At 32.6% G+C, this 62,319-nt stretch overlaps 2 protein-coding genes and 1 long non-coding RNA gene across 3 annotated transcripts; 2 read left to right on the top strand and 1 right to left on the bottom strand.

Moving 5' to 3' along the window:
• LOC108662232 lies at positions 17,528–18,088 on the bottom strand. The gene is made up of 2 exons (XR_001928049.1): positions 17,866–18,088; positions 17,528–17,757 (listed from the first exon to the last, which is right to left on the bottom strand). It is a non-coding gene; the product is annotated as an uncharacterized LOC108662232 (long non-coding RNA).
• Positions 24,623–42,169, top strand: LOC18613018 (myosin-6). Its single transcript, XM_018127006.1, has 39 exons — positions 24,623–25,052; positions 26,125–26,253; positions 26,512–26,655; positions 26,855–27,000; positions 27,084–27,240; positions 27,361–27,419; positions 27,522–27,681; positions 28,852–29,001; positions 29,099–29,235; positions 29,362–29,508; positions 29,631–29,732; positions 31,679–31,736; positions 31,829–31,930; positions 32,928–32,965; positions 33,134–33,260; positions 33,370–33,540; positions 33,646–33,777; positions 33,877–33,986; positions 34,068–34,128; positions 34,932–35,109; positions 35,228–35,433; positions 35,597–35,716; positions 36,165–36,263; positions 36,898–37,110; positions 37,247–37,386; positions 37,560–37,674; positions 37,765–37,809; positions 37,896–37,979; positions 38,082–38,252; positions 38,698–38,853; positions 38,942–39,133; positions 39,267–39,395; positions 39,504–39,574; positions 39,657–39,756; positions 39,894–39,950; positions 40,853–40,909; positions 40,981–41,061; positions 41,158–41,240; positions 41,547–42,169. The coding sequence occupies exons 1-39, from the start codon at positions 25,050–25,052 to the stop codon at positions 41,659–41,661; spliced, it is 4,545 nt and encodes a 1,514-aa protein (XP_017982495.1). The 5' UTR covers positions 24,623–25,049; the 3' UTR covers positions 41,662–42,169.
• Positions 57,159–59,265, top strand: LOC18613017 (probable indole-3-pyruvate monooxygenase YUCCA8). The gene is made up of 3 exons (XM_007050029.2): positions 57,159–57,994; positions 58,089–58,460; positions 58,734–59,265. The coding sequence occupies exons 1-3, from the start codon at positions 57,320–57,322 to the stop codon at positions 58,959–58,961; spliced, it is 1,275 nt and encodes a 424-aa protein (XP_007050091.2). The 5' UTR covers positions 57,159–57,319; the 3' UTR covers positions 58,962–59,265.

Here is a 62,319-nt window from a genome sequence, read left to right as displayed (position 1 = left end):
TTTTAATAGTCTCCTTTTACTTGACTTTAGATATTTTGAGTGATGTTTGTTTACTCACTGGGATTTTATAATCTCACTACCCTCATTTCCACCCATTTCAAGCTCAGAATAGATTGTAGATAACTGATATCGGCGAGGATTACAGTTGAACTTGCCACATCCAAAAACTGTAGGTTCATTTCTTTTGATACTTTTGATCATTCGTGGGCCCACGTGTCATTGTAAATTAAATTTTATACTTTGGTTATCTGTATTACGATATGTAGGAATTTATTTTGCTTTTACGCTGTAAAAATTATTTATGCAGTGTTCTTAAAATATCGTTTTATGTGAAAATTGAATATTTTATTTAATATTTTTATTTTATTATAACAGTCATAATTTCATTTTAAACGAATGTTTTAGACATCCAAAATTATTTTTTATTATGAAATATGTGTTTTCCACTTACATACTATATTTTTAACTGATTTTGAGATTTTTGGGATAAATGACCAAAATACCTCTGTGAGACATAAATTATTATTTTATTTGTTTAAGTTGGAAACAGTTTTAAAATCTTTTAGAATGTGGTATTTGGCAACAGTTACCCACAGGGGAAATGAGAAGCTGATATTAAAGCCTTGCGGGGTTCCGATTGACATTCTGGGTAATGAATGTTGATCGAGACGTCGCGACGGTTGTCACGGGCTCGATGGGAGTTCCGGGTCGTGATAAATCGAGTGGACTCAAGTATAAGATGCTTATCCTCTCTTGTTGAAAACGAACACATAATATCATAGTTACATACATAATAGGTTGAAAATGGATTTTAAAATATTTTCCTCTTCCATAAATAAATTTTTAATTCATAAATATTTTCAAAAAATCATATTCACCATTAAACTTCAAATCATGCTTCAACTTTAGATACCAAAATAGTTTTGAAAGTAGTGTATCCACTCACCTTATAGGAAGCTCGATTACAACTTCGATTCCGTGTAATCCAATGTGTTTTTAAGCGTTCCTATCATATAATATTCATAACAATCAATTTCTAAACTAATAATCTCGGAATAATTAATCTAGCAACTTTTGAACTCGTTTCACTTTTGACTATAACCACTTTCTTTCTCTAACTAAGCTAGAAATATATAAATCCTCTAAACTTACCTTAAATGAGCTTAGATGATGAAGCAAATCATAAAAACCTTAGTTTTAATCCTCAATAGAAACTTCTGGGCAAAAATCATAATTTCCAGCATTAAAATGTGAGCTTGAAAGGATTTATAGCATAAAAATTTCATTTTTAGCTTTAAACTTCAAAACTAAGATCAAAATCATCAAAAATAATGATTTTTCATTAAAAATAAGTTGAAAGGGTTTTAAAGAGGTTTTACCTTTCGAAAAACGGTTGAAGGTTGAGAAACCCTCGAGTATTGAGTCATATTTATAATTTATGATGTAAAAATACGGTTTTACCCATTCCATTTTTATGAAAACAACATCGTCTATCTATAGATCGGGGCTATCTATCAATAGATGAACTTTAAAACCCTTTTTGGAAGCTTCCTGATGGCCATCTATCTATAGATCGGAGCCTTCTATCAATAGATCTGGCTATCTATCCATAGATGTTTTTCAGGGCAACTTTAATAAACCCTTTCTAAGTTGTATCTATCACTAGATGAAGAATATCTATCGATAGATTGGGTCTAGAAAAGAAAAATAAATCTTAAAAACATGTCCAATTGAACTCCTTTTAACACCAAACTTTGTAAATCTTCTTAATGCACCAAAACATGAATTTTTCTAAGATCAAAACTTATTTTTTAACATTCCAAACATAAAAACATCTCAAAGCTTTACACCATGAAATTTTCCATTCACAAAACTAAATTTCAAGTTTTCAAAAACACAATTTAATTTGCTCATCTACGGATTTCGAACTTAGCAAATCTCACATTAAGGTGGGGTTTCACACCATAGGTCCCAAAGATGCTAAAGACCCATATCTAAAACTCCATCCAATTATGCTAAAACTTATTTCACAACTTCTTACATATAATTTGAGTTCCAAGTTGGGGAAATGGAGGTACCTTCAGAGAATGGTTTTCCAATATGAAGTTTTACAAGTGTTTGTAGTTTTGGCAATTGTGGTCAATTCTCTTTGAGCCGAGCTTGCTTTGGCAAAGAATGCAACTTGCTGTAAGACAAAAAGAAAAATAAGGGTACACAAATTAAGGATGGGAAAATCATCAAGAAAGATAAAAATTAGATTTAGAATAGTGATCAAGTGTATGTATAGTTAAAGGGAATTTGGTATAGCAGAATAGGCAATTTTTCCATAAATCTAAATACACACACAAATATATTAGAATAATTTATTACCATAGTAAATGTTAAAATTCATAAATATCAATTACCTCTCAAGTCTCTAATAAAATATCATATAATTGTAAAGGTAGGAAAAAAATTTTAAGAAAGCATTATGACATTGTAAATGTAAAAATATAAAAATATTTCAAACAAGCTTAGTCAAGTTATTTGGTAAATTATGATTAATAAAGAGTTCTCTTTTTTTCTCTTCATGAAAAAGTGCAAATTACATCCTAACTTTTAATTTAATAATGTACAAACATTTTATATTCAACAAGTTAAATTGGAATATCTCTTTTTTCAAATCAAAATAAAAAATAAAAATTCTATTACTGTGAAATTTCCATGGAGTTTGACAAAAAGTGATTGTTAACTTTTGATAGTAGCTAGGTTTAATGCTTTATTAAAGAATGGTATTACTAGCTAAGTACAACTGTAAAAGAAATAGATTTACAAGAAGAAGACTAACCCATAAATTTATTAAAGCTAAAGCAAAAATACAAACTATATACCAAGGAAGCTACCTGTTACATATATCATAGCCAATGTTCCCACTTCAAGCATTGAAGTATTGCGTCTAATCAACAACACATCTAAAGCCTAAGAGAAATGGGGAAATACATATAGAATTTGGAGATTTTTAGCCTATACCATAGTTTGTAGGAACAAAGTTTACCTAAAAATTGAAAGGTATAGCAAGTAAGAATATGAAGCAACTGCTACCAAGATCATTATTTGACAATCAACAGGCCATTCATCAGAATAATTCGAGTGTTGTGATAATTCTTAATAAGTACATTAAATGCTATTATTATATACAAGATTTGTACATACTAATCTAGTTTATAGTAAAGAGGGATTGGCCTGACTTAACTTAATGTTTGAATTACATTTACCGGTATGTTTTTAAGGAAGTACTACCTCTAATGATCTAATACTCTACTAGTATTTGTATTTCATTTCTTAACAACAAGGATTAATCTACATACACACATCATAGAAAAGGATGTTGTGTGTATATAGATAATGAGTTTTAACTAAAATGTTATATCGGTTTCCTACTTTCCTCATAGATAAAAGAAAAATATATTTTATACTTATTGTGATAAGCTACCCTTAATAAAGATCTATAACATACTTAAAAGGAAGCCCCAAAGGGGTTTCCTCCTCTAACCACTTGGAGGGCATAGGAAAAAAGAGAAAAAAGAAATAAAAAGAGAGGTAGAAAGAGAGAAAAAAATAGATAGAAAGAGGCTTGTGTGCAAGGCACGGGCCATAGTCTAGTACCTTTAATGGTAAACATTTTTGCACTTTTAGAATGATATTGGTTGAAATATTAACTAATGTTGTTATTTTCTTGAACAATGAACTCTCATTAATATAAGGAACCATTGATTCTATATTGAGCCTAATTCTTGAAAAAATGAATTGTTGTATCTATTTGTAAGAAAAACATAAACTGCTTCAGCTTCACTAATTTGTTGCTAATTATTTTAAATTCTTTGAACTTATACTTGGTTCATATAAAAAATTAGCAAATTATCCATCTAATCACAAATAATACAAGGATAATGAGAATATGGAGGGCAAAAGTAAAATCAGACAAGTCAAAAATTACAAAAAGAAGTTGTCAAAATTGAAAGGAATCCAAGCAAGTCAGAAAGAAACTGTCAAAGAAATAGAGGTCATCAAAAATGAAAAAATCCAAAAATATAGAGTAAATAAAGGGAAATCATCACTAATTTGAAGAGAAAAAAGAAAATGTAAATGAAAAGAGAAACTAGTGAAATTTTGAACCAAAATATTGAAAAAACGATCTTTGAAATTAGAAAAGAAAAAGAAACGAGAGAAAAAAAAAACCTTCAAATACCTTAAAAAGAAAAAGAATATAAATGGAAATGAAGAGATCTTCAAAATAATCTTGAACACTTAATGAGACTTTAAGTAATATACATTTTCAGGAAGAGTACCTCAAGATTAGGATGCTTTGAGACATTTTCAACAATTTTATGTAGCTTAACTTTATCGAACTTTTTAGTATAACAGCAAATGACTTGTATTTATAAGCAACTACAATCCATAACCTCTTTCAAGTCAAATTAATATTTGAATATCAAATAATTATATATAACTATTTCCAAAATTAAAACAAATGGAAAGAATTTATGATCAAAAAGAGTTATTGATAAGATTACCTAGCCAGTGACAGATGGCGATGATAGTTATTGTTGTTTATTAAACCACAGTGTGGGGCAACAAGACAAAAATGAAAGATAGAACAAAAATAGTGCCAACCACCAAAGGCAAACATAAGAAAGGATAAATTAAACCCCAAACCTAAAAAATAAACTGAATTGAATAAAATTTCAATTATAAAATTAAATAACTTATTATAAAAAACATTTAAATGATTCAATCTTTCTATCCTATCATTAAATCCTTGTAACAAGATCGGTATGGCATGTGAACATAAGAGGCATTCCAAATAAAAAAGAACGTCAATATAATCAATGTAAAATCATAATAATTCAATCATACACAATAATTAGTTCCAAAGTAATTATCATTTGCTAAGTTTTACTCTTTTATTCTGAAAATAAAGCCATTATGTTGACCATTAAAAAGAGATACCATGATATGAAAGCAATCACTCAAAAAATCAAGTACATGTTTTAGTGCAGCTCCTTTATCAACTAAATATTTGTGGACAACTATAAAGTGATGTGAAGGACATATAAGAATATATAGCACCATAGCATCTAAGAAGATATTAATATCTAATGAAAGGAATGATTCTCGTTAAGAAAATCAACTTTGAGAAAGAAACAACATTGTGCAATGGTCCAATATTAGGTGAATTATGTACAAAACACTAATCAAACTAAAACTAGCATCATAATTAAAAACAAAAATGAAACATTATGTACAAATATTGATGAAAATTTTGACCATGACATTTTTAATACTAGAAGTTTCTATTTACTTAATTTAATGTACAAAGTAGTTATCTTGAGGTTGATCGATTTTATGCCATTCCACAAAACTATAATGTTGTCAAAGCCCTACCCCTCTTATCATTATCCCATCAAATCCCTTAGAAATAACTATCCACTAAGATCAAATGAGTCCTCTTTATGATTTTGCATGGGAAATAGATTAATCATTCTAGAAAAAACTTGTCAAAGATATAGTATGTCCTTTACACATGAAAGACCTAATTATTGAAACTATGAATTGTTGTATCTATTTGTAAGTAAAACATAAGTTGTTCCAACATCACTAATTGGTGCTAATTATTTTAAATTCTTTGAACTTATACTTGGTTCATATACTGATATTATTTCACAAAAAATTGGCAAATTATCCATCTAATCACAAATAATACAATGAGAGTATGGAGGGAAAAAGGAAAATCAGACAAGCCAAAAATTACAAAAAGAGATTGTTGAAATTGAAAGGAATCCAAGCAAACTTCAACGAAATGTAAAGTTAAAGAGAAATTATCAGAAAGAAGTCGTCGAAGAAAGAGAGGTTGTCAAAGCTGTAGAAGAGTTCAAGAGAAATTGCAAAAGTTAACTTTAAATACTAAAACAAAATACAAAAATATAAAGTTAATAGAGGGAAATCATCACTAATTTGAAGTCAAAGAGATCCCTTGTGCAGCTCACTTGCTGACTCTCGTGGGGATGCTTATTTGGGCCATTAACCCCTTTTTTTCATAATTTTTTTCACTATAAGCACTTTTTTCATCTTTAAGGTTTATATATAAATATATATATATATATTATTATTACCAGCTGAAAGTTTACTAATTTCATACTAAATTTTGTTATCATAATTTACATAGAAAATATAGAGCTATTACATATATAATCTTTTTACTTTATTTAAAATATTTCTTTATTCTTATTTAACTTTTACCTTTCAACCTCCTTTCTTTTTATACAATCATAAAATCCAAAACCCATTGAAAATTCCTTCAACCCAAAACCCAAAATCCATAAAACTCAAACCCAAAGTTCATGTTGGTTGTTTTTGTATAGACGACATGAAATTGATGCCCTTGTATGTTAATTGTAGGATTGAAATTGAATTTCTTATTGAGAGTACCAACATTTCCTTAACTTTCTTCAATGATTTGAAATCTCAATAATGCGCACACAATTTTGATGTCAACAATTATTTTATCAAAGGACATAAACAAAGCATTTTTTATGGACTTGATATTAGTCTTGGGTTTCTCTTCTTCTTTTTTTCATTCATTCCCTTTGTTTTTTAGTAAAGTATATAAATAATGTTGCTTGTTCTAGTAATAGCCACCTTTTCGACCTTGAAAGTAACTCTCGTTAAGTAACTTAAGTTTGCTTTTTCTAAAGGAAATTGTAGTTTCATGAAGAAATTAGATACAAAGTATATAAATACCATATCTTAATATTAATATATAATTTATATCATTTAAAAAATATAATTACATGTAATTTCATATTAATTAATACAGATTTATATATATATGTATTACCAATTTTAAATACTTATAAAAACTCAAATATACTATACACAAAAAACTAGAATATAATATTTTCATTTTATCCCAATAAAAGTATTTAATTTTTTATTTAATTATATACGTTAAGTTGAGAATAACCTTTGTGACAGATTTTCAGTGACAGACTTATGATGATCAATTTTTTTTTTTAATTTATGAAAGTGTTTCTTTTTCCTTTCAAATTATTTGTCACAAATATGTCACTATTCTTGTCACAAAAATATAATATTAAATTAAACTAATTCTTGTGACAGATTATTTTGTCACAATAATCTGTAACTATACTTAAATTGGTCAATGTTACTCACTCAGGCTGCCAGAATTAAATTTTTGTTACAATTTCGTCATTAATTTTGTCATCAAACAAGGAATCCTAATATTGTAACGGTTCCCATCACAGGATGTTGTCATTACTTTGGGTGCCAAGAAAAAATTTTCACGCCCAAATTAATTGTACCGGATTTAGTGACAAATTTAAAATGCCGTCACAATTCTATCATGAATCCATCACTAAATCTGTCATAAATTCTCAAAAAAAAATTATCCTTAATTCTGTCACAAAACCATCACAATTCTATTACTATAACTCATTATATATGACAGAAAAATTTTTGTCATAGTTTCCTGATTCTTTGGTAATGTAGAACAAAATAATAATAACATCAAATATAATAAAATTTAACATAAATAACATACATAAAATCCATTGTCATACAAATAAAATATATCATTAACATCTAACCTTAAAATACTAGTAACATCTAAAATCATTCATAATTTTCAACCATTATTAAATTCATATAATTAACCACATCATCAACCATGAATAATTCCAAACACCCAAACCAAAATCGAAAATACCAATGTCACATCATTCCAATGCCATAAAACCTAATAACGAAGTGAAAACAATTTATTAATAACATTGGATCAAAATAAAAAAATTAAATAAAATTTAAAATTTAGTTTAAAGCATTACCTTATGAAATCAAGGTTTAAGAGTTACTACATTATTGTCCTTATGAAATTCAAAAAAAAATTTAAAATAATTGTTTAAAATTATTTAAGTAAAGCTAAAATAGTATTTGATTATTAATTTTAACGGTGTTGATAAACGTGTCACGTATACACATTTATACACGTTAACACGATTAATTAAACATGTTTAATTGTGTTACTTATGTCTGACACGGTTCAGTGACGAAATACGATAAAGCTAAACACAAACCTGTTTAACCCCATGTCTTCTTATGTCGTGTTATTATGTCGTGTTCAAAATTGCTAAGTCTACTTTTAAGAGAAATTGAACCTTAGCAATGCTTTGGACAAGCAAAAGCCTTGTCAATTTAACCAAATCCATTTTTTGATACTACATGAAAAGGAATTATATTTATTTTTCTTCTATTTAATTAAATATATATTGTTTGGTTTTTATCTTTAACCCTAAACAGATAATATAACATAAAAGGTGAATGGACTTGCATTCAAATGTTTTATCGAAATGCATGAAAATTTATTTGAAATTTATGCCTAGAAAAAAATTATTTTAATATGGTTTGTCAAATGAAATTAGGAACACAAGAATAAATGTCTTTATATAATGAAATTGCATGGGAACAAGCCATTTAAATTGTATGATTAACCAATGTCAAATATTATATCATTTTCAAATAGAATTTCAATGATTTTAAATGTATATTAAAGTTTAGGGTTTGAGAGTGACAAAGCTTGTCTAAGTTCTTAATTGAAAAAAGTCAAGTGCAAATGAAATTATATTGAGTATTGTGTGGAATATTGATATTTTGATTTTTACGGATATTATGATATTCACGAAAATGGTAAGCTTCATGGTATTGAGGGATTGAAATGCATATTGAGTAACAAAATAGTGGAGATTATAAGCCTTATGGTTTTCACGTTATAGAAATTGAAAAAGGATTTTACAAACGTTGTAATGAGTCAAAATGATTTTCGGTGGAGCTCTTAAGTTAGAATCTAAACTAGCAGCAATATTTGCTAGCTATTGTGCACAACAAGGATGCCTTGGTTAGTAGATGAAGACGAAATGGTGCTAGCCTTGTGGCCGGGGATGGCACAAGCATTATGAGGTCATTGGCTATATGTATTGGACCGTATTCATGAGGGTTCACTCCCCTGGTTATACATACATACATATATATATATACATACATACATATATATATATACATACATACATATATATATATACATACATACATATATATATATACATACATACATATATATATATATATATATATATACATATATATATATATATATATATATATATATATATATATATATATATCCATGATAATGGGGATGGGATGCCACAAATGCCTCAAGTTAAAAATCCTTTAGCTGTATGAGACATGTATTTCTTGAGTTGCTACACAAAAGTATAAGTTATTATATAATTTTGAAATGAAACTTTGATGAGAAAGATGATTTGAGTTCAAGCTATGTTTTCGTTTGAGTTAGGGTATGTGAACTAAAGTTGTTTATGTTTTAAGTTCTTCTGGTTTAAAATTACGAAAATTGAGAAATGCCTAAGTCTTTTCAAATGAGTTAAATACTTGATATAATTGTTTTATATGTCAAGGACACAGTGTATCATAGTTTTGGTTTTTCAAGATAAGAAATGTGCATGGTTTCAATGGAAGCAGCATAGCTTTGTAAAACATTCCTTCTAGTAGATGCTTGTTCCCCTTCATATGCCCCCCACTGGGTTTTATGCTCACCTTTCAAAATTCATGTTTTTTGCTTTCAGAACAAGACTTAGTTGGATTGTAATGGAGCAGTTCTACCATTATCCATCATTGTGGTAGGTGTTACTATTGCATTTACTAGTTTCCACCAACTCGTTTCACTTTGTTGTCCTTTCATGTTTTATTTTGTACTTAATGAAACTTAAGTAGTGTTGATGTAGGCACTAGATGGCAACTTGTCAAACACTTATGATGGAGAATATATAAAGAAAATGCTAGCACTTAATATTTTAATATTAAGTTAAGGAACATTTAAGATATAATAGGTGTTTGGATAAGAATGATATATGAATATGATGGATGTAAACCTATATGATGCAAGTATGACTATGAAGCTTATATGGGCTTAGTGGGCTTTGCTTATTGGATCCTTACACTAGTCATGGCCAAGATTGGATCGTGACAACTATGTAAAGTAGTATTAAAGTATAGCAATACCCACATAAGATAACTTCTTGATCTCAAGTTTAAGGATTTTTTTACATGACTAGCACATGAGAATATTTTCATAAACACTTGAGCACACTATCAAATGAAATTCTCATGGTAGGATATGTTTAATGAACATGTTATTCTAACAAGTATCCGTATGTTAGTTTCAACTCCTTACTTCAATGTATTAAGTTGATTGCTTGCTTCATAAGTCAAAAATAAAATACGTGCTAGTCTCTCAACTGTTAACTCTATGTGTTTTTGAAGATAACAAAATATTTCTTATTCATTGGTGTCTAATTATATTATTTTTTGTGTAGGAGAAAGCTTAAATTTATTGATATATTTGTTATTTGAAAGCAAGTCAAGATGCCTGTACAGTTTCAAGATAGGTTAATTGGTTAAATAAGCAAAGAAAAAAGAGTTTTAATGAAGATAGATTAATCTTAACCGATTAACAAAGATCCTTAATCAGTTAAAGCAATTTTGGGCACTAAACTAAGGATAAGCAGAAAAGTCTTAACTAGTTCCTACAAGGTTTAATTAGTTAAAAGGATACTGGACACAAAATAGAAAGTTCTTAATCAGTTAAACAAAGAGGTTTATCGATTAAGGATCAAACTTGAAGTACCTAAAAAGTGTCAAAATTCAAATTCAAAATGAAATTGACCTTTTGAAAGGTGCTAAGCGAATAAATTCAAATTTGAAGAATTCTTAATTAGTTGAAGCAATTTTAATCAATTAAGGATGAAAGGAGATAAGCTTCAATCAACTAAAGGGAGCATTAATCAATTGAAAGAAAATTGGGCAAAAAAGTGCTTGAAAGTGTCTTAAAACATAAAGTTCTTAAATGGTTAAAGTTTCCTTTAATTGGTTAACACAATGAAGAGAACTACCAAACATTGCAAGTTAAAGAAGGCTTAATCAATTAAAGCCTGTCTTTAACCAGTTAATGAAATACTGTCTGCACATTTGAAATTAGGCATTAAAGGATAAAATAATAGCCAAAAACTATTTGTAGTAGATGGTGTTTGTCTCCAATAGTCAGAATTGATTTTAAAAGTATTTAGAGCCTCTCCAACGATCAAAAATGGAAGAGAGAAGTTTCAAAGAGTTTGAAAGAACTTAAAAGAGCAAAAACCTTCTCTTTTACACTTGTATTCCACTCCTATCTTTGTGAAAATGTTTGGCTGAAGCTTGTACAACTTAGATAAATTATGTGATCATTTGTATTTCTTTTTATCTTTTATTTCTTGTTTACTTAGAGTGTGCGAGACACTCGAAAGGGTAGTTTAAGCTAAGGTAAGTTTAGAACTTGTTGTAGAAAGGTTGGAGCTGGGGTTAGAAGCTTAACTTAAGAAAGCTTGGTGGAAGCTGTTAATTCCATTGGTTCTAGTGAAGTTAGGTTAAAAATCATTGATTAGAAAGATCAAAGTAATGGATGTAGGTCAACTGGACCGAACCACTATAAATATTGTGTTTTATCAACTTCTCTAAACCTCTCTTTACTTGGTGTTTGCTAACTTCAACAAGTTTGCAAACCATCCATCTTAAGTCTTCTAAACCGATTTTAAATTTCAAGAGATACCCTCAAAAATATTTTTAAGTGTTATTCACCCCCCTCTAGAACTCCTTTTGGGACCAACGTTAACTTCTATCGATGTCTAGTCTTGATATAGTATCGACTAGGAACACTTTAGGAATGATGCTTTGATGTAATAAGGATTTCCTAATACAACTCTTTGTAATTCCTTTTGCAAGGCATATTCTTTCATGGACTTTATCTTATAAGATAACATCAATATGTAATTGGAAGAACTTAATAGATAAAATAAATCTTTATTAGGCTAAATAAACAAATTGGTTACAATGTATCTTTACAACCAATTTGATTGACTTGTATGACTTACATCTACATTATTACATGGCACACTCATCAACTGCAAGGCTTAGGACACCGTGCTTTATAGCATATGGACTGCAACTACGGTCACAATTTGGTACTTCTCTAATTTAAACATCATGACACCAAATAAGAGTTCCAAAAGATTAGTAATAGTGGCTGTTAGCAAAAGCTTTCACCAACGAAATTGTTAGAGACAACTTACTTGCTTATAAACCTCCACCAACATTGCCATAGCAACAATACACTTACTAAAGCCTACTACCAAAGTCTCAATTTTTGTCTCATCCCAAAGCTCATTGCTAAGATTTTAACATGTATCTATGGCCATAACTAAGGTAATTATGACATTTTTGACAAACCAACACATTTTCGTTGATCGCTAGTGATAGCATTAGTAACACCTAATTCATTGTCCTTAAAAACCATGACAAAGAGGCATAATGCTTAAGGGTCACCTCTAACTCATTTTTAGGATGCTGATAGTTGCCTTTGCTTGAATCTACACCACTATCACTAAAGTCCCAACCGACTAAATTAAGCTTATCATGTCCACCAACCATAGTGAGGAAGTATTCTATCTCTTCATCTATTTCATTTAATCATTCTTTCCCTAATCATTTCTTTAAGCATTTATTCGTTTACTCAAGCAGTAATTCTCTTGTCGTCCTATTAGGATGCAATATGTGGTCCAAGACCATCTTAAGGTGTGTATGTTAGTTTCTACGAATATGGAATTTTTGTTTTTCAATTCAATAAGAACAATTGTTATTTAACATTAAAAATAACAAAAATTTACCACAAAAAAATTATAAATCAAGATAAAGATACCTCAAAAAAGTGATTCATGAGTTTTTCACCTTTAAAGGGATTCACATTTCTTCTTAATTCTAGGATTTTTGTTTTTGAACGACTATTGCTAATTAATTCTAATAGCTAAGTAGCTACCCTTACTTATATGGATATACTAATGGACTTGGATCCATTAGACTTGATCCATAATCCAACAACATTTATATATAAAATCCAAAAAAGAATATGCGTGGGATCTTTAGGGATCTCTTTCTACAATTATGGTTGAAATCCATGTTATCTCATAACTAGAATTTTACTTGAAATTTCATTTAATCTAATATTATCATTTAGTTTCTTAAATTAATTAAGAAACCTTATTTACCCATTAGATGCAATAATGTCCATCAACACATTGCAACTTACCTTTGCAAAGAAAATAATTATCAATGAAGTCCCTTTCATTACAATTTTTACTAATCAGTCCTTTCACCATACCATATTTCTCATGGGCTTTATGGATAAATAGCTTCCATTGTCACATTCAACCCATGCAATGCCAATTCAAGATTTTCATTCTTATTGGACTTTAAAAAATATTTTCTTCAAAAAACACTTATATATAATATTAATATAAATAATATATTTCTAAAATACCTTTTAGAAAACACACCGATCAAATATCTTGAGTCCAACAATCTTATAAAAATCACTTAAATATCTTTCTCAATAGAAAATGGTGTTGAGCATCTAATATAATTTATTTAGCATGTACATCACCCAATGTACCAAGTTATAGCCTTTAAATTTAGCATCATCTATTGGCAATATTAAAGTCATATAGAAACTAAATAAAATTTATTGACCTCTCAAGTCGAAAGACAATAAATAAATTGTAATAAAGCTTTTTGTAATTATTGATAATGATAAGCTTATATGATGCTTTTTGTTCAAAGTATGTATCTCATACACTATACCCACTTGTTTGTTTTAAGGTCACCACTCAATGGTGGAGTTAAAACATTATATCTTTTTTATAAAAACATAACAAATATAAGCTTTAAATAAATTTTCACAATTAGTCTAGAATAATTTTAGCAAAAAAGAAACTGAAGAACTATAACTTCTCGCTTAATTGTTCATCAACTATTAGCATAGTTTTACTACAATGTTACCAAATAATTTATAATAATATAATATATATAATAAATAAATAAAATACCTATTAAAATATAATATATATTTATATGAAATCAATAATTGATGTAATAATTCATCTATTTAATAAATAAATAATAAATTGATTTTTAAGGATATATATCTAACCATGTAACCATGGAATTATGGTTTTGTTGGTCATGAAAAGGTAGGCAACTTCTTGTTTCACTATGACACACCTCTTAACCATGCTTTGGAAGCTTTGAGTTGTGGATATGAGATCTAACCAGGAAATGAGAGATTAAATTAGTTTGTTACGTGCTATTTGCAGCTGCATTTAATGTCGATAAAATGATGACTAGCCATAAGAGGGAGTATCTGAGGGAGAATGAAGCCAACACCTTGGCAAAGCTTTTGACCCATTGTCTAATTCAGCTTGGCCCCTTTATCTATTCATGGCATGTTTGGTTAAGCTATTCCCCCTTTTTTCCCATCTTTTATTTTTTGGTTGACAATTGTCTCAAGGAATGATTATTCTTCAAAATCAATTAAAAATCATCCTTAACTAAACCCAACTCCCACATAGTTTTGCTATTCCATGATTGAGAGAATAACTTTTAAAATTGATAAGACTAAAATATCCTTTATAAATATGAAAAATTACAATCCTACTTATATAAAAACATTCTTTTTTCTCTCTCTCTCTTCCTCCTCTCCCTCCATTCCAGCTTCTACCTCTCTTTCTCTCTCTAATCTTTCACCCACCTTCGGAAGGGGGTGGCAACAGTAGCAACAACAGTGACAAAGGTGACGTTAGGACTGGATTTGGAACTTTTCGTCTAGATTCGACCAAGAAAATGCCAAATCTAGTGTCTATGGCCTAATCTAGTGGTGAAAAGTGCTAAATTTGGCATTTCTTGACTAGATCCTATGGCCAAATTTGGTGCCTTAATGGCCAGATTAGGCCAGAAAGAATGCCAAACCAGTGCAACATTACGTTGGCTATATCTCCCGTGGCTAACGAAAGAAGAAGAAAGGAAAATGAAAAAAAAAGAATTTAAAATAAAAAGTTTAGTTTTTTAATTATATATTATTAAAACATTAATATTCAAATTTAAAAATTAATTAAAATTTTAATATTTTAATCACAATAATATTTAAACTATAAATAAAATATTAATATTTAAATTATTAATTATTTATATTTTAAATAAATTATAAATTATTATTTAAAAATAAAATAAAAATAAATAATCATAATTATAATAAAAGGTATTTTTATCTTTTTAATACTTATTTCAAAATTATTTTGATCAACCAAACATTGTAATAAGTCATAATAACAATTTCTATCTTATTTTATTTTGTCAATTAAACTACAGAATAATATTTTGTTATTTTCCTACTCTATTCTATTTTCGCAAAATACCTATTTTATTTCATTCTATCTTATTTCACGAATCAAATGTGTCTCGCCTCCTTCCTAACAAGAATATTTTTATTATATATAGCATTTTAGGCTAGATGTTAACGGGTCATCTCAATCAACGACTGGGGAATGGCACCAAGCATAGATAATCCTATGCATCACGAACACCTGTAAACAAGAGTCCCTCAACAGCTCAAAAGGAGCAAGAAACCAACATATCCAAACTTTGCTAAAATTCCCTCAAGGTCATGTTTAAAGCTTCTTATTGTTAATTTGGCCAATTTATTTTTAGGCATTTAGTTTCCTCATATGCAAGTTTTTCTTTCCCCTTTCCCAAATCCCAACATTAGCTAAGCTCTGCATTATTTTCACTAAAGATGAATGCTTATTCACTTAATGTTTTGTCTTGGATAACTGAAAACGGAGGCTTAGAAAGGTTTGTCTTATTTAGACCAACCTTGAACCACGCCCATGTCTAGCTAGACCCAACTTTGTTTGCCTTGTTTCATCTTTTTGAGCCAAGATTAAATATGGGCTAGACCTGAACCTAAACTTAGGAAAGTTGTTCGTCGACTTTATCTTAACGACCCAAGTTATTTTTTTTTTGGTATTGACAACTATAAGTAGCATCCTAGAACCACTTTACCTCTACGTCATCCCATCCTCTCAACACATGTCTTTTTATAATTTGTTGAACACAGACTCAACGGGTGTCAGATTGTGTGTGTAATAAATTCTCTAAAAATGCTTAGACGAGTAGTATCTAATAGCGTGTCTTTTCTATAATATATAGTTTATATATTTTAGTAGTATCTAATGAGTTTATATTTGATGAACTCATAATATATAGTTTTTATATATTTCTAGAAAAATACCTGCTCTACGTGACAGGTTTGTAAATTTTATGAACAATTGACATTAAAAGTTTTGTGAAAAAAATTTAAATTAGTAGAATCAAGAATTGTTTATTAATTTTAATAATTTTTATGATTATAATTGTTATAAATTGATTAAAGAAAAAGAAATAAAATGATGTATTTGTTATGATGCGAATGTAAAAGGATAGATTATGTTATGGTAAAAATAATACACAATAATCGATAAATAGTTAAATAGATTTAGTTATGATAAAAATAATACATAGTAATGTATAAATAGTTAAACAAATTGTGTTAATTTATATGTAGTTTAAAAAGCAAGAATAAAAAAGATGAATGCTTATTGGAAAATTAGTGAAAATGTTGTTATCAACTTTAAAAAAAGAAAAAAGTTCTAAACAGAAGAGTTCTTGAACTTTCATTTATTTTCCTATTTTAGTCTTTGGAAGTTAAATGTGATTAATTGGATGACATATCAAAACATACAATCTAAATAATTAAACCTTTAAAACCAAATAAAAATAATAAACAGTCATAAGTTGAAAAAAGAAGCATCACTTTCCTCATTTATGATGAAAAAACAAAAACCTGTAACATTGCTACATAATGGGTTTACAACATTTTCAACTTTGACATAAACCTAACTTTTTCCGCATGTACCCTAAACAATGCCAATCTTTCCAAACACAAACTGTCTTTTTTTTTTTTTTGATTAACTTACAAAACTCATAGCTTGCTTTAGTAGAATTTTGCAGCTCATTTTTAGTGACAAACCTCTGAGACCAAAAAATGATATAAATTAAAAGTTTACTGTTTCTTGGTGAATAGTCTTGCTCTTTTAAGGACAAAATGAGATTCAAATGGCTTTAAGAAATTTCATAAAAATATAAATTAACAATTCCAAGCTGAAGTACATTCCACAACGACAATTGTGCCCGAAACCTTAGTTCTCATCTCTAGAGCAAAACCCTCAATGTGATTTTTCTTTTTTTGCAAAACACTTGGAGATACAAAGAGAGGGAAATCGTAGTTCTTGATTTCCACATCAAAGAATGTGTGCAATTTAACATCATAGATAAGTTAAAGGAAAGGGAAAGGAAAAAAAATTAGGGAATGGCATCCGTGACCATTTTTTTCCTTGTAATTAATTAACACTTGCTATTTACTACTTAAACTGCAATGAATATAAATATTATATGACTTAATCTCCCAATTGAAATTGCCCATGGCCTCAAAATATAATAGCTAAAAATGTCATTGTATTCAATCATTTCACCATTGACAGTAACTTACAAAAGCCAAAATGTATGATATAATCATAAGATACTAAGATCTCGATAAAGTAGTATAACAATCACAAGCAATTGTACCATTGCAACAAAATATACCTCAGTATCATTCCTTGAAATTTTCATCCTTAGTAAAAGAAAGACCCAAACCAGTCTCCTTCACTTCCTTTTTTTTTCCTCCTAGAATATGAACAACACGTCATTTGCAAGATTAGAAATGGCCATACTTTTATGCATGCATTAACAATGGATCTTAACAAACTTGAGTAAGCAAAAAAAAAAACTTACCACCGACAGACTTTTTCTGCTCCCATCTAGCCATAAACTTCAAGTACATATAAAATAAAACATAATTTAGAACAATTAGAAACAAATTCTAGGCTTTGTGGTTCTTGAAAACTATCCTCCAGTTTGCCAAGGTGTTCAGCCTGCAGGGACATCCGATAACTATAAACCTACATCCAACAATACTGGTGCAACTAATAAATCTAAATAGGAATTTAGGCAAACATTATATATTTTATACCCCAGAGATACTATTCTCCATGCTCTAATGCCATTTTGTTTCCTTTAAAACATATGCTAAAACAATTAAACCAAAAAAATAGAAGTAGTATGCATAAATGACTGTCTAGCACTTTTTTGAGCATTTAAAAATGAGTACAGATAGAATCTCAAACCTAGCAATGCGGGCGAGATTTGTTTCCTGCTCATGGGTAATTTGGTTGGTAAGCACCTAATAGCTATTTCTGTGTCCCTAGAACCATTTAATGATCTTTAGTTAATGTTTACTAATCCCATGATAACATACTTATCATCAATTATCATCCCTTTGGTATGGACATAAATCATGAATCTGCAAAACTTTTGAGCCAATGCTTGTCAAAATATATAAGAAGAAATTTCTAGAGTTAATCCAATACGGATGATCAACGAAAAAAAACCAATTCATCAAAATTGTGTTCTTTGCAAAGTTTTTGATACTAATAAAAAGTGTTTTCTACCATGATTCGCTATGAATGGGCTATATATCTAAGCTCTGTTCTGTTATAGAGCACTTTATATTTTAAATGCGCATTCTTTGCTTGCATTTAACAAACATTTTAAAAAATATTCTGTATTTACAGAATTGCAAAAAGGTAAGAGATAAAGATTGATTAATAGTACAAAATTGTGCAAGTATTGATGCAATAAGTACTGATAGAAAAGGTCTTTTGCAGCAACTATATACTAATTAATCAACAAATAGTCTAATTTTTAGTCTTTGGTTGTTGCCAAATTAAGTAAGTAGTCAATGTTAAATTTGAGTATACATTCTTTTGAAGAAGTTCTGGAAAGCCTTTGACTTTTGAAATTTTTATGATGACATCAAATTTGAGTTTGATGCTACCCTTGAAAAAATAATTATATATTCATAGCATTATTGACACAAAAACAATAGTACACACTTCATACAGAAGGTATCAAGAACATGCCATTGCCCTTTTTATTTTTGTATAATGACAATCCAATATCTATCAGATTCCTTCTAGTATGAAGCAATAGAAAAATATGTAACAATGTGTACTTATTAAAAAAGAACCAGAGCTTCTTTCGCCAAGGTTACTTTTAGTCCTCAACAGAGTTTCTTCTGTTAATGATTCATCCATTTTTATTTAAGATAAGTTTTTCCATTGATGCAGAACTTCCCAATTCAGAAAACTAACCCAATATGGAATTTTGAGACTAAAAATGATGTAAGTAGTTGCTACATTCACAGAGTATTTTGTACATCCTAATCATCTTTTTAGAGAACAAATACGTTCAAAACAGAAGAACCCATATCTATTGAAATAAATCATTTGGTAAACTTACTTGAAACAAAGAAAAACTACTAATCAAATCATTTTCAATTGTTTCTTTCAATCCATTCTTCATATTATCTGAAAAAATCAAGAAAAATTTTACTGCTCTGAGCTTAAATATAGTCATAACGTTCCAAAGTTTATCTTTTCATACATTTATGCAGGCTGTGACTTGAGCCCACCTATGTTTAATTATATGGGAACATAAACTTATGAGATGAAAGAGAATCATTTTTGCATATTGAATATATATTGGGAAAGAAAAGTAACAACTTAAACTGCAGAAAACCATTAATGATCATCATAGAAAGATGTTGATGAGATTGAGAAGACTGACTTGTAACCTTAGCCCGTCTTCCAAACCCTTCGAATTCCATAATCTTAGAAAGTCCACCAGATAATTCAACTCCACTGCAACCATCGAAACTCTCCATTGCATTGAGTCAAGGTGTTTCGATTGTAAATTTATTCGATGACAAAGGCTTGATTCCATGCACAAGCCAAACCTTTCTTCCTTGCACCGGATGAATGCCTAGAAAGATAGAAAAAAGCTTAGAAAGACAGTGGCAAATCCCAAGGCAATCAGCAATTTACCCATGAGTTGGTTGCTGCACAAATAAGAAGGGTTAAGTTCTGTGATTTAGCATGTCCAAAATCACATATTTGTGTTGATCTCGGAGAGGATGATTACAGTGCTGAAGAACTTGGAAGTAGCATCTTTGATTAGGACCGACTTGGGATTGTGATGCCTGAGTCGGGGCGGTGTGACCATGAGAAGGTCGATAGGATCAATAAAGGAAAAAAGATCAGCAAGAAAGGGCAAGTAGAACTAAAATCTCAATAATACCCTTTAAGCTTGATAAAATACCAAGTACAGGTGTCGAATGTGGAGCATATATGCAGGTAAGAATCGTATATAGTTTAGATTTAGATTAAGACATCAGATATTGTTATTTTATTAAAAAATAAATTTAAATTGTAAAAGGTTTAAAAATAAATGTTATTTATTTTTTAAAAAATAAATAATTTTTTTCTCTTTCCAACTCTCTTTTACTCGATCTCCTCTTTTCTTTCTCTTAACATTTTGACATAGAGGTAAAGTGGAAAAATGAATGATAATTAAGAAAAAGGGTTGATTTTTCTTTTGTCCCATGGGATAGGTGGCGAGAGGAAGAATTTCAAAGCACCAACCAGGGACTATTTGGGATTTGATTAGAATCTAGAATTAGGATACACATATATTGACCAAGCAAATTTTCCCAAAAGAAGCTTGTTGAATGTCTGAAAAGCTTTTACCTTAGGTCTTGGCCTTTGGAATCATTAACATGTACCTGTATTTGGCCCTCATCACCGTCAATTCATGGTGTCAAGTTTGGATCTAAGTCTCAAAAGTGTTTGGACTCCTTTTTTTTTAATAAAATAAGAGATCATAAATAATAAAAAAGAAAAGAAAATAGGTAAATTAAGAAAAAGAGTGAAAGAAATATTATTTTCAAGAATTAAAATTAAAAATTTAGAATGTTGGATTTTCTTTTAAAAGTGAAAGGAAGAAGAACTTGAGAACAAGAGGAGGAGAATGAGTGGGAGGAAGTTAGAGAGAGAGAGAGAGAGAAAAAAAAAGTATTAGAGACAGTTAGTAACCATATAGATATATTTAATAGTGCATCAAATATAAATTTATAATTTATTCAATTTAAAATTTATTGAAAATGACAATGTCTAAATTCCAAAGTAAAGATATTCAAGGGTTTGATGGCGACTCAAGCTTGAAAGTTGGACTTGAAAATATTATTATATTAATAAATAATATGGTTTTATTTCATTTTAGTTTTAAGATATATTTATGGATATATCTAACTTGATTCAAACCTAAACTTAAGTTTTTAAAATATTAACCGATCCGATCCCTTCACACTTTTAATAAGAAAAAAAAATCCATTCGTGTATGCGTAGGGAAGAAACACACACACACTTAACGTGAACATAATCAATTGCAATTAGACTCCGTCAGTTAAGGTGGTGACACTGAAGCCATCTTGCAACGCAATCTCATTCCCCTAAATCATAAATCCAACGGCTGGGATCGCACCGCATACAATCTTGTAAATCCCAACCGTCATTTAGATTCTTCCGTTAAGAAAACCATTCACGCGTCCAGTGACTTAAACACGTTTAGGCAAACTTTCAAAACCGTGCAAGAACGTGCTTTTAAATGCTTAATTTTTTAATAATAAGAAGATAGTTGTTGGACTCTTATCCCACGCTCAAAAGTTTCACGCACTTATTCATCTGCTATATTCATTAAGCGATTAATGCCATGAACCCCGGACGCGTGGACCCACACGAGTTACCTTTGACAAGTGAAAAGGAAGTGCCAATTATGAGTTTGAAGATAGCCACGTAAGTGCTGGAAGCCCTACGTGGCTAACTCATATTGGGCTGCTCTATGACTCATCTCCACTACCAACTGTACATTTTCTTTTCTTTTAGATTTTGTTCCTCTTTTTCCGTTAATTCTTCCTTGGCCACCTCATTTATTTAATTACTTAATTAATCCCAACAATATGAAAAAAGAAAAAAAAGACAAAAATCAAAGGGAAAAGTAGTGAAATTCCATAAATGCCCATGAAATGGCAAGAAAATGTGAAATGAGTCAATCAACGTGCATGATCCCTGTTGGTGGTCTCATCTATGTTTGCCAAACTAGGAATCTGCATGGGAGGGCCATGAACAAAATCTTCTAGTTTCCGAAATCCATAGTATATATGGTGCTCATAATTGATTCAATAAGCTAAGCTTAAATTAAAGAAAATGAATGCACTAAACAAGAATTAGTTAGTGTTGTGTTGTCAATTATCCACCCATCAAGGCCCGTTTTTTATCGTGTCCAATTTAGATCAATGATTTAGTATCGTAAATATGGATGGATTTAAAATTTGTATTCATAAGGATAAATATATATATATATATATATTTAACAATAACAAAATATTTTCTTTTACATAAAAATAATATATTATAATTATTTTTATGACTTTTTATAATTCAAACACGTCGTAAAATCCAAATCAAGTAATGCTTTCAACGTAAAAGGCTAAACTTTTTGAGAAGGGTTTTCAAGTTTGTTCAATAATAGTGTTGTTTCGCTTGTATATTGTGGATGAGGAAGGTTGCAAAATAATCTTTACCTACCTATTGGTGGCAATGAGGAATACTCTCCATGTAGAGACAATAACTGAAGGCAATAATTAATCTTCCTAAAATGGTTAGTATAATTTGTAATTTGCAACACGTCTCAATCAATTTGGTGAAATGTCCATGTAAGTTTCAATATCCACACAACACTATAATTTGCCTTATTAGTTTTTAGACATATCAAACCAACCTTAAAACAAACAAATTAAATCTATCATTGTAGTGACACGTGCTCAACATAGGTCACTTAGGTCCAAAGCCTATTTAAAGAAATGTAAATAACTCTATGCATTGCAATAAAATTTAACGTTAATCCATGCAAAACTTGGAAATTGTGTTCAAGTTTCAACCACTTAGCTAAAGATGTTAACCTTTGTCTTAATTAGTCATTGACAAGAAAACTTCAAGTTCTCACCAACAAAGTAGTAAATAACAACCAAATATTATCACATCAGATTTGATAGTAATAAAGATAAAACTATCACTTTTTCAATAGACTAGTGCACGCTCTAACTCGTATAGGTATTTAGCTCCACGTTTCACAATAAATTTTCTCTTAGAAATTAAGGATTATTAACCATATTCATCACTTCGTTTCGTGATTAGGTATATAGTTTTTAGAACCCCTTGTTTGCAAGTCTTTCTTTTTCTTCCTTTACTTTTTTTTCTCTCATCCCACAGGCTGCTTAATTGAAACCTTTATTCACTTTAATTGGCAAAGTGATTTCGATATATCATTTTTTTATATAGTAACATCTATAGAAACAGAAATGAGCACTCTTACTGCAAATGTTATGAATTTAGATATTAGTAAGGGAGAAATGTCATCAGCCGAAGGCTCTAATTCTGTTGATGGCAATTAATCATCAATGAAAGGTAATGCTTTAAACTAAATTTTAAATTTATTTAACTTTTTTTATTTTGATCAAATTTTATTAATATATTGTTTTTATTTTATTATTAGGTTTTATGACATTGAAATGATATGACATTGGTGAGCGAGTTTTCGATTTTGATTTGGGTGTTTGGAATTAATGATGTGGTTAATGATATATATTTAATTATGATTGAAAATTATGGATGATTTTAAATGTTATTAGTATTTTAAGGTTAGAAGTTAATGATGTATTTTATTAATATGAATATGATAATAAATTTTATGTATGTTATTTATGTTAAATTTTATTATATTTGATGTTGTTATTATTTTGTTTTGTTATAAATATTTTTATAATTATTGATTTTAAATTTAAATAATAAAATTATATTTAATTATAAATATTTTAATTTAATCATATTAAACGTGTTAAATGTGTTAATAAAAAAATTATGTTTAATTGTGTCGTGTTGAACGTGTTAATCAAGTCGTGTTATATGATTATTAAATATATTCTTTTACATATTTTTAATACTGAAAAAAGTAATTATTTATATTATCTTTATATTTAATTTTATTATATTTTATATCTTAATCGTATCAATATAATTAAAATTAAAAACATGAATTATTTGCACTATCCTGCCTCTGCCCTTAGCCTTTTACCTATTTTGAAATTCGCTCGTGAATGTTATACGTGGTCCCCCATCCCATGGGAGCCACAACTTGGCCGCGGGCTCAGCCCATCACATCTCTTTCAAGTTTTTTTTAAGGGGACAAAAAAAAAAGAAAAAAAGGCTACTGATATTTCTTCCTATCAAGTTGTTGGGTCCCACTTTGTTCCACAAACATCGCCAAAAAGAACTTGACAGACTGCAGAGCTCGCTACCGCACGTTACTCCAAAACCAACCGACCATTATTTACCGCCCTTCCATTTCGAGTTTGCGAGAACAGGACAGCTCCTTTTGCATTTCGTTCGTTGTTTGGTTGGACTCTAATCTTACCTCGTCTTACTTGTCCTTAAAGTTGGTAATTACATTCCAAAATCTAGGGCCTTTTCGGAATTCAATTCCCACTTAATATAAAGAAAAACGTTTCATTTTTCTTAATGGCATCCTTTTAATTACAAAAACAAATAAATAAAAAAAAGTAAACCGAGTTAAGACCACGGCCTAAGAAGGAGGGAAGAGGAAGTAGAGGGTCAAGAAAAGAATTAGAAAAACGTAGAAAAGAAAACTAAATCATAAAACAAGGGCTGCTTTCATAAGCAGAGCAGGCGGGAGGGCTTAATCTCTTCTTCAAGAAAATATTTGAAAGCTTTGTTGAAGAGGCTTAAGCTTCTCATTTTTCGATTCTTTTTTTCTTTTTATTTGGAATTCTTTTCTAGTGTAAATCGATTATTGTTATTATTATATATATTATACTTAATTAGAAAAGACCAGTTCAATAGTTTTCTTCGTTAAGTGTTGGATTGAATGATCGTTGTTCAAAGCCTTGGTAGCAGTAGATCGAGAAGCAACCCCGAGTTTCTGATCCGATCCATCTCGGTCACAAAATGGTAATTAATTGATAATACCTTTGCTCATTTTTCTTGCATTTCATTCTTGTTGTTTTTCTTTTTCAGTTTTCTTTTGAACTTCTTCTTGCTGATTTCTAGCTTTGGGCGGTCTTGATTTAATCTTATGTGATTTAAAGAAATTTGTATGGTTATTTTGAGGAGTTGTTGTTGTTGACTGATCTGGACTTTTGTTGAAGCTACTTGTTATTATGTTTTGATCTGTTAATTTTTGTGTTTCTTGAGATCCACCTTTTAAGGTTTTTAACTGTTTTGTTTTTGCTGTGGTTAGCTGAAATCGTTGGCTTTAAGGTTTCAATTACAAGCCATATTGCGATTGACTAGAATTTGAAGTAGTACATTTTGTTCTAATATGAAGTATGACTCGATTTTGAGTACCGTTTTATGAGTTTGTGCTGATAGTTGGTTAGAGTGGCGGCTTCAGTGTTGGGTATGTGATTGGTATGATATTTTATACATTTTAGTAACTAACTGTGCAGTATGAAAACAATTAGGTCTTTTTTGTTTATATTATATTAGAGCCATAAAATTGGAATTGCAGGTACTTAGGCCAGCTTCGCACTTTGTAGAATTACTGATATATAAATTTAGTGGAATTAATGGACTTCATATCTCTAATGAAGTCTGAATTCCAACATGTAATTCATAAATTCATCCCCTCAAAATCTTATCAATTTGAAGGATTTTAAAGAAATGAAGGTTTGGAGGGCTTTGCAGGGATCATGTACTCCTCCAAGACCCCTTCATTTCTACTAAAATGTTTTCCAAACAAGAAATAGAGTGATATCCTCAATCCAAACTGAGTTTTTATCTCTGTTATTTTAGCTTTGATGAAGTTGGAATGGTGATTGTCTATCATGCTGCGTTTATTTGGGAACTGTTTACTGTTTTCTGCACTATCTTTATAATTCCTATTCGAAGTCATTTTAAAATTGAAAAGCAAGGAGTGCTTGTATATGTGGTTTTACCATAATGTTTGAATCTTGACTGAAAAGTGTGTATAAGGGGTAATTCTATTCAAATGGTGAATAATGGGCACTCTTGGCTTTTTTAGGCTATTACAGCTGGTCTTGGAGTCGGATCTCTTGTCTGGGTGGAGGATTCTGACATTGCTTGGATAGATGGTGAAGTTGTGGAGGTCAAAAGAGAGGATATTAAAGTTCTCTGCACTTCTGGGAAGACTGTGAGTTCCTTCTATAAAATTTGAATGGATTCTTTTATGTGCATAAGAATCTCAGTTACTTCTATTTTTGTGAATGCTGATTCATAAATTGAGTATTTTCTTGCCACAATCATGTTTATGTGGCTTAAAATTCTCTTCCCCCCTTTTACATGTCATGGAAGTCCAGTATGATACTATAGGAATTCATTGAAGAGCATAGAATGCTTGGATAAAATAGTTGCAGATTTTGACTTACCTATTTCGTAATTTTCGAAACAGATTGTTGTTAAGGCTTCAAATGTCTATCCTAAAGATGCTGAGGCCCCACCATGTGGAGTTGATGATATGACAAAACTGGCTTACTTGCATGAACCAGGAGTTCTGCAAAATTTAAGATCAAGATATGATATGAATGAAATATATGTAAGATTTTGAGCAAATGTTCACTTCTTCTTTTAATGTGGAAGTTTTTTGTCTTTCCTTTATATATCTTTGGTGGAATGAATGTATGTTTTGCTATGTGGTTTTTTGGATTGATGAATGCTGTCGACATCTTTATATTTCTCTGTGTTTTCAAAATTTACTGATACAAGGAGGTGGTTGCCCCAAATGGTTTTTCCAGACATATACAGGAAATATATTGATTGCTGTAAACCCATTCAGAAAACTACCTCATCTTTATGATAGCCATATGATGGCACAATATAAAGGAGCAGCCTTTGGTGAGTTGAGTCCACATCCCTTTGCTGTAGCAGATGCCGCATACAGGTATCCGGTTGTGCTGACCAGAAGTTCATTTTATATGATTACTTGTTTTTGACAATGAAAAATTGCTGTTTCCGTTCATGCAGACTAATGATCAATGAGGGGATAAGCCAGTCAATTTTGGTTAGTGGTGAAAGTGGGGCAGGTAAAACAGAAAGCACAAAGTTGCTTATGAGATATCTTGCTTACATGGGAGGGAGAGCTGCTGCTGAGGGAAGAACAGTTGAGCAGCAAGTTCTGGAGGTAAACAATGGCTATGAAGTTTTGATTTCTATGACAAGAAATTTAATGTTGATCTTGTGAATCTATCATCCAACTAATTGTGATTAACATCATTTATTTCTGTTTTCCTCCAATCTGCAGTCCAACCCTGTTCTAGAAGCATTTGGTAATGCAAAGACTGTTAGAAATAATAACTCAAGGTGAGAATATTTATTATAAAGTTTCCACCCTGCATGTATAGTAGATTCTCTGTCAGAATCATTGGTTTTATTATCTTTTCATGCATGTTTTGAATGATGTAGTCGCTTTGGTAAGTTTGTGGAGATTCAATTTGACCGGAGGGGAAGGATTTCAGGAGCTGCAATCAGAACATATTTGCTAGAAAGATCACGTGTTTGTCAGGTGTCTGACCCTGAGAGAAACTACCACTGCTTCTACATGCTTTGTGCTGCACCACCAGAGGTAAGTGGTTTTTGATTGCTTAATGAAGCTGCTTTAAATGTTTGATACAATATGTGCTTGTATATTTGTTTCCCTCTGTAACATTTGCCTACATTAAATTTTAAAAATTTCTGGATTAGCTCATGACCAAAATTCATTGTCCAGAAAAGGATTTTTGTTCAGAACTTGAATAGTGAGGACAATGATCTTTCCTCCATTTCTACCTTCCGCTATGGATCCTTTTGTATATGGTTTCTGTTTTTAATGCAAATGCTTGAAGTTAGGGTTGTAAATCGGTTCTAGCTATGATCATCTTTATTCTATCTCATATACGCTACATTCCCCTTTTCTGTTTGATTCTCCATCTTTCTCTTATCTTTGATTCTTTGTTGGTGCCATACTCTTAGGCAATATAAGGACAAGTTACGAGCTGGAGAGTTTAACATATCTTTACCAAATTGCGTTGGTTAAAATGGGACCTTTTATCTGATGTATTGATTTTGGGCACAATTTCAGTTTTGGACTTATATTCTTCATTAATAACAGAATAAGAGTCGGTAGTTTGAGAATCTACTTGTGCGTTAGTTATCTGTTGTGAATGAAGCTACTAAGAGGTTGCTGGGATAGCAATAGTATGGGATTGTGTGATAGCATCTTTTTGATGTGATTGCTGGCATGAGTCTTACAAATAATTATTTATGATTTAATAGTAGTTTTTAATTTTCGAGTATAAAGTGTAAATCCTAGTTAATTTTTTTTATTCTAAACAAATAATAGTTTAAAAGCTGTGTTTGTATATCATATTTATTATTTTCCAAGTCTAAAGTCTTATGCTTTTGTCGTGGATTTCCTAGCACATCAGTGGTCTCAGGAGATGTTCTTAGCTTGTTATAGATGTGGTAAAGAATATCAAATATGAAGAAGTTCCTTGTTTCTCAAAAACCTTTTTGATTTTTTGATTTTAGCATTTTGTTCCATTTCTCTGGGAATCAAAGAGTAGGAAAATATTGTTGGATGTATATATTTCTTCAGTTATGGGTCAATGTGTTGTCTGTTCCTCACGTTTCTGTGACTGGAAATAGAGAACAGTTTTTGCAAACATGGGGTTGTAACACTTCAGATCATCCATTCTCTTACTTTTGGATGTCTGTCTCCCCTCAGCCCCTTTGGTTTCTCCTTTTTACTTTTCAGGATATTCAGCGGTACAAATTGGGAAACCCAAGAACATTTCACTATCTGAACCAATCTAATTGCTATGAATTAGATGGAGTTGATGATTGTAAGGAGTATATTGCAACGAGGAGGGCAATGGATGTTGTTGGAATAAATTCTGATGAGCAGGTATATTAATGAAACATTATCTTATGAGATGATCTTTAAGCATAACATTTTCTAAAATTCTGTCATCTTTTTAATTGATGCATCTGCCCCTTGTCAGGATGCAATATTCCGAGTTGTGGCTGCAATTCTCCATCTTGGGAACATTGAATTTGCAAAAGGGAAGGAAATAGACTCATCAGTGCCCAAAGATGAAAAATCTTGGTTCCATCTAAGAACTGCTGCTGAGCTTCTCATGTAAGTGGACAATTTTACAGACTTGCACTAGCATTGACTTAAAGACATACTTCTTTGATATTTGTTAACCTTATATGCTCTTGTAAAAGAAGAAAGGGAGCCTGTTTAACTCCAAGTTTTGTTCAGGTGCGATGAGAAGTTACTAGAAAATTCTCTGTGCAAGCGTATAATTGTAACTCGTGATGAAACCATTACAAAATGGCTGGATCCAGAATCTGCTGCTCTCAGTAGAGACGCTTTGGCCAAAATTGTGTACTCGAGGTTGTTTGACTGGTATGGTTCACTCTTGCTGTCTCAGTATGGACATTCTAGAGTTGACTCTGCTTATTATTTTGTTTTTGTTCAGTTTTAGACATTTATTTGAGAAATTGGGTTTCCTTTTCTAATTTTCACAGGATCGTGGATAAGATCAATAGTTCAATTGGTCAAGATCCTGACTCAAAGTTCTTAATTGGAGTTCTGGATATCTATGGATTTGAGAGTTTCAAGACAAACAGGTGCTTAACCGGTATGCCTGTTGTTTTCATAACTGACTAAAGTTGGTCTGAAACCAATGAGTAAAAATGGAAGTTGTGCCGCCAAGGGGCACCTTTAATACTTGTGGAAGTCATGTATTATTTGATACTAAAGAAGCAGTGATTTGAGGAGGTTTTTTCTTTCACTAGATTTCCTGTTAAGGCATGGTAAAGTTGCACTTGAATGTTTTGCATGCCAGGATTCTTCTCTTTTGATTTCAATTTGCTATGGAGCTCACCTGATTTGCATTCACTCTTAAAATAACTCACTGAATGAATCTAATAATGAAATGTGATAATGAAATGTGAGAAATTTTTTCTTAGTTGTGGAAATTTGGGAGGCAAAAAATGAAAGTGTTTCAGTTGATTGATTTTATGGTTTTTGGAAATGTATAGTCTCCTCATATATTTGGGCATTTTCTAATATTATTTTTTGTTGTAGAAGGGTCTTTTACAATGATATTTTACTTCTTAAGTAGTCAAAATAATTGTGTCAAGAGTTTCAAGGAAATATATGGCGTTTTTCGTCTTTACAAGTAGGAGTGCAGTTTATTTATCTGTTAGTAATTAAGTAATTAACTATATGTTTCTGTTACCTTTTCATTCAAAATTTCAACTTCCCAATTGTCAAACAAATACTTATCTGACCTAAATTATTTTTACTTCTCAATTATATAATGAGTTTGGAAGTAAGTAATTGCATGTACCACATCTTTTGCCCCATTGTTCCCAATTTCTGGGAAGATTTGTTACTTTGAAAATTGTTGATGGTTTTGAAAGCGCATTACTGGATAGGAGCATCTCAAATTGGCATGTTGTGGTTTCTGTGTTTGCTGCTTGTCTATTTTTTAGGCATACCTAGGAGTAGGATGTTAAACATGCATGTTTTCATTTTGGTGCTGTGGTATTTGCCAGAGCCTATGTGTTCTTTTTTTTTTCAGTAAATTAATATATGTCTATCCTTATTTTTGTGGCAATTTTAACCATGCAAACATTTGGATAGGTTGGCTGGAGCTCTAAAGATCAGTTTCTAAGATAAATATCCTTTGTCTCTTTTATTTATTTTGGACCCATTGTTGCTTCTTGTACCTATTGGCTCTTTGATGTCAAAAGTTCTGCTAAGTGTAGAGTTGAAAGGTTTTGAGGCCTATACTGTCCAATTCTGTAGGTTTGGCTGAACAACTTGAAATGAACTAGATTTTTTAGCTTGTTACTTGAAATCTCAGTTCTATTGTGTGTTTTACTTTGAGTTTCATATCCTTTTTCCTCATGAAAATGTCCTAGTTGTGTGAATATCATGTCTTCATTGAGTCTCAAGCAGTCGATTCCTAATTTAATGTGGTGGAATGCTTAGATACATCAGGATAGTTTTAAGTGATGAGGTTTATATAGATATAGCAGCAGAGCTGCAGATAATCCTTTCAGGTATATATATATATATATATATATATATATATATATATATATATATATNCCTTTCAGGTATATATATATATATATATATATATATATATATATATGTATATGTACATATACATATCTATATATATGTGTACATATACATACATATCCATATATATGTATTATATATGTGTGTGTGTGTGTGTATAATCAGGATTAGACCAGTCCACTGATCTCTGGTTGGTGAATTGAGTTTTCCTCAATTCACCATTTTGGTGTAGCATTGTCGCCGCTGCAGTCATCATGAGTGAGGATACTGGTATATTACCTTTCTAGTTTGTAGAGTTTGGCAGTGATAGGCAGAGTTCCATGGAGATTTCACAGATAGTTCCAATCATGCTTCTTACTTGTGGAATTAACAATATATAAAGTTAATTGTGATTAAAAATAAGTGACACTATGACCCTTTTGGATGCTTGCTATTGGTTTCTTTCTATCTGATGTTTGATGTACCCCTTGCTTTGCAGTTTTGAACAATTCTGCATTAACTTGACAAATGAGAAACTGCAGCAGCATTTCAACCAGGTTTGTTTCTGAAGGACATAATTCTCTCATCATGCTTGGCATTTCTCAGTTTCTATTTCATAGTTGTGATGCATAAATTTCTGGCTCTGCAGCATGTTTTCAAAATGGAGCAAGAAGAGTATACGAAAGAAGAAATTAATTGGAGCTATATTGAGTTTGTTGATAATCAGGATGTTCTGGATCTCATTGAAAAGGTCTGTTGCATCTACCTCTCCAATTTATTTGGCTGCTTCCAGATTGTTTCAGTAGTACATCATCTGTACCTCTAATAACCTTCCTATTAAAGTGAATCTGTGTGTATGGCTGTGGAGTTGGTTCTGTGTCATTGATTATGCATCTCTATTAAAAAAATTTGTGATAAAGCATGCCCACCATTGAAGATAAAGCGGTAAGGCATCTTATGATGCGTTATTCTCATGAAAAATTTGAAGCATGGGGAGGAACCCTGATTGATGAGGATTTTGGTATAAAATGTTCATCCTGAAAACAGGAGAAAAAAATTGGGGGAAGAATGGTGGGAGAAGAGAAATCTGTTGAGAGGAGAAGATGGCTCAACTGTGAGGTGTTGAAATAGTTTTAAATAAGCCACCAGCCATAATCTTAGCATAATACTAAATTATTCAAGTATAAATTGACTAAATGATATTAGTTGCTTTCTCATTCTAATAAATCCAAGCTGAGTTTCTTGTGCAATCGCTGGAGAAAGCACTGCCTGTTTAAATTTCCATGTGACAATAATTTGTTTCTTAATATTTGACTGGAGTTTTGAATGTTGTAGTAGTGTCAGTCGTGTTAGATTGTAGGTATTGATTTATTAATAATTGTTGGACCGACGTGGGAATTTCTGGTGGTAACTTCTTAAGCATTGTTCTGCCTGTAATTCAAGTTATTTCTTTTGCTTGAGAAACTACCTTTCTTCTCCTGATGACTTGATTCTCTCTCTCTCATACGTTCTTATGTGTTCTCTCATTTTTCTCTCTACCTTTCCTCTGGTCACAAAGAAAATATTTTCTTGTGCTCAAAGAACTTTTTAATTGATTTGTTAAACATTCTTACCAATCATAGCCCTGGATGGGGGTGGATTTGACTAAACACATTGATGGACTAAACGTGTTAATATGGTCTATGCACTTGTGTTGTGATTATTTTATTTATTTTATGTTTTCCATTTTTCCTGTTCTTGGTTTCCAGAAACCAGGTGGCATAATTGCTCTTCTGGATGAGGCTTGGTAAGCTTTACTGTCATGGGCATTTACTTATATTGGCATTTTCAACATTGTACTAAAAATGTTTCAGTTTACTATATGTTAATAATTATATCTGACTGTTCTCATGGTGATGTTGGTGATAGTTTTCTTTTTTTCCTCTCTTGGTTTCTTACCTTTCAATTTTAAAAGCATGTTTCCAAGATCAACACATGAAACATTTGCTCAGAAGCTGTACCAGACGTTTAAAAACCATAAGCGCTTCAGCAAGCCCAAATTGTCTCGTTGTGACTTCACAATTTCCCATTATGCTGGTGATGTAAGTTTGCTTTCTCTTTATAGTACATTCATGTCATAGGATGAAACTAAGAAGTTAGAAGTGAACATTTTCTGCTTATGTACTCAAATAAAAATTTATGTATTTTCAGGTCACTTATCAAACTGAGTTGTTTCTGGACAAGAACAAAGATTATGTTGTTGCTGAACATCAGGCGCTTTTGGGTGCTTCCAAATGTTCTTTTGTCTCTGGTTTATTTCCTCCTTTGGCTGAGGAATCCTCCAAATCATCAAAATTCTCATCCATAGGTTCTCGATTTAAGGTGTGCTAGTTTTTCTGTTTCTGAAATGCATATTAGTACCCCTTTTTTCCCTATTTTCTTTTCTAGTCTAATTGGTTACCAAGTGGTCTTTTTTGTATTATACAGCAACAATTGCAAGCATTACTTGAAACTCTCAGTGCCACTGAGCCACATTATATGCGCTGTGTAAAGCCCAATAATCTTCTTAAGCCAGCAATATTTGAGAATAAAAACGTTCTACAACAACTACGTTGTGGGGTAAGAATGCTGATGTTCTATCAGGTTGAGCTTAAATTTATATTGGTATTTAATTAGAATTGCCCGTATAGTTTACCCACATTGTTTGCCTCATTTCAGGGAGTCATGGAGGCAATCAGGATTAGTTGCGCTGGATATCCTACTAAAAAACCATTTGATGAATTTGTAGACCGATTTGGCCTCCTTGCACCTGATGTTTTAGATGGGAGGTAACGATTAATTTTTTTTTTTGTTGGCACTCAAGACTTTTCTTAAAAAAAGTATTCTGACTTGTTGCCTATAAATGTTAGTTCTGATGAGATTGCTGCTTGCAAGAAGCTTCTAGAGAAGGTGGGACTTCAAGGCTATCAGGTAAATTTCTGATGGGTATTAAAACAATCTCCTCTGAGTCGATTGAGTTCACTTGCTATCAGTACTAGATTTCCTCTTGAATCATTAGGATATATATTATGTGAAATCCCATATCATCAAGATGTCAATAAAAGCTACATACAGACATACAACAGGCAGATATTTATGTTGTTTGGCCTTTGGCTTATGCCCACTGGCAATAGCACAGACTCTACTATACTCTTTTATGTTATGTTTGTCAGAAGATCTATAGAAAGACCCTTAATATGTTAATGGGTTAAAGTGCTCTAGTTTGGACTGGGTTCGGAAACAACACTGCAAACTGGGCCTCGTGTACGCTTGAAATTTCTAGAAGCTAGCAACTGTGAGCCAAAGAGGAAAACACTTCTCTCATACAGAATCTAAGTTGTTGGATTCAAGCCACAAACTTGATGTTATAAGTGAATACTTCTACTTATTCTTATGCATTTTGATGTGTAATGTTAGAAACACTCTGTATTGGCTAATTTTATTAGCTTTCTGTCTCTTGCTTGAGGATATGAGCATCATGTAGCATACACATGGAAAGAATACAACCATTCTTTCAGATGGGAGTTTGCTTCTTGCCTTTGCACAAATTTTATATGCATCCATACCTGTTTTATGATTGCTTATGACCCTAGAGATGTAATAACTGATGTCTGTATTTGCTCTTACGAATATTTACCTTGCTGTTTAAGGTGCTGTTTACTCACGTGCTACAAATCTGTGTTTTTGTTGGGTTTTGGGAAAGATTCTGCTTATGTCAATTTTTTTTTTGGCAGATTGGTAAGACAAAGGTTTTTCTCAGGGCTGGTCAGATGGCAGAACTTGATACCCGTAGGAGTGAAGTCTTAGGAAGATCTGCTAGCATTATTCAGAGGAAAATTCGTTCTTATTTAGCTCGCAGAAGTTTCATTGTGCTTCGTCGATCTGCATTACAGATGCAGTCTGCCTGCAGAGGTATTTATTCTGCTATTGACACATTTTTTGGGTGCTGCAAAATAAATAAATTTACTCCCTATTAAGGCATTTGTTATTATGTGCACCCATTGATAGGTTTTGTCTGTGCTGATTTCAGGACAACTTGCTCGCAAAGTTTACGAAGGCATGAGAAGAGAAGCTGCCAGTTTGAGGGTCCAGAGAGATTTGCGTATGCATCTTGCTAGGAAAGGTTATAAAGAATTGTGTTCCTCTGCTGTTTCCATTCAGACAGGTATGCGAGGGATGGCTGCTCGCAATGAGCTGCGCTTCAGAAGGCAGACCAGAGCAGCAATTATAATTCAGGTATGTCAAGGTTTTTAAATTATTCTTATATCGTACTACATTTGCAACGATTTGTTAGAAAAATGCCATACCTTTACAATTTTTCTTTCGAGTGGCTGAACTGCCTCTAGTTTCATATTTGTTTCTTTCTTTAACTTGGAATGTCTTTCATTGTACTCGCCAGAGCCAAACTCGCAAGTACTTGGCCCAGTTGCATTATCTGAAGTTGAAAAAAGCAGCAATTGCTACACAATGTGCATGGAGAGGCAGACTTGCTCGCAAAGAACTGCGGAAGCTGAAGATGGTATTCCCATATTGATTTTTATTTTTCAAGTAGATCTTATATCATAAAATTAATTTGGATTTCTTTAGTCTTCTTCCATCTTTTAGATCTTGGAAAATGGTTGGCAGAGTTTTGGGGGAAAATCCTTTGCATCTTTGCTAAGATATGGTTTTGGGGTTCTTCAAATTTGAGTTTGATTCTTCTTTGTGTATCTGAAAGCTGGAGTCATCTAAAGCCAATTTAAAATTCCTTGCACTTGAGAAATCTATCTTATCAACAACCAAATGTATGTAGTCCTCCTGGCTTACAAAATAGAGGGAAAAGGAAGAAACCAGACATTCTTATTCTGCTCTATCTGATAACTTTGTTTTCTGAAACAATTTAGTATTCTGAAACCATGAAGTTCGTTTTTTTCTTTTTTCACGAATGTATCACTCAGATTTTATGTTATTAATTTTATTGCTTGCAGGCTGCTAGGGAAACTGGAGCTCTGCAAGCTGCCAAAAACAAACTGGAAAAGCAAGTTGAGGAACTGACATGGAGATTACAGCTGGAGAAACGTATGAGGGTAAGCATGATAATGAATAAGCTAAAGCTAGTTTCTTTTTCTATTGTGTGTCTGTGTGTGTGTAGCTGGCAAGGACCTTGTGAATCCAGTAGAGGTAAGAAGGTGCAGAACCGAGGCATTTCGTGTGCTTGGCATCTCTCATACCTTTGTGTTTTTTAATCAATGCGATGTTATTTGAGAAAGGGTATTAAATTCTGTATGGATCATCTTGCTTTAAATTTTGTACGTTATGGGGCTGCAGTTGTGTTTGACTTCTCATTTCAAATTAGTTGATTTGAATAAATAATATCTTCCTTTTGCTTTTATTGCAAGTGCTTCTTATGTGATCCCTGCTTGTAGATCCAGCTGCTTGGGCTAGGCTTTAAGATTTTTTAGTCCTAGCTTGCCCATCTTGAAGTTATTTTTGGTTAAATAATGTATATTTACTTAAATTTAGTTTAAAATATGTTTTAAAATATTAAATATTAATATAAAATACTTCTAATGTTTTAATAATATGAATGGGCCTATGGCTGGGTGTGGGCTATGTCTCCAAGGCCCAGGCCAGGCTCAAGTCCAGAGACACCTGTACCTGCATGCTGTTGTGCATATTATTTTCTTCTCTTCATTTATGCATCCTTGTCTTACTCTGCAGGTTGACCTGGAAGAGGCTAAAACACAAGAAAATGCAAAATTACAGTCTGCTTTGCAAGATATTCAACTTCGGTTTAAAGAAACCAAAGAATTGCTTGCCAAGGAACGTGAGGCTGCTAAAAGGGCAGCTGAGGTGGTCCCTGTTATTCAGGAGGTTCCGGTGGTGGACCATGCGATGCTTGAGAAGCTTACAAGTGAGAATGAAAAACTGAAGGTGAGGAGGCTGAGTCTAAGTCTATGTTTTGCACAAAGATACAGTGAACATACGATAATAGAGGACATCTTGGGGATTTCTGCTCCTGATAGAACACTATTTTCATTATTATTTCTCTTGTGCTGATTATCTGCAGGCTATGGTGAGTTCGCTGGAAAAGAAAATTGATGAAACTGAGAAAAAGTTTGAAGAGACAAACAAGATCAGTGAAGAAAGGTTGAAACAAGCTTTGGATGCAGAATCAAAAATAGTTCAGTTGAAGACTGTTATGCACAGGTGATTTTGTGCCCTTACCAAGCAAAGATTTTCATATAGATTCATTTTGTTAACTAACAATATGAATCTGGGATAGAGCTTATTTTCATGCATATTGGTGAAGCTGTGGCGATTCAATTCTTCTTTTCTTTTTTTCTCTTTCTCCTGGTCATCATTGTCTCTTTTGTTCGCAGGCTTGAAGAAAAAATTTCAGATATGGAATCTGAAAACCAAGTTCTGAGGCAGCAAACCCTTTTAAAGTCACCTGTTAAGAAGATTTTAGAGCATCCACCAATTCCAGTTATTCCGGTAAAATTTAGTGTAAATCTATTGATCTTTCTGTCTCATTTATCATTATGTTGATATTTCTTGTTATCTTTTTGTTTTCTAAATTTGCAGAATTTGGAAAATGGTCACCATATGGATGAAGGGAACAAATCAAACGTATGTCACATTTTTTTATTGTTATACTTATGATCATGCACATTTAGTTTCTGGGGTGTGGTCATTGACAAGAGTTGTTGCTGCAGGAACCACAGAGTGTGACTCCAGTGAAGAAGTTTGGCACCGAATCTGATGGCAAGTTGCGAAGATCCAATCTTGAACGTCAACATGTATGTGTTTGCTACAATTGGTTTTTGCATCTGCAAGTCTTTTTCTTTTTTATTTGCAGTGTGTCAGTTAGCTTTAGCTGTTTTCTGTAATTCTTTTAACAGGAGAATGTTGATGCACTTATCAATTGTGTTACAAAAGACATTGGATTCAGTCATGGAAAACCTGTTGCAGCATTTACCATATATAAATGTCTTCTCCACTGGAAATCTTTTGAAGCAGAAAGAACCAATGTGTTTGATCGTCTCATTCAGATGATTGGTTCTGCAATTGAGGTAATAGGTTGTATCATTCATAGTTATTGTTTATGGCGTAATGGCAGCAGGCACTATCAGCTGCTTCATTTTCCTTTATCATTCTACCTTTTGCATGACTTTTGCTTTGCTGCTACTTTTTGGGTTTGACTAATTTTTATTAATTCGTTATATTAATAATCTAATTTTGTAAATGCACTCCTTATAAAGTGAGTTACTGCTCCTTGTTCTGATAAGCATGTGTGATGACTGTAGAAGATTTTTTCTGACATAATTTTCTTCCAATTTTGTTAGGTTGCCCTGCTTTAATAATTGTAAAATAGTTGCTTTAGAAGATCTTATTTTCTTCTGTTTTTTATGTACTTTCTGGGAATCTTTTATGTTTTTGCTGTTTCTATATACTATTTTAAAACAAGTATGAAGGGGTCATTGATAATTGAAGGATGAAACTTTTCAATTGCTGTAGAATGAAGAAAACAATGGTCATATGGCTTATTGGTTGTCCAACACATCAGCATTATTGTTCTTGCTTCAAAAAAGTCTCAAGGCTGCTGGTTCAAGTGGTGCAACTCCAAGTCGGAAGCCACCCCCTGCAACCTCTCTGTTTGGAAGGATGACGATGGTATTTGAAATTCTTTCCTTCTGCATAAATTATATCATTTTAAAGGAAGAATAAGAATATTTTTACATTCCTTTCTCTCTTAATTCAGGGTTTTCGCTCGTCTCCCTCTTCCAACAACCTTACTGCAGCTGCTGCACTTGCAGTAGTTCGACAAGTAGAGGCCAAATACCCAGCTTTGCTTTTTAAGCAGCAGCTTGCAGCATATGTGGAAAAAATTTATGGAATCATTAGAGACAACTTGAAGAAAGAGCTATCATCTTTGCTTTCTCTATGCATCCAGGTATCTTGTGATGCAGTTAGTTTCTGTTCAACAATTTGAATTCATATTGTTAACTGTTCGATGGAAAGCTATACTTAAAAGTTGATCTTGGTCCCTTTGTGCGTTTTCTCTAATTGGTCATGCCGAATATTAGGCACCGAGAACATCTAAGGGAAGTGTGCTAAGATCTGGGAGGTCCTTTGGCAAAGATTCTCCTTCAACTCACTGGCAGAGCATTATTGATAGCCTCAACACCCTCCTCAGCACATTGAAAGAAAATTTTGTAAGGAATCTGATTTTTTTTTTCAACTTCATGAACTTTGTAAGTGCTGCCGTTGATCTTGATTTCCAATTAAATGTACAGAGGTCCTTACAGTTGCTTGGTTTTCAGGTGCCTCCGGTTCTTATCCAGAAGATCTTTACTCAAACATTTTCATACATTAATGTACAATTGTTTAATAGGTAACGTTTTGTTTTATTGTTGGTCCTTTTTTATTTTATGTCAAAGGGTTTGGTTATGTTGACATTTGGTATCTTTTTTCAGCCTTCTTCTACGGCGTGAGTGTTGTACATTTAGCAATGGGGAATATGTAAAGGCTGGGTTAGCTGAGTTAGAGCTCTGGTGCTGCCAGGCTAAAGAAGAGGTAACTATCTTTTGGTTGTAATTTTCATCAGTGTTTGTTGGTACATAATTTTCCTGCACTATTTACTTATTTTAAATGGCTAACATAAGGTGCATAGCAGTGCTGATAATGTTCCTTGCACTTGCCTTGAATTGCAGTATGCAGGATCATCGTGGGATGAACTTAAGCACATAAGACAGGCGGTTGGATTCTTGGTATGTTAAGGCACTCTTGAGAATATAGATAATGTGATTGGTAGTTTTGCTTGTTTTTCATTGTTAAAAATTTTTTGGTATATGTAGTAAGAAGTATCTTTGACTTGCTCAGTTATCTGGTTGAGTGTTGTGCAACTGACAATTTTGAGAAAAAATATTTAGCATTTGAAGTCCCTGAAATATTTCTCGGAATCCTTTTAGCTAGCACCCATTGGGTCCCATTGTGTTGTTATGTTTGACATTGCACAAAGGTTCAGGAATCACAATCATATTGTTTGTATGATAATGGTTCTCAATGCCCAGTAAAACAAATCCATAGGATGTGGAATTGAACGACAATATAGGAAAGCGAATACTTTTAACTTTTGACTTTCCAAATGATGACGATTTTGAAAAGCCAATGTTGGAAGTGTGGGAGATATATAGACAGGGTTAACCGGTAGGTTTGTTATTTCCTTCTGAATGCTTTTGATTGAAAGAGACGCACTTTGTTTGGTATAGGATGCTAGAAAGCACGAACTTCCTAATACCTTCATGTGAATGCTTTCTTATGGATGTAGTATCTTTTAACTTTATTTCCTTGATTAGGTTTTTGGTGTCAGTGGTTTTAGATAATATGCTTGTCTTTAACATACCGACATGAATTTATTTGCTTGCACTGTTTGGCTCTTTGACTGTCTTTGGGTCTTGCTTTGAAAATCTATCTAATTATGTTCCCTTAACCCTTGAAATCATTGTTATTATGAATTGTACCTGCCAAAATATAATGTCGTAAATAGTAGCTACTTCATTTTCACTACCCGGGGACAGCATATTAATGTTTCCAGGTTATCCCTAGGTTCTCGATAGCAGTCAATATAGACTCACACTTCTAATTTGAATTTTATTAATCCTGATAACAGGTTATACATCAGAAGTACAGAATTTCCTATGATGAAATTACAAATGATCTCTGCCCTGTAAGGCCTCCCTCTCTCTCTCTCTGTCTCAATTTTCTCATTCTCTGACATTAACTTTTGTTTTTTTTCAGATTCTTAGTGTTCAGCAATTGTATAGAATATGTACTCTGTACTGGGATGACAACTACAATACTCGAAGTGTTTCTCCAACTGTAAGTTTGTGCAGCAAGATCTTTTTAACTTTGTTTAGGAAGGTCATATTTCTTTGAAGGTATAAGATTGATTGGCAACCTGCACTCTCTTTACAGGTTATTTCCAGCATGAGGGTTCTAATGACAGAGGATTCTAACGATGCTGTTGGCAGTTCCTTTTTATTGGATGACAATTCCAGGTAAATGTTCCTTTTATTTTTCTGATGTGCCATGTCTGCTACCATGAAAAGTAGATTTCCGATATGGCTTAAGTAGAAATCCCATTCAGATTGGTTACGAGGATGAGAATGTTAATTAGGGAATAGTTGAACAATTCTATATTGGTGGTGTGATATGAAGAGGCTGAGTAGACTAATTGAGAACAAGTACAATTGGCATAAACAATTGTCATGGTTGGGTGCATGTTCTTTAAAACAGCTTTATTACATGCTGAGCATTGGAGATAACATGGTAGAAACAAACTAATCCTTCCCTTTTAATTACAGCATTCCCTTCTCTGTTGATGACCTTTCCAATTCACTGCAAGAGAAAGACTTCTTGGAAGTCAAACCAGCAGAGGAACTTATTGGGAATCCAGCCTTTCAATTTTTACACGAGTAAGGCTTAGGAAGTGTAGATGTGCTCTCTCTCCCCTTTTTGGTGTTGATGTGGGCAGTGGAGACTTAAGCACACTCTATTGTCAACTCAATGGTTGTTGTAAATTCAATTCATTACCCCCCTCTGCATATAAATATATATATTTTTTTCTTTACCTCCATTGATTTGCCGCTGTAAAATGTTTTATTGGTTTATTTTTTTGACATTCAAGTTGTAAAAGCTGTCGTTCGACAACGGGGGCCACATATCTGTTTTGTTTGGTTTCTGGGGTTTTTTTTTTTTTTTCTTCTATTGAATTTTTTTTCATTATTGGTTTATTCTTCTGCCATAAGGGGGCAGATATTTTTCTAGGAAGTCAGGGTGCAATGCAGAGTGTCATTAATAGTTGGTGGCTGAGACATTGATCCCTCTCCACCCAGTTTTTGTTGTATAAAAAGAAACCCAGTACATATGTAGTTTTAAAGATCTATGTGATGGTCGATTTTTGCAGAGTAAATTTTGTTTCCATTTCCACTTCTTTCGCCTTTAATACCTTTTTTACACTGTCAATTTGTTGTTGTTGTTGTTGTATGATGTATGCCAATGCCTGTCTTTCAGTACCAAAGAAGTAAAGGTTTGATGAAAACTACAGTGCATTTGTCGGAATGAAATTACACTCAGCTTTTCAAAATTGTGGTCATTGGATGAGAATTTTGTTCACCTCACTTGTTATTAGACATACAGTTGTTTGAACTCAATCATGAATTGAGTTGAGATGTGTATCTATATGCCTGAGTTTACATGAACATCACACCCATTGATGTAATGAGCCTCACAAATAACTCAAGAAACAAAATGTTTTAAACTTGAGTAGGAATTTGTTCGAGGTAATAATTTAAGAGAAGATTTATTTACTCCAATTAATTCATTGATTTGGAGGTCAAAGCTTAGTCGATGCAAAATCCAAAAGGATCTCTTTTTCTCATATTGGATGACAGCAGATGAAGTTGCTTTGAATTCAATTAAAAGGGGCACATAACCATGTTACTTCTGTGTATAAACTTGTTGCCTTTAATTCATAATCACTGAATCTTATATTACAAATTTTGTAAATGGAAATCCTGAAATTAAAGGAGCCTACCCTTCTCATCATTCTGCTTTGTTTCGGATATGAGAAGAGAACCTAAAAGTTAGGTGTGAAGTAGAAGGAAGCTGTGAGAAAGCAAGGAGAAAGAGGGAGAGAAACAGAGTGAGTTAGTAGTAGAAATTCACAAAGAGTGAAAATATATATATATTTCTAAATTTCAACCCAAAACGAAGGGAGAGTTAATCCTCATCCTAACCGTTAGATTAATCAACGGTTACAATGAAATAATAACGATATCCAAAAAGAAGAAAAAGATTTCAACTATCATTATCAAAGAGAAAGGATAAGCTGCAATGTGGAAAAAACAGAAGGCCTAATCTAAGACTCAAAGCGTACATATACTAATAATAAATGAAAAGCGACAAGTAGATGAACATAGAATTATGTTTGAATTAGGGGGCTAAATACTTATCTTGGCAATCCATGTGAATAGCCTATGGGCTATGGGAATGGCGGAGCAGCTTCAGCTCCTGCACAAGGGAAAGTCTTCCCCTTTTGCCTCTGGGACCATGCTTTACCCTTGAGCCTTTAGGAGTTCCAGGACCACCCCTTGTATTAATCCTTCCTACCGCCACAACTGTTATTTCATTTAATTGCCCGGCCGGATCTTCTTGGCCCCACTCCACCCGCCATGTCAGCTGCCGACTTGTACAGCTGGCAATGGCACGTCCCAAATTCGGATTAGGCGGGATATACATAGAGGATAATCAAGGATACGATGGTTGGTCCATGACCTTGGGCACCTATACTGCACACATCTGCTTCAGCTGCTGATTACTGATTGGACGCAACCCCATGCCATCCACATGCATCATACACCCCTGTGCCTATGTTGGGTCCATTTCTTCACATCCAACACTTTTTTTGTCTTTTGTTTTCTCTTGACAGCAACCAACTTAGCTCTTCTGAAAGACAGCCTAGGGAAACAAGAATTCATTTCAACATATGACTATAGAGCCTCAATCGATTCCTATTCCAACTCTCACTTTCATATCCACCTCTACGTACTGTCTTTTTTAGGTAATTATGGTTTCCAGTATATTTGGCCAAAAACGTATGGCAGGCAACAAGGAAAATTGCTTCATGCATTGTGCTGATGATGAGTTTACAGATTTGGACCCAGGGTTTCATGTACAACTTTCTAAATTGGGCACAAAGAAAGTATTCTCAAAGTTGGATCATAGATTGCGACCACTCGTAAGAGTCTATAGTATTACATAAAAACAACTCTACAACTGAACATTATTGGATACATATAATAAGTCAACCTTTTTATGCACTATACTAATTATATAAGTATGGTTGACATTGTGATTTGGATATAGCATTGCAACAATAATAAACACAAGCATTAATAGGTGATTCACATCAAGTAAAAACTTGACAAATTAATATTAATTACGTAAATCATCTATTAGATGCGACAAATTTAATTATGTCGAAAAAATTCTATTAAAATATTTTGACGTAGGTTCCCATTTAAGTTTAATTCAAATGAAAATAAGTTTGATCAAAATTATAGATTGAGTTAAAACAAAAAATTATATAATTAAAATATGAGAAATTAATGATAATAGGGCGCGCACACACAGAGAGAAGAAAAGTAAGCAGGGTAGGGAGCCGACGTGATTGTTACAATCAAAGTCGCAATCACAACATCAAATTATCTAAAACTTGTGTTTGATTGATTTTATGGAGGTGGTGTGGACCCAAGAGTGAGTTAGTCATCTTCCTTCTCACATGGCGCACACCATTTGCCTTACCATGTTCGTCCAGGCAAATTAATACTGTGGCTATCTTTCAGTCTGTGGGCCTTCATTTTTGGCTCATAAATATATTTATTGGATGATCATAAAGTCCTATTTCTTTGACTTATGAATATACAAATAGAGTCAGTTTGGTCTCAGTATTCACAATGTCACATCCAACACTTAGAAATCTCGAATTTAAATTTTAAGATAATTGAGATGCGATTGTATTTTAAAATCATATACAGTGTATTTCAGATTTACAAAATTTGAATATATGATTTAACTTAAAAATCAAATATTCAACAAGCAAGCTAGGCTAGGGTACATGGATTTATCATTTTGATTGTATGGCCAAGTAAGCTAAATGACTCTCCTTGCAGCATGTTGTTACTGATTTTGATTGAGAACAAACTCCGATTACTGTGAATTATGCAAATTAAGCATATAGAACAAAGAAATGATAGGAACCTGTAGAATTAAACAAGTGTGAAGAGTTGGTGGGGCATGCATAAAGTATACAAGGCCATTGAAACTGATGAAAAGGAGTTCGTAATTAGGCAGGCTGATGTCAAATTAAGAAGAAAACCAAGCTTGGAATGGACAAATATCAACTTTGTTTGAACTTCAAAGTTGCCATCAGCTTCATTAATTTTTTGTTGACAAAATCTGCTTTTCTTTGTGGGATATTTGGTCATGTGTGAATTTGCAATAGCAATAAGGTGGGTTTCTACTTCCATCTCTTTAGCTGATTGTCACCCTCCTCTTGATTAAGAAACTGATGCAATGACAGCCCACTCAATGTTGGCCATTTGTCAATCAAGGAAACATAGGAGAATGATTTTATTGGCTTTCACACGATAATCTCTACCAACAAAACAAACAAAAAAGTGTGTATGCCATACATATCTCTTTCTTTCGAAAATTAGGTCTTCTCTTTTTGGGGTATGCATGTTCCAACCAATTCTTGAAAATTAAATGAGAATACATGAATTTCTCTTTTCATTTTACCCTTTTCAATTAATTTATCAAGTTTTGAAGAATAAACATTACCACGTGATTTCAAATTAAAAAAAAATACAATATCTAAACAAACTCTTGAGTTACTCAAGAAAATTTAAATAAGTGTTTATTCTTTTATTGCATTAAATCAAGAGCTTACATTTTTATTTTGAGTTAAATAAGTTTTTATGATTAATGGTTAATTAACTGTTGTTAGTCAAAAAATCATTTGTTATACTATGTCATGTGGTATTGATGTGGCATGTTAACATATTATAATAGATGATAATACGATCATACGATATTTTCACCCTCCATATCATCATCATGTAATGTCACGTGAATTTAAAATAATTAGTGACATTTTGACAAATGACAATTAGTCAACTATTCCTATTTAATTCAAAATAAAAATATATGAATTTGATTGGATGTAATAGAAGAATAAGAACTAATTATTTAAATATTTTTAAACAATTCGAAAATTTTTTCAAGTGTTATACCAAAAAAAATTACTTTCATATGAAAAAATATTAGATTAATAAAAATAAATTTGGATAAATTCCCGCTTCAATCCAAGTAGAGAGTTTGTCCACATTATCTCAAATATAATATATAGTGTCACCAATAAATGAATTCACTATATATATATATATATGAAGGATCTGTTTAATTAGTTGGTCGAGAAGAGAATAATTGACTAAAGGCAGCACATGTAAGTTTGGTGCATCAAAATTTAAATACTTTAAGGAAAAAATCTCATCAACTTGACTAATTTCAATGCCAACAGTCTCATGCAAGTCTCTTAATATTCGATACTTGTAAATTGGAAAAAAAAAATGCTATCTTCCATGTGGCCTTATGTTTTAATCTCACCCTGAAAATATACTTTATGCCCAAACTTGTCTCATGATGAAACTTGAAGCAATTAATTCACGTTCTGGTTTCCATTACAATTAAACTCAGGGTCATGTTCTGTTAAGATCTTGATTCCCCACTTATTAATTAATTTTCTTATATATTTTTTTCTGTTACAGTTATTATAGTTAAATTCTTTGTTAGTTAGACTATGAAGTTTTGAATGATTCCCCTTAGAAAACTAGAACAAGAACAAGATATATAGTTTGCTCATAGTCAAAGTGAGCTTTGCCTATTGCTTGACCAGCCAAAAAAAGATTAAACAAACAAACTTGGCTTAGACGTTAATTAATTACTCAAATCCGAGTTTTATATATATGGTTTTTAGTGCTAATATTACTCTCTCTTTCATTGAAGATTTATGCTCATTAAATTTTCTTCGTCCTATCTTACTATTTAGAGTACAATTTGGTTTGATTTTCAAAATGTAGCAATTTGGGTCTTAAGCATCACTAGTCCAATAATTTTGCAAACCTAAACTACTTTACTTTCATAAGATTAAGTTCAAATTACTAGTAGTAATTGACTTAAACCCTTATATAGATCTTAACAATTATATTCACGTTCAATATTAAATGGGGTATCACACACGAAAAAATGTCCCTTGCTGCTTTTCATTTTCAATTTCATTGAAATCTGGCAACATATATAGTTTTTGGTGATGGGATATTTAACTACATACGTCTTGCAGCAAAAGAAGTCAACAGAACGGTTGACTCGAACACATGTTCAAAAGGTTGTAACATGAAACCCATTTGACTTAATTTCTAGTGGGGGAAGCACACAGAAGTAATTAAGTTTAATTACAACCATCACATGGACATGGAAGATGGTAATCAAATTTAATTTTGGATGGATTTTGATCATTCTTAAGCTACCATCAACCCTTGCCCTCAATTCCCTCTCATATAATATATATAATGCCGCCCATGTGCAACAAATAACACTACGTAAACGCCTTTGCAAACTTATAAAATGAATGTATTTATGGGGAATTTAGCTGAAAACATTTCTTCTTCAATCATAATTAATCTCGTCTGCCAAAAAATGGGGTTAATTAATCATGTGTTGGAGGGGACCAAGAGCATGGAATATGCAGCTCGCTCGCTCTTCATCGACGAGGGAATGTGCATGAATCTTGTTGATGCTAACACAGCCACGTCGACATTTCGATTTCTCCAGCATCTTAGCTTAATTACCTGCTTTGGCTTCTCTCCCCAACAACCTTGAGATTCTCAAACAGGATTTAGAGTTTAGATACTACATATGCCTCTCCCCCTCTTTAATTTTATCCACCTTGCGAGAATTTACTTGGAAATTGGACGTTAAACAATTCTATGTCTAGCTTATATTCTCCAAGCTAGTTAAAGTGCCACACTAATAAAAACCAAAGTTAAAGTGCTACAATAAGTTTGTGGTGGGGATAGTCAAGGAAGAAGTGGAAAGTGGTATTAATTAAGAAACTTAACCATAATTAACAAACAATTAAGTTTACCATAGTGTGGGAAGAGCATATACTTTGAATTGATTAAGTACTGTATATAACATAAAAACTTCATGTGACATGCTTACATAGAATATATGGAGAGAAACCCCTTTTAGAGTGCTAATTAACTAATCTGATTTAAAGTGGGGTCACCACATGTTCAACCTCTAGTTTCAAACCCTAATTCCCATTTTTAAATTGAAACCATCTCTCCACCCCAACTTGGAAAATCCAAATCCATGTGTGCTGGTTTGGGGGGGTTTGAGAGGAGGGGCGGCACCTAGAATTGAGAGAAGCCTCACCACATAAAAAAAGGTCAATTTTTGTTTTAGCTTAGAGTTACAAATAACAAAATAAAAAGAAAATGGGGCATCATTGCCACATGCAAAGCTTCGGTTGCGCCAGGTGCAATGCCCCTAACATGGTATCTGGATAACTTCAAGTCCTAAAACACAGAGAGAGAGAGAGAGAGAGAGAGAGAGAGAGAGAGAGAGATGACTTCAACTGTCATTCATCTCAGAAACTGTTTACCGACCTCATCAACCGAATACGGCCGTTGGGATTTGTTTCTTAACAAAAATTAAAAAAGAAAGGGGGAATGAGGTTACCCACTTTCAAATTAGTTCAATGATTTGGATCATCGCACCAACAACGCAATATATATATATCCCTCATTAATGCCTTTCTATCATTGACATACTCTTGTTTTGAGTTTTGACTATGTGTTTTGGTTTATTAATTTATTAAGTAGTCTCAGTTTTCATGCTCTCTTCCATGTGATTAACTAAAACAGAATATAGTTTTTTGAAGGTTATAATGTCAACTAATTCCTGCATAATTCACAGTTTAGGTGGCTTTGCACTAATTTAATTTTAAGAGCTTCTCCATATTGTTTTGGATAACTGTTTGTCATAAGCATATGCACATATTATGCCTGTTAGAGCTTTCTATTAATTACAATCATTAAAACATTAACATAGGGAAATATATATTTTTGATATCCTAGCTAGAAAAATGATAGCTACAATGGATATAGTTGGTCCATATTTTGAAATGGTTTCCTTCTTTTTATTGGTATGTTCATATTTTTTAAACATTAAAGAACAAAAATCCTCTATGTAAAGGGCACACTCAAGGAAAGTTTTTATTTCTTAAGCTTGTCAATAAAAATAATATAAGTCAATTATTCAAAATTACTGATTTGGCAAAAATAAAACAAAATTAGTGTACACATTGATAAAAGTATGCGATCTAATTACACATACGCAATGAAAGTTAAAATTTTCTCAAAAACAAAATCATTTTTTTTTAATTGGAAGAAGAGAGATTCGAATCCTATTATTTAAGTAGAGGATCATATACTAATCAATGAGTTAAATGTTCAGATGCAAAAATCATACTTGATTTGTTTAGTATCTATAGCCTTAACTCGAAGTAAGAAGACGACATACCTTCGAAACCTAGATATCGATTTCAACAAGGCTTAAAGACTTTGATTGCCGAAACCTTCGAGCACAAAGAGCAAGGGTTACCACTATTTGTTCAAATGTCCAATATTCAATGGTGATCCATACGAATAAAAGTGAAAAAATTTCCAAAGGACAAAGGGGGAGTCTAGGCCGAAATCTAATGCTAGCTAGGGAATGTTCTTGGGTTTTCTCTCTAAAATGTTGAAAGCCTCTTTCTTATTGTTATGTGTCTAATAAGGGAGTCTAATTGTTATGTGTCTAATAGGCAGTCTAAACACTCTTTTTTTTAGGCAATTGCAATAATTCTAATCCTAGTAGGATTTAAATAATTTTTACACTATTTATAAGATTATCCCAATCAAATTGAACTTTTCAATTAAATCTTTGAAATTCCAAACTTCTTTACAATTAATTCCAACTTAATTCTCCATTTTAATTTCTCATGTTGTCATTCTTAATGTGCGTGACCCATTAAGTTCTTAATATGTTAACAATAAATATGAATTATAATTTTAAGTTGAATAGAATTAGATGAATTTAATTTCTTTGCATTTATCATCAATTTTGAATTGATTAATTCTCATTTATAAATCAAAATTGACATCTAATAATATGTCATGATCATCAAAATGTTAAGTAAAGTCAGTGTGATTCAGGTCAAGCCTTTAGTGTATAGTCTTATCATGTAATTCAATCCTTTTATTAACTAGTCTCTAGGCAAGACATCGATCATGGTTCAATGTATACTTTATATATATTTTTTCATGTTGGCTCTTGAAGCTAGTCATTAACTCTTTATTTAACTCAAAAAACTCTTTTTTTTTAATTTTTATTTTGCTTTGGCCAATGACTCCTTTGAGTCAATACATGTTAAGAAACAATGAGATATTCATCTCAATATCACTTAGGATGATGAATCCTATGTAGATCATGATTCATTTGCCTCAGTATGCTTCATGCTATAACCAAAGTTGATCCCATACCGTATCCTTTCCTAGTACTACATATGTTAGTATCAAATTATAGCATGCCATACAAAACAACTTGATAATTTCAAATTTAAGGATTACTTGCATAACTATCACATGACAAATTTGTTTCCATAGACATTTAAGTATGATATCAAATGAAATTTTCATGGTGGGTTATATTCAATGAACTAGTTCATGTAATAAATACCTACATTGTTGTTCAAGTATCCACATACATCAACCTATGTGATCGGTTACTTTTTTTTCTAAGTAAGGAACATAATTATGTGTCAATCTCTCGACTTTATCAATGTCACGTCTTGATAAAATATCGAATAGGAACATTTAAAAATAAAGTTTCAATGCAATAAGAAACACTTTATAATATTTTTGCAAAGCATGCTTATTTCATGAATTTTATCATTATAAGTAAATAATAACAATTATAAATGAGCTTATAAATAAAGGAAATCTTTATTGATAAATATAATACTTAATTAAAATAATAAAAATGTATCTCTATACCCAACCGATTAGATATTGGGCATATATTAACTCTATCATTAAGGTCCATGCTAAATCAATACGTTTAGACATGTGACTTAATTTTATTAAGAATTTGAAGAAAATCATATAATGAATCTTATATATCTCAATTTTCTTCCTATGTAAATTAGTTCAAGAAATACGAACACTTGTATTTTTCTTAAAAATAACATACTATCTGTCACATTATTGTCATGACATTAAATCATTACATTAGCAACACCAAACTTGGACTTTGAATGTGAAATTATTAGATCAAAGAGATAATAATTTGATACTTATATTTGTGTAAGTAAATCATTCGTGTAAAAGTTCAATTCACTCTTCTTTCTATTTTCTCTTAAAGTTTGCATACGGTACACATTAATTTAAATGAAAAAAAATACTCGAATATTCGATTTAATAGTTGATGTTTTCCCTTATCAAAAAAATTAAATTTGAATCTCTCCATCTCTCAATATAAAAATAATAATAATACTAATGAAGAAAATGATACCCAATCTTTTATATTGAAGTGATTAATTTACCAAAGAGAAGTGCTATATATCTTTCATGCTAGATTTTGCTGCAAGATGCAAGCAAGATGAGAGACAACTAGGAGCATGTAAATTAAATATGTCAGAATAGCTAGATGTATGCTTTTGGTCTTGTTCAATAGAAAGAAAACTGACAGAGCATATTCATGTCACAAACCTACAATGAACACACATATTCGAGCATCTTACAGCACAAACCCTTCTTCCTCAAAGATTTTATTCTTTGGAACAGGGTGTAATATTCACGTAAATTCTTAGGATTAAAGGCACAACAACTAAGCTAAAATTCATGTCTTCCTGCCCTCTCAAATAAATAGCAAATAGGCAATTAAGGGTTCCATTTATAATTGATGGAAAACTAGCTAAGCTGATTCCATACCAATTTGCTGTAAACAAATGTTTGGTGACAATGTTGGCATCATCAATATGCCTTTGACAAAAATCCCACACAAAAGAATTAATCATATTATTGTTTTGGTGCCAATCATTTTTACTAAGATTTATGTTCTTCTCATATCCAAAATGAATCCAAACACATGCAAGAAAATATTCTAACAGGAATTAATTAGTGCTACATTACTATTGTCCTGTTGCTAGTGTATGAGTGAGAGATTTAGTGGGTCAAATGAGATAAAACATGAGAAGGGCTTCCTGTTTTTGGAGCAAGAAGATCTTCTAAATCTTTCTAAGCTTCTAATGGCTACTTAATGGAAATTAAATAATTTAAAAGTGAAAAGGTTTTCTGATGTTCTCATATAGATTTGTCGATGAGATTTTTTTTTCTTCTTGTTTAATTGGGGTTTCTCATATATTCTTCGGGAGGTCTCATGTTCGCATGTGCCCCCATATTCTTTTTACCTTGTACTTTATTATATATATATGCATGCAATAGAAATGGTGATATTAATCAATTCTCACTTTGATTTTTCTGCCATTTGACTATTAGTCTTTGTTTAAAATAATTAGCTAAGACGAAACTCTTCCTATTTAATTAACCCATGTTAATTGTTTGATAATCTAATTCACTGTAAACCCTAGATCAAATTGTCGGAAGTAGAATTCAATAAAGATGCTTCCTTTTTTTATTTATTTATTTAGATTTCGTTTAGTTTAGTTGATACTATTGTTATTTACTTTTTGTTATTTGCTTCTTCAGAAAATTTTTATTATTAACTAAATTATCTTTTTGGTCACTGAACTTTTCAAGTATTTTTTTTTATTTTGATTACTCAATTTTAAAAAGTAACATTTTGGTTTACCAACATTAATGGGTGTTGTTATTTTGAACTCATCTGTCAAAAGAAAATAGACCACATCATCTGCTCTTGTTATGTGAACATGTCCACATGGCAAGAATTTTTTCCAAAATTTTTATTTATTTTCTTTTAAAATTCTTCATATTTAATTTTTTTAATGGTTGAGTGACCAAAATAATAATACTTTTAAATTTTCATGATCAAAACGTTACTTCTAAAAATTAAGTGAACCAAAACAGAAAGTCTCCAAACATTAAGTGACCAAAAATTGTTTCTTGAAAAGCTACCTTTAATAATTTTTTAATAATTATACATTTTTTTTTTGTAAATATGGATAAATACAATATTAATGAAAATTGGGAAAGTGTGAAATATTTAACTCTCGAACCTCAATTCTCTTCAAGTGAATTTACAAGAATAAATGTTTTTAAATTCTGTCTGGTTGATATTTTTGTAATAGTAAATTTATAAGAATAAAAGTTACCTTTATACTTTTGTAATTGTTGGGTGGGCAAGTAAGTGGGTTAATTTTTATACATAGATGAATAATAATAGGGAGGGTATAAAAAGTTTCAAGTAGTGGCTGCCATGAGTATGCATCTTCTATAATTTATTCATGGAATCTGAGAGGGAGAGAGAGCTGAAAAGTTCTAATTAGTAAAAATTATGGAAATAGAACTTGCAATCTTTTGGGGTCCTCGCTTAATCATGAATTGAACCTAACCTTGGAACTTAATTAATTATTTAATATCTTGTGCAACTAAGTAAAGATATGCGTTTTCTCATTTGGTTGACCCAATAAAAGAAATCTGTAACACGTATGGACAGACCCTACCAAACTTTGTAAAAATTAACTGGGAAAAAAAACAAAATATAATGAATAATGACAAGAAAGAAAGATTTTTCCTTAATTCAACTGGTAGCTCTATACTAGCATTGACCTCATCTTCAATTTCAGAACTGTCCTCGTCTTGTTATGTTTACAGGAAAATATATATGTATGTATATTTGATAATGAGTACTCCATTGACAACCAACTATCACCTCCTAATTGGATGCTAATCAATAACTTGTAATTGAGCTCAATCTCTCTCGCATATTCAATTCCCTGTGATGAATAAAAGGAGAGTATGTACTGCTACAAAATTATAAAGGAATGATGAAGAAAAATAGTAGTGAAGAATATTGTATGATTAAGTTGATAAAGATTATGGCGAGGTAGCTATTGCATGCAATTGGATTCATGGTCACCCTTGACTACATATATATAATGTGCTCGCCCCTTACGCTGATTCTAAACTATATATGTTTGTTGCTAAATAAATAGTGCAGCCAAAAGTAGAGAGAGTGCATACATACATATATATATTATAGTACTAACTATTGTTGTTTTTCATAGAAACCCTTTAACTTTCTGCTTAGTTAAGTCGGCAATTGAGGTTCCAGCTAGGTGCAAGAGTAGTGTAAACTTGGTGAGAAGCCAGTTCAGTGACTATATAAATGTGTGTGTGTCTGTGTATATATATATGCCAATGATTTTGCCTTTCTTGAACTTTTCGTTACGCGTGACTGAAACTATAATTATAGATTTTAGCAAAAGCTTTTTGGGGGTTAATATATAATCTAGATAGGGTTGGCACTATTTATATATAAAGATGTTCTACCCAAAACGCGCTAACTTCCCCTACCAAAGTGTATACACCGCCGACTGTTCACAAAAGTTATCGAATGAAACCTCTATGATCTTGCTACAAAGGAATCGAAATTTCCTTTTTTTTTTTCTTTTTCTTTAAAAGAAAAAGAAACCCATCAATCCCATCCTAAAAGTAGAAAGCGCTGCCTGGTGGTGGAGCAATGCAAGGCTGGTCACTTGGTGTGTGGGAGGCTCTGGGGATAACAAAAATACACATATCCCTATCAGATATCATGCATGGGATATGACTAAGTTTTTATCTCTCTCTCTCTCTTTCATATCTCTTTGTATGCTTGCATTTGGAGGCTTGTTTTTAGTTGTTTATATTAAGTTGTCTTGAAGGGGGAAATAGAGAGCAAAAGGTGGGAACGGTGATTCTGCTCATTCTCCAAAATGATTTTAAAATGGTTAACCTTAGAAACGCCAAGCTCATAGCTCTCAATCTTTTCATGAAAAGGAGAGACTACATGGAATTCAAGGTCCTCAATGCACATGCATCCCTCTCTCCTTCGGTGCCCCTTCCTTCTCATGAATTTGGTTTTTACTCATCAACACCATTAAGTGGGTGGGTGGGGCTGGCCTAGCTTAGCTACCTCCAACTCCAAATTTTTCATATAATCATAAACTTGTACTTTGACAGGCCTATTCCAGGAAAGTACAAACAACCCCTAAAACCTAAGCATTCAACTAATCACCATCATAATCAGCATAAAAAGTAAAAGAAAAAAAAAAAAAGCTCTGATACCCTCACTTTACAAGGCAGGCGTGCGTGTCAAACTCACAAGCATTCACCGAAAGCAACAATGCTTATCGGCCTTCCACGTACCTTGAATGAAAACATAATTAGGTTTTGGTTTGATCATAACAAAGATGTGTATTCATGCTTTGAACCTATATTATCCTACTACTTCACAATCTTTACCATGCATAAAGAATATTCCCTCCAACATACATATTTTCATCCAATTTCGAAGTTTTTTCCTCATTGCTCGAGGTCTGCGAGATATACAATGTATTATATATTATTGATTTTCAAACCCTTTTCTCAGAAGTAACTCTTTAACAGAATAAAAATCATCAAAGTTCATGAAAGCTAAACTATTTCAAAGGTATAAGTTTGATGTCAGATAAACCCCAGCTAGCTAATGCTAAGCAATAAAGACTATAACAAATATATACACACACACATATATATATATATATATATATATATATATATATATTGATATGTTTTGGCATCTCACATTTCCTCTACCCATCTTACTTTTTGCAACCTTAATCGACCATGCAAAACGTAAGCCTAGAAACAGAAATAGTTAACCAAGTGTGGTGTGAGTGTGTATAATTTGGCTAATAGCACAGATTTTTTTTTTTAATGGGGTTTGGAAAAGTGGTGTGAAAATTAGTAAACAAATTGCATAGGGACGGGAAGCGGGGTCGACAGATGGCGCAAGGGTGGTGTGGAGGACGGTTGGCAGAATGGGCTTAGAGGGTAGAAACAGCCTTACAAGTCGCAATCCCAAAGCTATGGAGGGGCTGTGTGGGACTGAGGGCCAAAGATTGTGACACTGAGGCCCCTACCCTATTCGCAACTTGGCTCGTCCACTGCACGTGGGAACATCGCCTATATCCTACTCAGCATCCTCTCTCTGCCACTTGGCCTTCCACTTCCACAGATTTTTTTGTTTATTCCCCAAACCTTTTTTATTTATTATTTATTATTGATTGTTTATTATTATTATTAACATTTTCGGCTTGCAGAAACTCCTTAATGGGTCCATAGAATCAGATGAGGATGTTGTGTCACTTTCATTGCTCCCTAATTCTCCCTCTAATCCCTCTCCTTCATCTTTGATTACTGCCTTTTACCTCAAATGATACAACATAAACCACCCTTAATTTCTGCATTGAAGGACTCTTTTTTTCGTTCTTTGTAGCTGTTGAATTCCTTCTTAATGATTAAATGTATCTTTTTAAAATAAGAAATTTGCCAAGCATCAAATGGCATCATCCCAATCATCTTCTCTTCATTCTTAAATGTATTTCTTTTCTTTTTTTTTTTTATAAAAAAACTAACAACAACATTGCAATCATCCCAATCATCTTTTGCACATATTTGCCATGATGTATATCAACAGTTGTGCTAATTGATTGTGATTGTGCATTTAAAATACTTTTCTTTCTTCTTTTTTTTTATATATGTTATATAATAATCCTATAAAAAATTCACTTACTATTAAGTTGATGGAACATACAATTATTGATATACAATAATATGGAATCTCAAGCTTGGTAGGAAATCTACATGCACATTTGATGTTTGACATCTAAATCATTGAAACTCTATGTTGTCATTGGTAACCCAAGTATTCTCCCCCCTCAATTTTTGCTTATTGTATACCCAGCTACTTGGCATAATAATTTCTAAATAAAAACAAAAACAAAAATAGTAGTTATTATTATCAAAAGAAAAAAGTATTGACCACATCTTTATAACACAAAAACGTTCTAAAGGAAAGAATAAAATAAATCCCAAAAAACAATGCTAATATTTTAAACAAGTATAATGTATGAGATCTATTAAAATACTCGATAAAATAAGAAAAGGTAGCCATTAACTCTTGAATGTATGATTTGAAACTGGCCCTTTCAAACGCATTAACTCTTGAATGCCATCACATGGTCCTTTCATGCCACCTCCCCTATTTAAGCATCCCCCTACCCCTCTCCTCCCTCCAAACCAAGAACATCCAACTCTCTTCTCAACAAACATCGTCTCCTTCTTTTGCTCTCCCATTTGTGTTCTCCTATATAAACGCATATTTTCAAAAAACGAATTCACTCTTGCACATCCTTCACCCAAGCCTAAACCACACCAAACAAAGAATTCCCGATTTCTCCCTCATAACAATGGAGAACTTGTTCCGCCTTGTTGACCAAGATCAATATTTCTTTCAACGTAAATGGACTTTGGTCAATGGTCCGGTCATAGTTGGTGCCGGACCCTCAGGGCTTGCCACAGCTGCTTGCCTTAGAGAACAAAGGGTGCCCTTTGTAGTTCTTGAAAGAGCTGAATGCATTGCATCTTTGTGGCAAAAACGCACCTATGACAGGCTAAAGCTTCACCTTCCCAAACACTTCTGCCAACTCCCCAAACTACCTTTCCCTGAGGAATTCCCTGAGTACCCAACAAAGAGACAGTTCATTGAGTACCTTGAATCATATGCCATGCATTTTGATATCAACCCAAAATTCAATGAGTGTGTGCAGTCGGTTAGATATGACGAGACCAGTGGCTTCTGGAGGGTCAAGACCGTCGTTTCAAGTGGCTCAAGCAAGACTGAGTTTGAGTACATTTGCCGCTGGCTTGTGGTGGCCACAGGTGAAAATGCCGAGTGTGTGGTGCCAGATGTTCAAGGATTGGCCGAGTTCGGTGGTGAAGTTATCCATGCTTGTGACTACAAGTCTGGCGAAAAATTCAAGGGACAGAAAGTACTAGTTGTCGGCTGTGGCAACTCGGGCATGGAAGTTTCTCTTGATCTTTGTAACCACAATGCTTCACCCTCAATGGTGGTTCGCAGCTCGGTAAGTCACCAACACATGCCTTAATTATCAGATATATTCTTTAAAGAGAAATAAAACCATGAGATCAAATTCTAATCTGTTTTCCTTTTAACAGGTTCATGTCTTGCCAAGAGAAATTTTTGGGAAATCGACATTTGAATTAGCTATTTTGTTGTTGAAACGGCTGCCCCTTTGGCTTGTTGACAAGCTTATGTTGATCTTGGCCTGGTTGGTGCTCGGAAACATCGAGAAATACGGGCTGAAAAGGCCATCAATGGGTCCATTGGAACTCAAGAACACCAAAGGAAAAACCCCTGTTTTGGACATTGGTGCATTGGAGAAAATTAGATCAGGAGACATTAATGTTGTTCCTGGAATCAAGCGTTTCTCACGTGGACAGGTTGAGCTTGTTAATGGTGAAAAACTTGATATCGACTCAGTTGTTCTGGCTACCGGATACCGCAGCAATGTTCCCTCCTGGCTTCAGGTGAGAAAATGCTCTAAACTCCTCTGCTCAGCTTTTGAACTTTTTGTAATGTGAAGGAATATATTTTTTACTGAAAAATGTCAGACTATGATTTGTCCTATTTCCTTAAACCACAAATATTTTTTATCATTTTTTTCTAAAAAAAGGGGGGAAGAAGAAGGAACTGTTTTAAGAACCTTCTACAGACTTTTTTTTGTAAATTTTTCCATCTTTGACCAATATAGAGTTTTTGGGACAAATGAACTAATCTTGTTTTGGTTCCATGATGAACAGGAAGGTGAATTCTTCTCCAAGAATGGATTCCCAAAGGCTCCCTTCCCACATGGCTGGAAAGGCAATGCTGGACTCTATGCAGTTGGGTTCACGAGGAGAGGGCTCTCTGGTGCTTACTCTGATGCCATGAGGATTGCACAAGACATTGCCAAGGTCTGGAAAGATGAAACTAAGCGGCAGAAAAAGAGAACCATAGCTTGCCATAGACGATGCATTTCACAGTTTTAAATTTCTAATCGTCAGAAAAACCAACAAAAAAAAAAGGTGTTTCAGCAGCAGCCAGTAAAATTACCTTTGTTCTTTTGTTTTTCAATGGTGTAAAAAATAAAAAAAAAATGAAAATACTGTACAATACACCAAAAAAAAAAAGAAAAAGAAACAAAACTGATAGCACAGGCTGACAGAGCCCTCTCCGAAGGCCCAATTTTGATGTCTTTGGGCGTTTTGTATACTGAGGATGATGAGGCTTTTATTCTTCTTCTGCTTCTTCTTTTCATACAGCGTTTGTACCATAATTAATTCAGTAATCAAGTTAAAAGGATACAGTTTCCTTTCTCTATATTCCATCATTGCTTTGTTCCTTTTTATTGATTGGTTTCAAGATTTTATTCACAGTACTGTTATGCAAAATGTTCGATCCACAAATTCATGACTTTGACATAGCAAAAGCCTCAAATCTCAACCAGCAAAAGGTTTCCTCTAAACCAGTTACTCTCTTGATTCTTCCTTATTCAGCTGAATCCCTCCCTTGACATAACTTTCACAATCTAATTGATCAAATCTTAGATTAGGAACAGTTTTTTCCCAACCACTCTCTCTTAGACGGTACATGGCATATGCTTAGAAATAACCATCAAACTATTGTGTCAAGGTAAAGGCCACTGATTCAATGTTTCAGATTTGCAAGTTGCCCCAAAAACGTCTGTCACCATAGATGGGTAGGACCCATGATCATGAGGGACGACGGAACCCAGCTCCCACCATACCCACCACCACCTTGTTTTCTTTTGAGGATAGACAAACTCCAAGATGGGCTACACATCACTATTCCCTTAAATACTATTATCTTTTTCATTGACCAACTTATTGAATAATCTAGACTTAAAAGTCTGATGCCTTGCACATGGATGGAGCCTTGAAGCTCTCATGGGTAATTACAGTTAGATCTTTTCTGTAAAGCATATTCCATAACTTGAGAAGTGAGAACTAATTCATGAGTTTATGTGCTAATGAGCGGTTCAAATGAATAAGGGCACTGTTGTATTACACTCCATGGACTCATGGCTGGGAGTTGTATGAGTGCAAAAAAAAACTTAACTGGTGGCATCCACCGGAAATCAAACCTGAAACCTTGATCAGTGTGTTAGACTGACGTGATAATTAACTACACAAGTATGTTGAGTTTAGACCAGTTCTAGTGTTAATTTTACTTTTGTTTTTTCAATGACCAATATTTCTTCTTCTAAAGCTTATCACAGACATAGAACTCACAAAGCCCTTCCATACACAGAACAGCACCACAATTTGGGAAGTCAAACACATTGACATTGCTTTCACTGAAACTCAAAAGTCCAACTTCCCTAGGTCTGAGCCTCTGACTCTATCCTTACAATTATACTTCCAACGCCATTAATCAGTAATAAAACTGGGAAAATTTGAAATTCTAATAATATATTATACATTGCTAACTCAAGTTGCTAGCGCAAGACGAAAATCGCAATAGCTATATCTTAGATTTAAGTTGTAGCATTCTCTGCTTTTAAATTGCTTTCGATTTGATTGCATGCAGTTTCTTGGTTGGCGGCTTGGTGTAATAAAAGAAATGCAATTGCCTTGACGCTGACTCGAGCTTTTGGAAATATTTTTGCTTGCTAGCATTGTATTGTATACAGTCTCTTGGAAAGCATCCGAATCCGATGAGTGGACGGTTTAAAACTAAATGGACTGGAGTTATTGCAGCCGATGGCTTCGTGCTTAGCGGCTGAGAGAAGAGTACCTCTCAGCAAAGAGATTTTTAGAATTCAACAAGTAGCTCACCTATTGAAAGGAGCAACTCGAGAGTCCACACAGCATAGGTTCAAGAATTAAAAGCCCACAAAAAGTTAATGTCCATTGACTCCATTAAGTTGGAAACTTCAAAACTAAGCATAAGCCATGGGGCCTTTCTCTTCACATTCCCAAATAGAACATAGAGACAGCCCGCATTGGTTTTCAATGGCACTGATTCAGAAATTACAACAGGGCTTTGAATTCAATGACCCATCTGTTCCCTTCATTACCATGCCCTTCAACGCAGCAAACTGATCAGTTTTTCCCTAACCCCTGACTGCACTGAACAGCTGAAAACATCTGTCATTTTCCCTGGTTTAGCTACATGTTTCCGAACCCCTATAATTTCGACATCACTGATAACCATAGTAATGCATGTCTCTAGTCCCTTATAATTTGGACATCACTGCTAAGAATAGTGAAATAACACATGGGATGGCTACCTCTTTTCCTTGCCAAAATCCCTCTACAGGGGACCCATCATCTTCATCTTGCAGAAAACCATAGTCTGCTAGTCAGCATTTGTTTCTTCACATGGCTGTGTCGACCAGAGACTCCGGGCGGTGTGGACCTAAACGAAGTAATGAACATTGCTCAGAACATGCAATTTATAGGGGGACTAAAGAGTTTGTAGGAACTACTAAATGATTCAACCCCTTTACAGCCTGACCTGCTTTCTAAATAATACAATCTTGCAATTCTAGACTCTAGAGAGTGGAGAGAATGCAAACAATTGCAGTAGACTGCAAGTACAGTTGGATTGGATGACCAAGTCTAATGGCATTGGCATTAAATTCATCGGTTCCTAAAAGTCTAAGAGGATTCCTCATAAGTGCGTTGAGCAATTTGTCTTGGTGCTTAAAGGAAAAAAAGAAAAAAAAAAAGTCCCATTATAATAGGATTCCCTGAACAGTTCTTATATGTAGCTAAATCTCCAAATTTCACTAGAAACTCACGATTATGCGCCTAAGGTACGGCCTGAGCCTTCTGAATCTCCTAGCAGACAACTCTTTTGATTACTTGTCAATTCACTCTTAAAAGTTGATGATATATCATGAGGAGGTGTCCTGATTTTCTTAACATTCTAGTGAAATTAGCATGACTTATAACCTTGAGTTTGCGACTAAGATCGTGACAAGATCGTCCAGCTCAGCTGAGTTGAAAGATCAGAAACTGATATTCCAAGAGACTAAATTAATGATTGCCTTACAAGAACACAACAAGAATTCGGTTTTATGACTATGTTGGATTGACAAATAAACTTGCGAACAGCCCGACCAAGTCACAACCTCGAGATTGACATGCCAAGTTGTCATAGCCCACCTGTTTTATCCTATCCAGGAACTGAGATAGGACACAGGACAGACATTTTACTTCCATCACGAGTTAGTGGAAACCTATACAGTTTTGAGTACGATGCTAGTGCAACTTAGACCTTTTAATGCAGCCTAGCTAACTATGTCCTAGAAACTGACTAGACAGGCTTATCAGGACATGATAATATATTGTGTTTCTAGTTAGATTCATCAATCAAGAA

This window comes from Theobroma cacao, chromosome 1, assembly GCF_000208745.1.
Source record: "Theobroma cacao cultivar B97-61/B2 chromosome 1, Criollo_cocoa_genome_V2, whole genome shotgun sequence".
Taxonomy (NCBI): domain Eukaryota; kingdom Viridiplantae; phylum Streptophyta; class Magnoliopsida; order Malvales; family Malvaceae; genus Theobroma; species Theobroma cacao.
Note: the sequence above shows the minus strand (reverse complement) of the source record. Positions and strands in the feature narration are given on the sequence as shown.

Coding starts and splice junctions, on each gene's coding strand:
- LOC18613018 (XM_018127006.1), top strand. Junction 37,810..37,895: donor ATGAAGGGAACAAATCAAAC/GTATGTCACATT, acceptor TTGTTGCTGCAG/GAACCACAGAGTGTGACTCC. Junction 41,062..41,157: donor CTCGAAGTGTTTCTCCAACT/GTAAGTTTGTGC, acceptor CTCTCTTTACAG/GTTATTTCCAGCATGAGGGT.
- LOC18613017 (XM_007050029.2), top strand. CDS start 57,320: ATGGAGAACTTGTTCCGCCTTGTTGACCAAGATCAATATTTCTTTCAA. Junction 57,995..58,088: donor CAATGGTGGTTCGCAGCTCG/GTAAGTCACCAA, acceptor TCCTTTTAACAG/GTTCATGTCTTGCCAAGAGA. Junction 58,461..58,733: donor ATGTTCCCTCCTGGCTTCAG/GTGAGAAAATGC, acceptor CATGATGAACAG/GAAGGTGAATTCTTCTCCAA.